This window comes from Citrus clementina, unplaced genomic scaffold, assembly GCF_000493195.1.
Source record: "Citrus clementina cultivar Clemenules unplaced genomic scaffold, Citrus_clementina_v1.0 scaffold_6, whole genome shotgun sequence".
Lineage (NCBI taxonomy): Eukaryota > Viridiplantae > Streptophyta > Magnoliopsida > Sapindales > Rutaceae > Citrus > Citrus x clementina.
Window position 1 is genome coordinate 15,843,420 of NW_006262139.1, and position 72,089 is coordinate 15,915,508.

Sequence of the window (72,089 nt, forward strand, 5' to 3'; positions counted from 1 at the left end):
CCGGGGATCATTTGGGAACATACAATAGTGGCTACAATAATTAGGCATGTAATTAAACTAGCCCAATTATTTAATTCCAAATCTACTCCACTAAAAGATTGGAACTGACTTCCATAATTGTATGCTCGAATAATAATTCGTCCCAAGCCACATTGATTTCTTTACTGCACAATCCTTTGTACCACATCGTTAATTAAATTGATATCTCAACTGTCCAATCAATTTAATAACATCTTATTCCTTGATCCTTACTGGTTTTCTCTAATGATCATTTTCAACATACTAAATATGTTGACACACTCTGGCCAGAGAATTCTATGATCAAGTACCGAAAACCTATCAAGAGATGTGTTGTACAAATTCTATATTGTTAATCCATAACTCCAATACTCATAATTGCTCCCACCAAGATACCGGGTAATCTTGATCACAAGGATGTGTCGTGCCCATAGGTAACTCAAATGAAATAACAATCACAATCATGAAATCATAATTAACTCAAGATTAAGATTACAGTAAAATCAACGCCTATGAGATTTAATAAGTCTGACAGTTATTACAAAGTTAATTAAATCTCATATGTGATCCTGTTCAATGTAGTCGTACTACATCAATAAATTCATACATGATTAAGACAAATCATTCAATGAATTTATTACAGTCTATACCTAAATAAAGTGCCCAACTTTATTTATCAACTGCGAACTAAATTTATTTAATCATAAGATAACTTGTATTTATGTCTTCTGTGAATCCACATGGTGATCACATAAATACATATAATATGATTAAATGGACTTTAATACAAATATTAATGCAATTAAGATATTTGAATAAAATACCTCATTTATTTTATTAATCAGAAAAAATTGTTTATTACAATTAAATAAACACATATGCTTTTAAAGAGCATATTTTCCCAACACTTATAGACGTAGGAAACCCCAAGGGAGTTCACTCACAACTGTCGTCAGAGTCTTTGTTGCCTCTATATCCAAATTATCCTACAGGTGTCCTAGGCATGCCTCTGAGCTCTACGAGAGAAGTGACATTAATGATCTCTATGTTGTGCCGCATAGTCGTAGCCTCAGGTTTGCATTCTCTCGGTCTCTGACTCTGTACTGCCCCCTTCCCCTGCCATCCATCCACTGTACTTGATAGCTAGCGTGATTTTGTAATCTATTCTGCAGGTGGCTAGACAAGGCCGCCATTATATTACCGAACAAGACGCTTAGGCAACAAGAAAGAAACAGATGGAGATTGTGCAGTGTTACCGAAGTTGAAGAAACAAAATGTCTTGTACATTTGATTCCAATTTGTTTCACTTTCATCATACCAGGAGTAGTTTCCTCAATTGGAAACACTTTCTTTCTTGAGCAAGCAGAAGTTATAAACGGAAAAGATGGAGGAAATTTTAGTTTCGGTCCTCTATTGCTCCTACTGTTGTATTACATCTCGAAAGACCGTTTCACGGCCTTCTACGAAGGATTTGTTGGACATCTCACTTCAGTAGGATGGAACGCCGTAGCTCATGTCGTTGGATTTGCAATGTCAATGATTCTATCAATACTATGCTGAGTAACAGCAGCAATAGTCGAGACTCGGAGGTTGGATGTTGTTAGAAGCCATGGTTTAATTGACAAGCCTGATGAAAAAATCCCCATGAGCTTGTTTTGGCTGCTGCCACAGTTTCTACTTCTCGGAGCCGCTGATGGGTTCTATGAAAAAGGCATTGATATGTTCTTCAGCGATCAGTTTCCTCGCATGATTTTCAGATATCTGAAGTACATTTTTGTTGCTACTATGGGAGTAGGAATTATTGGCAGTACCCTGTCCGTTTACTATGCGGGAATCATCAGTGAAAGGATCGGGAAACATAATTGGTTTCAGGACACGCTTAATTTGAGCCGTTTGGATAATTATTACTGGCTTTTGGCTGCATTGACAGCAGCCAATCTTGCTGTGCTCATTATAGCGGCAATGCGGTTTCCTTACAATTATTTGAGCTTGGAACAGATTGATATCGATGATGGGCCTCTGATAAAGATGAAGATAAGGTCTAATTATTTGTTCGGATGAAGACAAGGTTGATGCTTTGATGAAGACATATAATAAGGTCCAATGGTTGTTGATATTGCTCCCAGGAGTTTGGCTAAACACTGACTCCACAGTATCAAGTTTTCTAGCATGTGTCTGGTGGGTTAATTACCTTAGAGTAATGATACAGCCACAAATTTTTGTACAAATTTATTTTGTACAAACTGACGTAGAATTAATTCATTGGTTGAATGAAAATATAAATTAATAAAAACAAATCATGTGGGCCAAGTGATATTTAATTCAATCAATCTTATTATGCCACATCAGTTTGTACAAAATAAGTTTGTACAAGAGTTTGTAGCTGTATCATTACTCATTACCTTATTGACTTATCTCTCATTTTGAGCCTTTTAAATCTCCGCTTGTCTTTGTGCTTAGAGATCTTCTATTATAACAATCTTGTGAGAATGAGATTCGTTTGGCTGTAACTCTTATAGTCTTATTGATATTTAACTGTAGTAAAATTTTCCTTCGATTCCCCCCCCCCTAAAAAAAAAAAATTGAAGTGTGGGATTTTGAGAAGTGTAGTACTGCAAATAGAAGAGAAGAACGATCTTCCACGTCTTTGTCCCGAATTCTTTCTCATGATCGTAGTGCCTGTCGCTGCACTTATGGTAATTTCTCACATAAAGCCTTGGAATCTCAGATTTGGGATTTCACCAATATGTTCTTGTAAGCAACAAGAAAGAAATAGAAGGAGACAATGCAGAGTTAGAGAAGTTGGCCTTTTACGAATGACTCCAATTTGTTCAACCTTAATCACAAGTGAAAAGCCATTATCGTAATACGTACTTTTACCGTTGGGTTAGTTTTGGATTACCAAATAACAATATTTAAAATACCTTTTTGATTGAACTCGCCCCTCCTAGTTAAATTTTTGGCTCCACCATTGAATATGATGATCTTCTTGTGCCCAACACTTTCCATTAAGCTTGTCGTAATAAATGCTTTCTTGAATAAATATACAAAATTTTGTTGGAACTCATTTTCTTATTTTACTGAAGCTCATAATATAAATAAATTTTGGTGAAACAGGTTTTCTCTCATTTTTCTTATTATATCCTCTCTAAAACTTGATACTCTCAAATAAAGGTGGGCATTCGGATCAGGTTAACTAGAGCTGGCAAAACGGGTCATCGGGTCTTGTTCGTGTCGTGTCAGCTTCGTGTCGTGTCAAATTTAGGTCGACCCAAACTTGGCCCATTTAATAATCATGTCAAAATATTGAGACCCAAACCCGACACGGAAAAATAATTGGGTTACCCAATAACCCGTTTAATATCTATATATTGAACAAAAGTTACATCAAATATTTACACACTATCATACATACGTATGTACATACATACATACATACATACATACATAATTTATCGATATTATAAAATATACATATCTACCAATATATTACACATGTACACTATTGAGGTTTTAATTATATATATATATAATATTATATATCAATATTATAAAATATACATGTCTATCAATTTTTACACATTTACACTATTGAAGCTCTAAATGTATGTAAAATTTTATAAATAAAACATTGTGTTTATATTCACCCTTTTAAAGAATAAAAAAAAAGAAAATCATCTTTAATATTTAAGTTTTAATTATAAGAATATGTAAATTATTTTAAAATAGAAAATATAATCGGGTCATTGATCGGGTAAATGGGTCAAGAATTTTAACCCAAACCCGACGCGGAAAAAAATCGTGTTGACCTGGACCCAACCCATTTAATAATCGTGTTAAATTTGACGACCCATACCCATTTATTTATGTCGTGTTCGTGTCAGGTAATCAGGTCGTGTCAAATTTTGCCAGCTCTAAGGTTAACATAAATCAAATCGAACCCCATTACAAAATTTGAATGGGTTCAAACTTAGAACCCCTTCAGTTTTAATTTTAATATATTTATATATTAAAAAACTAGAAGTCACATACGGAAAAAAAAAATCAAAATCGTAATTCTTCTCTTCTCTTCTTCGCGCTTCACATCGGCATAGCCGCATAGGCACAACTCCAGGCCCAATACATTGATTGCCTCACTCACACACATTCGCACACTGCCGATGCTGCTATCAATTCCGTTCAGGTGCACTGGCATTGCACCTTCTAGGCATTCTTGAGTCGTTCGCTTCCAATCCAGCTACTGTGGTTGCTGCTGTCACTGCCTTCTTCTTCATTCGCCATCGTCAGCCGCACAAGGTAAGGACATTAAGGTTATATTTTCGATTCCGGTGATGAATGGGATATGGGGAAATATTGTCAATTGAATGTATTTTTTCGGCAGTAAGTGTTATTTGATTGGTTCAATTAATCACTAGGTGCTTGAAGAAGGATGTATCGGCTTTGCATGCTAGTTTCTTCCATGCCCTACTGAAAAGAAGCATTTCAAATTATGCTTATTTGCTTAACGTCAATTACGGTTGGTCTTGAAACGTGCTCCAAATTCTTGCATATATTAAATTGAATTATTATTATTGTTGTTGTTATTATTATTATTTTGCATTGATTAAGGATTGAATTGTTCTAACTAAATTGAACTCAAACCAAAATTTAGACCCGAATTTTTTAGCCGAATAGATTTGAATTGCATACCTAAACTGAACCAAATTGAATTTATTTCTTGTCGATTCAATTTGTGTTCACATTTTAAACCTAATTGGGTTTAATTTTTCAACCCAATCCGGTTGTAACCCAAATCAAAACTCGATCAATTTGAATCAAAACCCGATTTGCCCAACTGTACTAAAATATGAATGAAAATGAAAACAACCTCCAATGCACCCATACATTGCTTCGTTTCTTGACCAAATCTATTCATTAATCTGTTTGGAAGTTGAAACATTTATTGGAGGAATCGCTACCTTACCATAACTAGGCTATTTCTTCTCTATAGATACTTGAGAATCGAAGACACACTCTCTATTCAACTGATCAAGATTTCCCCCCCACCCCAAAAAAAAAAAGAACAAGTAACGATGGTGATTTCTCAAACTATAAGGATTAATCTGGTACTGTGAAGATCAAAGCCAAATTAAATTGTTAGGATAGCTCTTGGAGTAGCTCGACGGTTCTTTGTCACCACTCAGCTACCTTTAATCAACTCGGTTGCAGAACAAATAAAAAAAAATATCATACATAATAGCATACAATGAGAACAGAAATAATAAAGAGAATAACACATGATATTTATGTAGTTCAGTTTCGTTAGGCCTATATTCTCCGGGATAAACACACTCTTGTTGGTTTTATTAATCATTAAGGATATTTCAATGGAAGTATACTTATTTAAAGATTATAGGACTGACAATCTCTCCCTCTACCCGAAAACTATTTCACCTAGTTCCTCAAAGTTGTGGACTGGAGTGCAATGAATCCAGAACTCGAAGCTACAAAACGGCTGCGTTTTGAGTAAGTGTTTTTAATCATAAATCACGTGCAGTCGCGTGTCACTTAACTTAAGGGAAAAACGGCGTTCCTTTCAGTCGTTTTGGGCAAACTTAAGTGAAGCACGTGAGACAGCATGTGAGGAAGGAATCAAATTCGTTACGAAGCCATTACACACGCGTCCAAAGGCCGTGTAATCTGGATAGAGGCTGATTGTTGAAGCAGATAGTGAGTGATTTTGTGAGCTTTCCGGAGAGTTCCAAGAAAGTGAGAGAGAGTCATCTTGTTCCTTGTACCTTCCTCTGTATTATCTCTGTAGAATCCATCTCCAATCATCAATAAAGTTTTTTCTGTGGCTTCTCCCGTGGATGTAGATGGTGCATCTTATGCACAATCGAACCATGTTAAATCCTGTCTTTGTGTGAGTGTGTTTTGCTTCTTGATCAGTTAATCTTGTATTCTAAATCTCCATTATCCTAGAGCTAAAGTTTTTTGTCTCGAAATTGAAGCTACAGATCAGTTGTGGTTTATTGCTAACAAGTAAATCAGGCAATCAAATCACAACAAAAGTATTTCTCAAAACTTAGTCTACCTTGGCCGCACTTGGAGCAACACCATCGATGATTTAAACATCTAAACAACTATTACAACACTTTGCTAATCATTATGATCAGTTATCCAACTGTCATGTGTTATAGGCGCGCGGTTAGTTATCTAACAATCATGAGCCACTCCAATTTTATTACTAGTTCCTAAATAACTATTGTAGCAGTTATTTAGTCATTATATGTCACGTAATCTCTATTGTCAGATTAGCTTTTAGTGATAGAGGTCTAACGCAACTATCCCACCAGTACACCTCAATCACCTGCTACATCTGAATGCAAAGTAGAATTTATAACATAATCTTATAGGTAGAGGAGAGTTGAAATTTGATATGTATATTTAAAATTTCTCTGGGTGATGCTACCAATTTCGAAGAATCCCTATAGATAATTAAACTTAACGGATAAAGTAAAACGTTTGGCATCTTCAAGTTATACGAGGTGTTTGAACTCTCACAGTTGATATTTTAGTTATTATTTTGGAAGGACTTTAATCTTGCACTTTTGATTCTTGATTTTTTTTTTCCTTTTATCTTTCCCTCTTTCTGCGTGGTATAGTTTGGCTTTGCACAATTCATGAGACATAGAAACATGCATGAAGAAGACAAAGTCGCATACCCTAAGCAATAATTTAACAAAGATCGCCATATATTCAGCTGTTGAATTATTTTATTAATTTAAAAAAATCTGCAAATGGGGGTTAAGTATAGATATAGGGAAAAGGACAGCTATGATTTGGGAAATTTCGGCAAATGGGTTAAGCATAGATATTTATTAGGGAAAATGATAATTACATTTACACCCCTGATTTGGGAGAACGGTCATGGAGACACCTAAAATTTCTACAAGGGACGTCAAAACTCTCTTCCCTTCATTTTTACAACTAATTTAGATGGAAAATGTTAAGTTTGTTGTTATGCCTTTATGATGTGCTTGCTGTTTTCCATATGGAATTTTAAATTAAATAAATAAATATCTAGGAAATATGACTCAACAAAGTATCTAACTTAGATAGTAACTTTTGGAGTAGTAAAATATTTTGTATCAAAATTATTTTGAAGAAAAGCAAAACTTATCTACTTCAACAATATTGCTGACTTGGTGGTGAAGCAAGACACCTTGATAAATTTACATGATCTTCAGGAATTGAAGACTGACTACATGGCAAAATCGTTTATAGAATTTTCCGCTTTGTATATATCTTTGGTACTTGCACTCGGCGCATATTTGTTTTATGTCCCCTTGTATATATCTTCGGGAGAGGAGCTTGTTTGTCACGTAAAATTTCTCCGGTTTGCTTTACTTCTATGCAGTATTTATTATTTTTATTACAACTATTTAATTGATATTTTATTGAACTTGATAAACCCATAATACCGGATCTTTCAAGAAGGCATAGACTATTTTTGCTGTTGGAAGCATTCTGCAGTTTCTTATTTTTCTACAACAAACTTTTCTTATAGTGTGAAACCGATTAAGGAGATGAGAAAGACTGATCACTAAAGAAAATGAAATAAGAAATGAGCAAGTTGGAGAGAGAAAATTTAGGCCAAAAATATATATATCATAAATAATTTATTTCTCAAAGTCAATAATAAAGTAATTACATCCAATCTTCATCATTGATTAAAAAATGGTTGATACTTGGTGGTGACCTAATCCCATAATTTAAAAACAAATAAGGGGAGAACGTACAATTGTTTTTTAAAGAATGACTCCCTGATTAGTCGAGACTAAAGATTTTACAATCATCTCGTGACAATAAAATATTGCAAGGTTATACAATTGTATTTATTGTTTCTATTAGAGCTAGCCTTAATTACCCACTCTAGTCTCTGGCGAGTAGTAAATCCATACATGGGTCGAATCTCTATCTAGAGACTTTATTTTTTTAATTGAAAAATAAACAGAAGTAAACATCTCCCATATTAATAAGGATAAACTAAATATATATATATATATTATATAATCGGAGAAACTTCGGTGACGAGTGTTTTGAGTAACATCTTTTTGTTTTTTTAAATTCGTTATTCTTCTTTCAACAAATTTTGTTTTGTCGTTTAGTTTGTAATTCTTTCAAGGAAAAATATCAACCGTCTACTCGTTTTTTCTAACTTTTTTTAAAATACATAATTCCTTCTTTTTTTGGATGGAATCCACCTAAAATTACATTTTGTTTCACTTTTCCACTTCCGTTGGAATCCGTTAAGAAAACTAACGGAAACTTTAAAAAATGACAATTTTACCCCCCAAAACGAAAATTACAATTTCACCTTAAAAATTACAAAAAATAATCAGATTAAATCTAATTATTTTCCCCATCGGTCAATAAAGAAATTAATTCCAAAACCATCAAATGCAGAGTTTTTTTTAATATGTCTATAATTAGAATGCTAAATTATAACAGTAGTATTAAAAATAACTCAATCTCGCAAACCATCAATTGAATTTAAGATAAGTAGAGTTTTATTGTTCATTGAGTTATAATCTCTAGTAGTTAAGATTTTTTTGTACTTCATTAACATACCAATAATGATATTCATCATTAAATCTGATTATTTTTTGCATGTTTTAGGGTAAAATTGTAATTTTCGTTTTGAGGGTAAAATGGTCATTTTTTAAGTTTCCATTAGTTTTCTTAATGGATTCCAAACGGAAGTGGAAAAGCGAAACAAAATGTAACTTTAGGTGGATTCCAAAAAAAAAAAAAGAATTGTGTATTTTTAAAAAAGTTAGAAAAAATGGGTGGATGGTGGATATTTTCCCTTCTTTCAACCACTCAACCAAATTTGCTTTTTCATGTAGATTGTGTTTGAGTCAATTGCGTTGCCACAACGCAGTTGTCCTATCCATATATTTTCAAGAAAATTCTCCTAAAAGTATATGGATAGAACATAGCACAACTACCCCAAACACATTTTTAATTTAAGATATATTTCATCCTCTTAAAATGACGATCATCAATTTATTCTCAAAAGTTATTGAAACATTAATTTATCCTTATTTTCTATTGAAAACATTTGAGTTGACCCAAAAAAAAAAGTTATCCTCCAAAGAAAAAATAAGGGTAAGTTTGTAATATAAGTAGCATATTTATTGATTTTAATAGGGAAAACTAGTTTAATCTAAGACAAGTACATTTTTCTTTTGAAGTTAAATTAATATTAAGATTTGAAAATAATCAAATATGACCAAATAAGGGTAAGTTTGTAAACGAAAATTATAATTCTGAGTCTGTTTAGTTTGTAAGTCTTAAAGAGTTATACATCAAAACTCTTCTAGACACGAAGCATTCTGTAGTTTCTTATTTTTCCACAACAAACTTTTCTTGTAGTGTGAAGCTGATGAAGGAGATGACAAAGACTGATCACTAAAGAAAATGAAATAAGAAATGAGCAAGTCGGAGAGAGAAAATTTAGGTCTAAAAATATATATCATAAATAATTTATTTCTCAAAGTCAATAATAAAGTAATTACATCCAATCTTCATCATTGATTAAAAAATGGTTGATACTTAGTGGTGACCTAATCCCATAATTTTAAAACAAATAAGGGGAGAACGTACAATTTTTTTTTAAAGAATGACTCCCTGATTAGTCGAGACTAAAGATTTTGCAATCATCTCGTGACAATAAAATATTTCAAGGTTATACAATTGTATTTATTGTTTCTATTAGAGCTAGCCTTAATTACCCACTCTAGTCTCTGGCGAGTAGTAAATCCATACATGGGTCGAATCTCTATCTAGAGACTTTATTTTTTTAATTGACAAATAAACAGAAGTTAACATCTCCCATATTAATAAGGATAAACTAAATATATATACATATTATATAATCGGAGAAACTTCGGTGATGAGTGTTTTGAGTAACATCTTTTTGTTTTTTTAAATTCGTTGTTCTTCTTTCAACAAATTTTGTTTTGTCGTTTAGTTTGTAATTCTTTCAACCACTCAACTAAATTTGCTTTTTCATTTAGATTGTGTTTGAGTCAGCTGCGTTGCCACAACACAGTTGTCCTATCCATAGATTTTTAAGAAAATTCTCCTAAAAGTATATGGATAGAACATAGCACAACTACCCCAAACACATTTTTAATTTAAGATATATTTCATCCTCTTAAAATGAGATCATCAATTTATTCTCAAAAGTTATTGAAACATTAATTTATCCTTATTTTCTATTGAAAACATTTGAGTTGACCCAAAAAAAAAAAAGTTATCCTCCAAAGAAAAAATAAGGGTAAGTTTGTAAACGAAAATTATAATTTTGAGTCAGTTTAGTTTGTAAGTCTTAAAGAGTTATATATCAAAACTCTTCTAGATTTGCATAGACTTGTAAGCATGTATGATAAATTACAACCATTTCACTTACTCTCTTATTTTTTTCATAATACTAAATAACCTCCAGACACCAGCATTTTGCAATACTATCCTTATTTTTATATACATTTTTTTTTCATATTGATTCTAAATTAAAAAAATCATATAAATTGAAATTAAAATAAAAAAATTTTAAATACTAAAAATAAAAACTATAGATTTTGGCAATGCAAAAGTAATAATAAGATATTTTTCTTATACCTTTTGTTAATTTTTTAAATATTTTTCTTATAATGAATATATATATATTATAATCTCAAGATCAAATATCAAGTAATTGTCCCATTTGTCTCTCTTCTTCTTTAAATTTTTTGTGCCATGAGGATTATTGGATATTATGAAGACAATAAGAGGGTAATGTTAACATATATGTTTTCATAATGTTGATTTTGATGATAACAAACAAGATTAAGAATGATTAATCTTTTAAACTCAAATTATTTTTTATACATTTTAAATAAATCATTATTTTTACATTATAAAGGTTTTATATTTAATGGAAAAATGATTTTATGAAATTGGTTGTTTTTCAAGTTTATAATTTAATTGAAAGAGTTTTGAAAACTTTGAAATAAACAAGTATTGCTTGAAATTTTGAAGAATGACTTATTTGAAAAGTATCATAACATTTTGGGCTATATCATAATTTCAGAAAGTTTTGGGATTAACAAAGTATTACTTAGAAATTCTGAAATTGGACATATTTGTAAAGTTTCATAATGTTTTGGGCCGTAATACAGTTTTATAAAGTTTTAGGGTCAAACTGTAATTTTAAAAAATAGTTCACTGTAGCAGTCGCTGTAGCAAGCGGCATACCAGATGTGAAAAACTAGCAAGCCGGATGTTGGACATAATATATCCGAATTGAAAGCGGCTTACCGGATATGGTTAAACGGCAAACCGAATTTTGGGCAGTAAACTTCTGGAGCATAAACGGCTTACCGAATTTTGCAAGCGGCATGCCGGATATTCTGAAATTTAAATTTTTGCCTTAACGGTAACATAAAAGCGGCTTACCGGATTCCTAAACGGCAAACTGGTTATGACCAAAATGTTCATAACGGCTAGTTTTTGAGCTCAAACTATATAAACTCAAAATCAATTCATTTTTGGCAACCTAAGAAAACAAAAACAAGTGCACACAACTTAATATTGAGCTTCAAATTCGAAAATCATCATAGATTAAATCTTCATTGAGCTATCATTTGTATATCCACTCTTAAAGAGAGTTTCATTGTTGTAATTTTTATTTCTCATCAAATTGTGAGTATACGAGTGTGAGAAACACTTAGGGTGAAGAGATTGAGGAGATAATCTTTTGATTGTAAAGGTTCATTGACACCTTAGAAGTCAATTGTAAAAACTTGAAGCCTTTGGAGGCATGGATAGTGAAATCCTCAAGCGGGCGAGCTTGGAGGCGTGGACGTAGGCGGGGATTGCCGAACCACGTAAAAATCCTTGTGTTTGTTTTCTTTTCCCTTACTCTTTTAATATTGAGCATGATTGAATTTATTGTTTTCAATTTGATTAAGGCAATAGATTAAATTGTTGTGTGGTTTGCTTAGCTTAAATTTTAAAATCCCAATTCACCCTCCTCTTGGGTTGCCTAGTTAGTATTTCATTTGGTATCAGAGCGATGTGCTCTTGTGTAGACTTAACCGTCTAGAGTTAAAGATCAATAGCAACCCAAATTAGTTCAACTTTCATGGAAGGCCAATCCACCACTAGACCTCCATTCTTTGATGGTAATGACTATCCTTATTGGAAAACTAGGATGAAAATGTTTTTACAAGCCTTAGATTATGAAATATGGGAAATAGTTTGTGATGATTCATTCATTCCTAGGAAGAATGTTTTAAGTGAGTTGGATAAGAAAAATATGTCTTTAAATTCCAAGGCTACGAATGCTTTATTTTGTGCCTTAGATAAAAAGGAATTTTATAGAGTTTCAAATTGTTCTAATGCTTATGAAATTTGGAGAAAACTTGAAATTGTGTATGAGGAGACTACAAACGAGGAGGAATTTCATGAAGTGTCGAATTTGGCACTTATGGCAATTAGAGATGAATCGGATGATGAACTTGATGAGGTAAATGATCTTCTTACTTATGATGAATTACATGATGCTTTTAAAGAATTGCATGATCAGTGGATGAAACTTGGTAAAAAGAATGCATGCTTTAAAAAGAAAATGCTAGAACTTACAAATGAAAATGATACTATGCAAAAATGCATTGATTCATTGAATGAGAAGATAAAAGAATTAGAATTAGAGAATAAAACATTGCATGATGGAGTTTCATTATCAAATGAGAAATTTAGCACTTCACACAAGCATCTAAAATCATATGTAGATAACTTGAAAATTGAAAATGATACTTTACAAAAATATAATGATTCATTAAATGAAAAGATTAAAGGACTAGAGTTAGATAATAAAATGTTGCATGATAGAATTGCATCATTTAAAGTTAAACAAAATATTTCGTATGAGCATGAAAAATCACATGTTGATAAATTGATGAAAGAAAATGATGTGATTCAGAAAAAGAGTAATGAGCTCAATGAAATTGTGTTAAAATTCACAAATGATCAAAAGAACTTAGAAAAATTACTAAGCACTCAAAAATGTGTGTTTGATAAAAGAGGACTTGGGTATAAACCTTACTTGAAACAAAAATATTATAAGAATTATTTTGTTAAGGCTACCTCCACAAGTGATCATAAGATTGTTTGTCATTATTGTAATGGAAATTGTCATATGAGTTTTAGATGTCCAGTTAAGACAAATGCATATTATGGAGCCAAATGTATTTGGGTTCCAAAAGGAACTAAATCTAACGTTCAAGGACCCAAGAGTATTTGGGTACCAAAGCACACAACTTGAATATTTTTTTTTGTAGGTACCACAAACAAGGAATGGTGGAGAGTTCTTTGATGAAGCTTATGAGGATAATCACTTGATCATGGTCTAAGCAAAAATAATGAGGCAAGATGATTTAATTGTTTTGGTAACTATTATTGCCTTATTGATTATAAGTGATAGTCTTTTAATCTTAGTAAATATTTAACATTTCATTTGGTATCATAACATTAAGTGCATTAACATGAAGTGGATAAGCTTATCTTGCCATATTAATTTTGTTGAATGAATCATAATAAATGAATTTGCGAAAGTATGCTTGTATGTTTACATGATGGAATTATCATTGTGTTTAACATTGAGTGCTTTATCATGATGCATGGTTATATATTTATGACGATAGCTTGTCAACTCATCATGATAGATTTGTTTGATTTTGATGATTATGTAATGCCTAAGCTTGATAAATGAGTGATATGCTTGAATTATTAATCTTTGAATACTTACATATTTCATGATTGTATGATGTGTATGCATGATAGATGAGTTATATGTTTACATTTATATTTCATGCATTAAAAGGCTTATTGAAATGTTTTAAATCACAAAATGATTTAAAATCAATCAATTTCTAAGCCAAAAATAAATTGGTGTATAATATAAGTCTAAGAGCTTACAAAATTTCAAAAATATTTTCCACAGCTTAACTGGTATACCGCTTCTTATCAACCAGAAAATCGTTTTTCTTTTTTAAACTCTCTGGATCACATTCGGATAACCGGATTTAGCAAACCGGTAAGCTAAATTAATTTTGGTGCTCACTGGAGCATAACCGGTTAGCCAGTTATTGCCAACCGGTAAACCGGATTGGCTTGGCACACATGCTGGAAAAATGCAGACAACCAAATAAGGGAACCGGTAAGCCGTTTTCGGCTTGTAACATTCTGGACACTAATCGGCTAACCGATTAGTGAAATCCGGAAAACCGGTTACGGTTTTCATGCCACTGCCTCACAACCGGATAACCGGTTATGTAATTTGATAAGCCGGATTCGAAAGGGAATTTTCTGCCTCAAAATCGGACAGCCGGTTCCGGTAAACGGTAAGCCAAATTCACACATTTTAAAACCATTCATCTTCTTCTTCATTTCGGCAAACCGGATCCCATTATCTCTCTAAAAATCGTTTCTTCCTTTATTCTTTTTCACTCCAAAATCCATTATTCTCATTCGTTTTCGATCCAAATGGATTCATATAACTTATTCCCCATCCATTCTTGTGTCCAAAATCATTTTTCAAATCCATTTTCATCATCAAACTCACAAGTAGTCTTTTATACTTGTATTTGGACACACCAACATTTACTGTTTTTTTTTTTTTTTTTGCATTTGGATTATATGGATGTTTGCTATGATTTTGGATTATATGTTTCTTCTCTCCCTAAGGACTTAATTTTAGGAGATACGTCACAAGATGTAACTACTAGATCATCGTTTAGAAATATATGTAAGCATTTGTAATAATGGATTTGCTCACTTGTTCTTTAGCTCATAATGATGGCTTTTCTGAATAGTTATGTTGATTTTGATGATCTATATATTGCCATTATATATTTTTACTTTGCTTAGGATTTGAGATAAAGAACATGCTTTGATGATTACATGTATTTGATGAAGTTTGATCTTATGAGATCTATGATTGGTGAATGGATCCATTTTTTGTACTTTATTGATGTATTGTTAAATATTCATTATTTGCTTTAAATGATATTAAAAGGGGGAGAAATACATATATTTCGAGAATTTTAAGCGTATGAAATTTTTTTTAAGTTATATTGAAATGTCACATTAGATCCTAAATGAGTTTAATTTTTAATGTGATTAGTAATTATGGAGTTTGGATAGTTGATAATATGCATGCCAATTTGGTAAACAAATCAAAACCTCTTTGTGAAGAGCAATTTTCAAAAATTTGGCATGAACTTGGGATGATGAAATTTATTAATATCTCTAGTCATGTTATTAATACTATTAAAATAGATTTCTTGATGATTTTGATGATTAATGATTATATGTGTGTTGCTTGATGAATTGGTGAAGTTGTTGGTTTGTAATAATTGTTTAAGCCTATATGGAAGTGTTTTAACCATGTTGTATATTTGAGGATTTGTTCATTTTTAAGGGGAGATTCTGCAGAAATTTTTTCTTGCACCAAATGGGTAATATTTTCATCGAATTATTTTTTATGATTTTATTTCGATTGCATCTATCTATCTTTTCTTTTTTACGATGAAGGGAGAGATAAATATGATATGTTTTTGGATAAAATCATTTTGGTTAAAATTTTAAATTGGCCATATATTTAGGGGGAGTATATAATATGATTTTGGATAATATGTATTTTGAACTTTTTTTATTGTCCAGAGGGGGAGACAAAGTAATATATCATTTCGATGTTGTTAAAAGAAGAAGAATAATATTTACTTTGAGTATTCTTTTAATGATTGATATTTGGTTATGATGATGATTTTGAGATAATGATGATTTGATTGCATAGTTGTTTTATATGATAATTTTATGTTATGAGTTGTTGCTTTGGTAATTAATGGAATAATGGTTCATGATATTTTGGTGTGATGATTTGTGTATGGAGTTGGCTTGTATCATGATTTATAATAATTTGGGAGTAATATTACTAAACGTGTATTTGAGGTAATGTTTGTTGTTAGGGGGAGAAGGTGTTGAAATTTCTACTTAAACAAACATGAGTAATAAATTTGCTACTCTTATTCTTTTCCTTTAAGTTTTCTTTTTGATGATGAAAGGGGAGAAGAATACATGTTTTTAAATTTATAAAAAAAAAATTTACTACAATTTTTCTTTGCCAATTAAGCTTTCTTTTTTATGATGAAGGGGGAGAAAAATCCATGTATTTAAATCTGTTAATTTAGCCAATTGGCAAATTGTAAGAGAAGATTATATTTAGGGGGAGTAATTCGAGGAATCGTTCTTTAAATACATGAAATTTTTGTCATCATAAAAAAGGAGGAGATTGTTAACATATATGTTTTCATAATGTTGATTTTGATGATAACAAACAAGATTAAGAATGATTAATCTTTTAAGCTCAAATTATTTTTTATACATTTTAAATAAATAATTATTTTTACATTATAAAGGTTTTATATTTAATGAAAAAATGATTTTATGAAATTGGTTGTTTTTCAAGTTTATAATTTAATTGAAAGAGTTTTGAAAACTTTGAAATAAACAAGTATTGCTTGAAATTTTGGAGAAGGACTTATTTGAAAAGTGTCATAACATTTTGGGCTATATCATAATTTCAAAAAGTTTTGGGATTAACAAAACATTACTTAAAAATTCTGAAATTGGACATATTTGCAAAGTTTCATAACGTTTTAGGTTGTAATATAATTTTATAAAGTTTTGGGATCAAACTATAATTTTAAAAAATAGTTCACTGTAGCAGTTGCTGTAGCAAGCGGCTTACCGGATGTGAAAAACTGGCAAGCCGGATGTTGGGCAGAATCTATCCGAATTGAAAGCGGCTTACCAGATATGGTTAAACGGCAAACCAGATTTTGGGCAGTAAGCTTCTAGAGCATAAACGGCTTACCGAATTTCGCAAGCGGCATGCCGGATATTCTGAAATTCAAATTTTTGCCTTAACGGTAACATAAAAGCGGCTTACCGGATTCCTAAACGGCAAGCCCGTTATGACCAAAATGTTCATAACGACTAGTTTTTGAGCTCAAACTATATAAACTCAAAACCAATTCATTTTTGGCAACCTAAGCAAACAAAAACAAGTGCACACAACTTATATTGAGCTTCAAATTCGAAAATCATCATAGCTTAAATCTTCATTGAGCTATCATTTGTATATCCACTCTTAAAGGGAGTTTCATTGTTGTAATTTTTATTTCTCATCAAATTGTGAGTGTACAAGTGTGAGAAACACTTGGGGTGAAGAGATTGGGGAGATAATCTCTTGATTGTAAAGGTTCATTGACACCTTGGAAGTCAATTGTAAAAACTTGAAGCCTTTGGAGGCTTGGATAGTGAAATCCTCAAGCGGATAAGCTTGGAGGCGTCGACGTAGGCGGGGATTGCCGAACCACGTAAAAATCCTTGTGTTTGTTTTCTTTTCCCTTACTCTTTTAATATTGTACGTGATTGAATTTATTGTTTTCAATTTGATTAAGGCAATAAATTAAATTGTTGTGTGGTTTGCTTAGCTTAAATTTTAAAATCCCAATTCACCCTCCTCTTGGGTTGCCTAGTTAGCATTTCAGGTAAGTGGTAAGTAATATAAGTCGCATATTTATTGATTTTAATAGGGAAAACTAGTTTAATCTAAGACAAGTACATTTTTCTTTTGAATTTAAATTAATTTTAAGATTTGAAAAGAATCAAATATGACCAAATAAACTTATACTTAATGACAAGAAAGACGAAAGAAAAACTAGTAAATATCAAATATACGCATGATATAGTTGATGATATTTAGAGATACAATTAATGTAAAATTTTATTGAGCGTGGAATTATAAAAAAAAAAAAATTGTTAAAATAACAGTGAATTAATGGCCATCTCCAAAAAAGAAGAAAAATCATCTAATCTACTTCTGATTAGATTAGCGAAGAAGTGATATTTATTTCAAAATATGTCAGTTATACTTTGATGTAATTTTAAAAAGGGATAAAATTGTAACTCTATGACATGGTTTTCATAAGGATTTTTAAGGCGTGCCAATAGCATACTCTTTGTATTATTATTATTATTATTGTTTTTTTTTTGGGTCACTCTGTATAAATATCATTTTTCATTATGAGTCAAGGGAGTTTATTCTATTTTAGTAGAATCTTCTAAACTTTGTTATATGCTACTTAGGACATCAATAACCAGTAAAATATTCTATCATTTTCACAACTCTTTTAAAAATGTCAACAAAAAATAAATTTTTTGACAAATCCTTCTTGCTATAAATTAGACCCCGCAATTCAAAAATCTTGCTAGTCTCGACGGTTAAGATCTTGGTATATTTAATAGAAAAAGTTTGGCTTTTTTTTGTTGATCTATTCTTCCTAGGAATTGTGCAAGCTCTTTAATTTGTCCATTTGGCTAGTGTGGAATTAGGATCAAATTCACTACAAATTTCTTTAATTTTGTAAACTAGCTGATCCGATACGGTTTTTAAAATCTATTTATTTCTTTATGCAGAAAGAGATTGCAAGTCAGACAAGCACTCCAAAATGTACTTGGCCATTAAAATCGTAGGTAACTAACAAACCAGCATGTGTATTTTAATGATCAACCCAGTTAGAGTGTAATATATATGTTCAGCCTGCAGTGCCTGTTTCTAAATATCTGGTAGTATTAATGTATTCTTCAATGGCAGCTCTTCTTTGGGCTGACTGTCTGGCTCAATTTGTCATGTGGACGATGATGGAATATTTAACAGAAGTATGGAAGATTAGCGTGGTGCACGCTGCTGGGATTGTCAATATCTTTTCAGGCCTTGTCCTCGTGTTGCAGTTGCCCATGCAATATCTTGTGGACACCATCATCAGCAAATATTGGATGCTTGTGTTCTCCAGTCTTGCTTATAGTGTCGTAAGTTAATTAGTTTCTCCTGTAGTAATACACAGAAATGTTTCAATCCAGAATTTGGATTTTGTTAAAGTCTAACCATGCATGTATAGCAGTAGCTTAAATCACAGACAAGGCTCTGATCTGCAGGGCATCGGCTTATTGACAATGTCAACCCCACCCGTTCTAGCTGGGTTTGTGGGCACCTGCAGTGAATACAAGCCTGAATGCATCGTCGAGGGACACAAAATTCTCTTTTACGCAGCTTTAGGTCTATTAGCCTTCGCAAGTTCAAGCTGCTCGGTCGAATCCACAGAGTTTGCAGAAGAACAGCTTGAAATTGCAATAAATGAACATATTTCCCTGTCTTTAATCCAGCGGGAATTCTTTAAATTATTATTGTTCATGGTGCCAGTCGCTGCGATCATACCAATTTCTTACATAAAGCCTTGGAATCTCAGATTTGGGGTTTCAGCAATATGTACTGTAATAGCGACACTTCTTTTCTTAAGTGGCACATGTACTTATGAAAATAAGGAACCTGAAGGGAGTCCACTCACAAGTGTATTCAGAGTATTTGTAGCCTCTACTACCAAATTATTCTATAGGCTCCCGAGCGATGCCTCTGAGCTCTATGAGGGCAACGACAATGATGATTCCTTTTCTGACAGTGATGATTCCTCTTTTGTGCAACCAACTTGTGGCCTCGGGTAAAGTTTTGCACTCTCTCTATAGTGCTTACCATATCCGCCATTAATCGTACTTGACAACTAGAGATATTATATTTAATTAATTAATATTTTGCAGATGCCTAGACAAGGCTGCAGTTATATTACCAAACGGAACGATAGAGCAACAAGAGACAAACAGATGGAGACTATGCAGCGTTACAGAAGTTGAAGAAACAAAACGTCTTTTACGAATGATTCCGATTTGCTTAACCTTCATCATACCAGGGGTAGTTTCTTCAATTGGAAACACTTACTTTGTTGAGCAAGCGGACCTCTTAAACAAAAAAGTCGGAAACTTGAAGGCCACTACTGTAATACTCTTGCCGTACTATAACAATGTAAACAAAAGGGTCGCTAAAATGTACACAGGGTGTCTTCTCTTGTTTGCTTTAATGGGAAGGAAAAAGTATGTTCATGTCGTGGGATTTGCAATATCAATGGTCGCAGCAATACTATGCTGTATAACAGCAGCAATGGTCGAGAATCGAAGGTTGGATGTTGCTAGAAGCCATGGTTTAATTGACAAGCCTGATGCTGAAATCCCCATGAGCCTTTTTTGGTTGCTGCCGCAGTTTTTTCTTCTGGGATGCTTTGATGGGATCCGTGAAAAAAGCATCGATGACTTCTTCACTGATCAGTGTCCTCGCTCACTGAGCAAATACGCGACACTCTTTTCTACTGCTGTTACGGGACTAGGAGTTATTGGAGGTGTGCTATCTGTTTACCTTGTGGGAATCATCAGTGAATCGAAAAGGAAAAATAATTGGTTTCAGTTCACGCTCAATCACAGCCGTCTGGATAATTATTACTGGGTGTTGGCTGCATTCACAGCAGCCAATCTTGCTGCGTACATAATCTTGGCAATGTTGCTTCCTCTCCGAGATGCGAGTTCTGAATTCCTTGAAAACTTCCTTGAAGATGCATAAGGTCGTCATCAACAACTTGTCTGCTGATGTTGTTGATGTTTCGCTTTAGAGTTTGGTTTAATGCTCCTTGGCTTCAAGTTTTAATGTAAAACCAAACTTATGTGTCAACAATAACAACAAGGTAATAAGGCATTAAGATAGAACTAAAGAATGCAAGTTTGAGAATTTCATTTAACAAGCATATTGTCGGTTTTTTTTTTTTTCATTCAATTAATGCACAGCCTGCTGAATTACAGTTAAATGGAATAATAAATATATTCATTTTGTTGCGTCGAGTTTCGAGTTTTGATGAAAGAGAAATGCTAAAGGTCGGGAACGCTGAGAGAACACTGAGAGAAACGGCAGCTTGTGCTGCCGTTTCGTGTTCTCTCAGCTCCCCCCCAACATGACTAAGAAAGCGAGCCCCCACGTGAAAAAATAAATCAGCTCAAGTCACTTTTACCAAAAGCTGCCGTTTGGCCCGACACTCAAGTCACTTTTGCCAAGTGAATTCTGCCCCCCACGTGAAAGTTTAAGTTCTCTCCTTGCTCATGACCAAGCAAAGCTAAGTTTGAGTTCTCTCCTTGCTCCTTCACTCGTTCACTTCTCCTTCGTTTGTCGTTCACTTCTTTACTCATCACAAACCATTACTTCAGCTCATCCAATCAGTGAATCAGTGGCCATTACTTCAGTTCGTTCATTTCTCGATCTAGATCTTGAAAATGATAATGTGTTTAATTTAGAATTTTTTAGAAATCTTTTTATTTAAATGATATGTTTGATTTATAATTTTTTAATTTAAATGTACCTGCATTTACTGATTAAATGATAATGTGTTTAATTTAGAATTTTTTAGGATTAAATTATTGCTGGAAAAATTTATAATAATTTATTCTTAATTTAAATTTTGTTTGAACATAGAATTATTTTTAATTTAAATTGTGTTCGATTTATAATTTATTTAATTTAAATTGTTAGAACTTTAATGGATTAAATTATTGCTGGAAAAATTTATAATAATTTATTCTTAATTTAAATTTTGTTTCCACATTGAATTTTTGTATTTAAATTGTGTTCGATTTATCATTTTTTTAATTTAAATTATTAGAACTTTAATGGATTAAATTATTGCTGGAAAAATTTATAATAATTTATTCTTAATTTATAATAATTTATAATAACCTATATACCCAACCCAAGGTGGTGTGCACAATCTTTATCAACCATTTCCTTATACTTGGCAACAAGTAAGCTTTTATCTAAAAATCACAATTTGTTAGTGTACACTTATATTTTTTAATTTCAAAAATCTCATATCAGGTTTTAAATTTTTACGTATTACAGCAACCACTCCCGCCGTATGCTTTGCAACCACATTATCCTTCTCATTCGATGACGTACGAAGGATCTGGAAGTTTCCAACATTTGCTACATCAACAACATAATGAAGACAACAATGGATGTGATTGATGTTTGAATTTGGTTAAATCGAACTAATTACAGTAGCTTTTTTTTCTAAATTGCTTCTTGACAAGTGAACCATCTTTATGGAGTAGTTGTTGTTGACATTAAGTACGGGCAAGTATAGACAATTTCAAGGATGTTTTTGTTGTGATTTGAATTTGGGCATCTTGCTTTTTGTTTGCAATATGTCTCGATAATGTTGGTATCGTCATCATAATGAAGACAACAATGGATGTGATTGATGTTTGAATTTGGTTAAATCGAACTAATTACAGTAGCTTTTTTTTCTAAATTGCTTCTTGACAAGTGAACCATCTTTATGGAGTAGTTGTTGTTGACATTAAGTACGGGCAAGTATAGACAATTTCAAGGATGTTTTTGTTGTGATTTGAATTTGGCCATCTTGCTTTTTGTTTGCAATATGTCTCGATAATGTTGGTATCGTCATCATATACTTAATTCTTTTATTTTCAATCTTTATTATTTGTAGTATCGTCATCATATACTTATACCCAACCAGCAGTTTTGAACAAATAATTATCAACCAAAAATTTCAACAAAATAATTATTTACAAAGTTACCAACAATTATCCAAAAATAATTATCAAAAAGTAATTCCAAACAACATAATCACTCTTATTTAAATTACCAAACAAAATTATTAATTATTAAAATAATTATCAACAATACAATTACCAAAATAATTCCCAACAAATAATCACTCCACAAAATAATTACCAAACATAATTACCAACAATTATCATAAATTAATTATTAAAATAATTATCAACAATACAATTACCAAAATAATTCTCAACAAAACAATCACTCCGCAAAATAAGGAGTGCTGGATTTCACAAGCATCAGAATTCAAGAACTAATATGAGAAGAACAGAGAAACAAGGCTGTTTCTCATATAAGAAAGTTAAAAACTAATGAAATTGTTCAACTCTGTGCCTTCCAAATCCCCCCAAAAGGGAAAAACCATAAACCTCATAACTAAACATATAATAAACCAAAACCAAGACCATTAAGCACTAGTCCTTTATTCCAAACATCCAAATCATAAGGATTAAGATTTTAAGACCCAACTGAAACATGAAAAACAAAGGCCTTGGACCATCAACAAATTCAGCTTTATGCTTGAGTCTTTGCCATATGGACGATCAAATCAATCACACGGGAACTGCAAAAGAAAGGAACATGTCAAGGACGTGAAAAGCTATCATAGAACTTACTTCAAAGCATCGGTAGGGAGAAGGGGGGAAAAAAAAACAGATTAGAACAATCACAAAGAGAAGATTTACATTACCTGTAACCCCATTCATTGTCATACCAAGAGACGACTTTCACGAAGTTCTTGCTCAAAGCAATACCAGCCTTGGCATCAAAAATGCTGGACCTGCAAAGAAGGAAGAAGGAGTGCTGGAACGGATCTGTTGAAAGCGAAGAAGGAAAATGATTTGAAAGGGAGTACTTTTTCTTTTTCACATGGGGGACAGATATCTGTTACTCACGTGGGGTGGGGGGGGAGGTGAGAGAACGAAACGGTAGCACAAGCTGCCGTTTCTCTCAGCGTTCTCTCAGGGTTCCCGATGTTTAGCAGCACTCTTGATGAAAATGTCTGTTTACACGGTCTCATCCTTTAAATGTTATTTTTATTTGAGTTGGACTATTGGCACCCCTCTAAAATTCTTTTAAAACCCCCTTTTGAATTATACTAAACCTAATGCCAAAATTACTCTTATTTCTAAATAAACACATTTAATTTGTGAATCTTTTAATTTTTTTTCTCACTTCTCACAAATGAAATTTTTATCGGTGATAAACTTCTTGATAAAAATCAATGAATCAAATAAATTATCTATAAGATTATGATGTAAAAAGTCAGATAATTTTATCAGAATGTGTTTTATTTATTATCAATAGATTGTCTTATTTATTGAAGAAAAATTTATAGATAATTTGAGGAAAAAAAATTACATGTGTGAGTGTGATAGTGATAGTATAGAAAATACAATTTTTTTTTAAAGAGAAAAAATACAAAAGTGAAGTGAGATAAAATAGATGTGAGATGTATTAAATTATTTATCTTAAAATGTAATTATAATAGAAGAGGGATTTTAAAAGAATTATGTAAGGGTGCCAATAGTCCAACTCTTTTTTAATTTTCTTTTTGGGAGCTCCATAGTAGAATATATATCATTTGGGGCATATATATTTAATTTTGGAGTTATAGTAATAACAAATAATAATAATAATAACAATAATAATTAAAGCTATCATAGATATATACTGAGGCTTGGCTGCTTGATTTGGCTAAAAATTGAGGCTCAAAATGGCCTCGATCTTATGACTACAAAACAAATAATAATAATAATAACAATAATAATTAAAAAAAAAATACAAGGATTGCCCGGTTGCCCTGACTTGTGAGATGAGAAATCTTAAAAGTTAAAACTGTGAAGTCTTGAACTATGAAATCTTTTGCTCAGCAGAAGCAACAACATTCGGCATCATCCTCGAAAGGCCCATCAGTTTCTTCAAATTCAGTCTCTTCAAGATTTTCCAACCTCGAATCTCTGAAAGCATACAATATTGCAACAACAATGAACAAAACAAGATTAGCAGCAGTAAGTGCAGCCAATACCCAGTAATAATTATCCAAACGACTCTTATTAAGCGTGTCTTGAAACCAATTCTGCTTCCCTTTCCGTTCACTAATGATTCCCACAAGGTAAATGGACAGGACACCACCCATAGTTCCTAATCCTAAAGTACAGCTGAAAATATGTGCCACATACTTGAACAATAAGGGAGGAAACTGATCAATGAAGAAGCACGCAATGCTTACTTCACAAACCCCATCAAAGCCTCCGAGGAGTAAAAACTGTGGGAGCAACCAAAACATGCTCATAGGGATTTTATCATCAGGCTTGTCAATTAAACCGTGGCTTCTAATAACATCTAGCCTTCGAGTCTCCACTTTTGCTGCTGTTATGCAGCATAGTATTGCTAGAACCATTGACGTTGCAAATCCAATGGCAGGAGCATATTTTTTGCTTTGCGATTCACCAAAGGAGTTGAGAAACTTTGCATAGAGGTTAGTGAATTGTGTCCTTGCTATGTCATAAAACAATAAGAGTATTGGAAGAGGGACGCTTAATTTTCCAACTTTTCGGTTTAAATGGTCTGCCTGCTCAAGAAAGTAAGTAAACCCAATAGAAGAAACTACTCCTGGTATGATGAAGGTTAAGCAAATTGGAATCATTCGTAAAAGACCTTTTGTTTCTTCAATTTCTGTGACTCTGCATAGTCTCCATCTGTTTCCTTCTTGCTGCTCTAGCGTCTTGTCCGGTAATATAATTGCAGCTTTGTCTAGGCACCTGCAAAATCCAAATATAAAGTTACTAGTTGTCGAGTATATCTGCGTGGATGGTAAACACTGGAGAGAGTACGAACCTGAGGCTGCGAGTATGCTGCACAACATAAATCTCATCAACATTATCTCTCTCATAGAGCTCAGAGGCATTCCTTGGGATCCTATAAAACAATTTGAGTGCAGAGGCTACAAAGACTCTGAAGACAGTTGTGAGTGGACTCCCTAGGGGTTTCCTACGTCTATAAGAACAAGAGCCACTTAAGAAAACAAGTGTTGCTACCACAGTAAATATTGCTGGAATCCCAAATCTGATTTTCCAAGGCTTTATGTAAGGAAATGCTGTAAGTGCAATTATAGGAACTAAGACCACCCCGCAGAAGCTGAAGAAAAACAGCTTGGCGGAACGCATGGAAACTTGTTCTGCTCTCGAATCTGTCATTTGATCTGCCATGAACCCTCCAATTGAGACCAAGTGACCTGACATTCCAAAGGCTATCAGACCTAAAGCTGTGTAAAAGAGAATTTTCTGTCCCTCGCCGAATCATTCAGGCTTGTATTCACTGCAGGTGCCCATAGCCCCAGCTAATACAGGTGGTGTTGACATTGTCAAGAATCCCATACCCTGCAAAACAGAGTTGTTTGTGATCTAAGCTACTGCTATAATTAGGGCACGCTTGTACTAGTTGTGATTCAGCTTGATTTTGAAAGCGCTATAAGAGGAACTATCGTACAGCACTATAAGCAAGACTGGAGACCAAAAGCATCCAATAGTTACTGATGATAGTATCAACGAGCTTTTGTATAGCTAAAGGCAGCATGAGGACAGTGCCCCAAAAGAAATTGACAATGGCAGCAGCACGCACTAAGCTGATCTTCCATACGTTTGTTAAGTATGTCATCATCACCCACATTGCATAGGCAGCAAAAATATCAGCCCAAAAAAGAACTGCAATTGAAGAGAACAACAAGAAATTGAGAAACAAGCAAAGATATTATAAACATCGGGTTTATTATATAATAAAATACACTAGTTAGTTTATTACATGTGATTCGGCCAATGGAGGAAAGCATTTCTAAGTTATAGTGTCACTCGCACTATCTTTCTGCAAAAAGAAAGTGAAAAGTTACAGAAAACCCAGATGAGTTCAAGAAATTGTTAAAAGGAAAATGGACAAAGAGCTTACACAATTTAAAGGAAAAATGCAAATAACTGAACCTCAAAAGAGAAAAAAGAAATAATGAAGTGGGCCTGTTGAGACTTGGAAAGATTTTGGGAATGCAGGGTCTAATTTATGGGTATGAATGATGTCAATAAAGAAGCATCCCAGAAAAGCGTGATGTGGTTAAGAGCGATGTCGAAACAATCTCTTGGTTGAAATTCTGCTCTGCCAAGCTTTTTCAAAGGAAGATCCGAGTTTCCCATCTCCCCTTTGTGTGCATATCTCTAATAAGAAAGACATTTGTGAGATGCTCATCATATGTGCTTTGGATTTTATGAAGTAAACCAATTGACTTGGATATTAAGCGAAAGCCAATCTAGGGGCAATGTGCAATATATTCACACGGCTGCTAGCATGGCTAAATTCATTTTTGCTAGTTTAGTTATTATTATGATTATTTCTTAATCATTACATGCAAAGAAGGGAAAATTTGTGAGGACAAAGAGTGATACTTTTGAAAGCAATCCCTGGAGAGATGAAAGCTGACCATACCGCGTTTTTTTCCCCATCATTTTTCCTGTTTGGGATTGCAAAAGTCCATAATAATTGAATTTGGTAATGGGTATTTTGGTATACGATATCTCCCTTCTTTGCTGAATAACTGCTAGGCATTGACACTGACTTGGAAGAATTCAAAACCCATGTCGTGTGAAGAACATGTATCAAAATTATGATTCGAAAATGCAAGCATGTTGCTATCAATCCCACGACATCTATTTTAAATTTCTCAGCATACACACTTCTCTTGTGCCACAGCGTTTTACTAGTGAATGAGGGAATGTATAGGCGCAATGGCGGGTGAATGGAATTGTGAAGTCAAAAAAATAACACACAGCCGCACTTTTGCAGCAGAAATGTAAGAAACGAACTTCCATTAGTTGACAATATACATCAATTATCAGTGTGCTTGCAAGTTTTTGTACTTTGTAGCACATCCCTTGAACGTTCCTCCTAAGATTCTCTCAAGCCCTCACACATACGACTTTAAGCGGAGAAGGAAAGAAAAGGATGGTTCTGCTGCCCAAAATGCAACCCTAGTTTATATGGGCAGAGATAAGTAGTCGCCCTACCTTCAAGGTGGACTACAAATTAAGTCTAAAATCTATAACTCAGGCTTCCTCATTCAATTCGACAAGAGCTTTATTTTAAAAATTCTCAGAATTTGTACAATAACACTACAAAGTCTTGTACAGCATTTGTATCCAACAATACACACACAAGTCCCCAGATGATCACAAAACGCAAACTACCCCAGAAAGATTTGAACTCTCCCACACTTCGATGCCCTCAACGTCCTCTCTACTGACGAACAATCTATTCCCCCCGGCATCGATTCTACTAATTGCACCCCTACCCGAATCTTCTGCTCTATCCACAAAATTTCTTCTAAACAATCCCTCACTACAACTTCTATTTCTTCCCTCTCGAACTCTTGACCAAACTTCTAAGCTGCCCCCTCTCCCCACAAACACTTGATTTTTGTAACAATGTATCAACTTGTTTCCCCCATTATTATTACCGTTACTACTAATCATGCTGGGATTCTTGTCCTCCATATATACCCACGGATCTTCCCCTAAATTACGTAAGTCTGCCATCGCTATATCCCCCGACTTGGAACAGATTTTAAACAAAGTCAACTCGTCAACGTCCACGTCCACGTCCGCGAACGAGTCACCGAACCTAGCGCTCCGTCCCGAGCCTGGCTCGTTTGTTTCCCAAACCACCTCTCCCGACCGCGGGTCCCACATTCGGACGTAGCCGGAATAACCGAACGCCCCCCACGCGATGGCGCTTCCGAGGACCACCCCCGTGGCTGGGATCCACGTGAGCTTTCCGACCGCCATGTTCTTTGACGAGGCTCCCGATTGTCTGCCGATCTCCGACGAGATCTGGAGCGTTGACTTGTCGATCAAGAGGACACTGTTCTCTTTGTGCGGGCAGACGAACGACGAGAACACTGTGGTTGGCGAGTCGGCGATGGCGGTGACGGTGGCTCTGTAGATTCGCGGATCGCTTGGATCCGTCCAGTGAGCTGACGCCACGTGGCGAGAGCTGGAGAGATCGTAGAAGTGGATGCCCGAGGAGTAATCGGAGCCGACGGCGGCCACGTCGGACCAAACGTGGCGGATCGAGGTGATGTTGTCGAGATGCGTACGGACGGTGACGGAGTGGGAGAGGTTCCAATCGTAGACGGATATCTGGCCGCCGTGTGCTATCCAAAGAGATCCGTCATCGGAAGAGGCTGTAAAGGTGGAGGGAAGTGCGTCGGCTGCGGGACGCACAGTGGAGACGATTGAGGCGTCGATGCCTTGGAGCGGCGGTGGAGACATCGCCGATTTTAGCTGCGAATCGATGCCGTAGTAGAGGGCCTCATCGGCGAGTTCTTGTTTGGAGAATCGGGAGGCGGTTGAAGGGAGGCGATTGGAGCGGAGCAGAGAGAGAAGAACAGAGAAGACGTCCGGGTCACGGTCAATGAAAATCGGGTTCGGTTCGTCGCTTTGGCGGTTCGAAAGAGCATACAAGAGCGAATCTGGACCGCCCGATTGGATCGTTGATAGGGTTGTTTCGAAGAGTTTGCCTCCAACGTTGAGCTTAACTCGGTCGCCGTTTTGACGGTCAGGGGTATGATCGGAATTTACGTTGTCCATTTCTAGGAGACGGCGGCGTGTTTGTAAAGACGTTTAAGACACAGAGTGTAATGGGGAAGGAGGAGGAAGGTTTTTGGTTAATTGACGGTAATGCCCTTCTTTATATAGCTGAGCCGATGAACTTGTAGCTGTGTTGCTCAATTTGAGGCTGTGCGCCGGAAATGTAACAAAAATCATAAATCATAATCTGCATTATCCGCACAGATTTATTTTTATTTTTTTATTTTTTAAAAAATGCCGGCCTATATATACAGTAACCAGAAATTTGATGTACAGGGCAAATTTCTAAAGTTTTTGAGACAAAAAAAAAGACAAACAATTAGACATTCCAATTCTAGCATAAATTATCAACATATTAAATTTATAGGCATTATAACGTATTTTAAATTACATTTATTGCGTTTTCTCTTGGTTTAACAAATTGAAATCACACCCCTTTAATGTAATTATCCCACATTAATTGTATAAAATGAAACATGAGTGGGGCTATTTGAATTCACCGATTTATTTTCTACAATTTCTTTTTATTTAAGAATTTTATTATCTAAATAATTTTTGAAAAAATTACTTAAATTTATTCTTTCTTCTATTTTTCTTCTCAATTTCACAAATTATCATTAATTCATTTAGATATATTCTTTTAACTACAAATAATTGATATCATTAGCTATAGAGGAACAAAACCCACCATTTAAAAATGAATATCAAAAAAATTTTATTAATCATGAAAGTTAATGAATATTAATAGATTAATTTTACCAAATGTAAAAGTTAATGAATATAAAAAATTTTCTTATATATAAAAAGCATGAAATATAGATCATGATATATTAAGAAAAGTTAAAAAAAAAAGAATTCAAATGAGAGATAAATTGAATATTTAGTTTATAGAATATGAAAGTAGAAAGAGAATATACAATTGTAAAATAAAAAGAGAAACGGATTAGTGAAGAGTAATTTCGAGAATTTTTAATTTTTAATAATGAATTTATTTTTAAAATAAGTGTAAAGAAGATGTGGGTTCAAATAGCTTCACCCATAAAATATAACGGGATATTTATGAATTACATAAAATCAGTGGTCAAATTTTTTTTTTTTTTTGTTCTAGTCAGGGGTAATCAAATATTTCCATTAACAAATTAAACTTTGGTTGTCGCAAAGACAAATTTGGCCTTTTTTTTTCACCCTCTTAGTAGTGGGTCCCGTCATTTTAACTAAAGTGCTATATTCCTAATTACATCCTAACTCATACACACACACACACATACATATACATATACATATACATATATACATACATAGATTCCAATGAAGGATTTTTTAGAGTGCGTTTGAGATTGATGTATTGTATCTTTTAAGCTACAGTTGTTGTAGAAAAAAACTGTAACTATGAAACAAAAGTTAGTGATATATAGTAAATATAAATTTTAAATAATAATTTTGATGAAATTATTAAAGATATGGATATTATCATTTTCCCACCAAAAGTATTCTGACACATCATGTCAGTACCACGGTTTGGTAAAACCATCAGTTTACTACCAAACATTTAAACTGTTTGTATTTTCCCACCATTCCATTAAAACTCAGTTAATGAGTAACGGAAAATTCATAAAATATCAATTTTACCCCTGGAGCGTAAAAGACGATTTTACCCTTTAAGAAGGAAGAACAACAAATGATGATTTAATTACAAAATTCATAAAAAGTTAATTACATGGTCTTTTATGCTCCATGGGTAAAATTGACATTTTAAAAGACCAAGTAATTAACCTTTTAACCTTTTATGAATTTATAATTAAATCATCATTTGTTGTTCTTCATTCTTAAAGGGCAAAAATTACCCTTTATGAATTTTGTAAAATTGACCTTTTAAAAGACCATGTAATTAACCTTTTAACCTTTTATGAATTTTGTAATTAAATCATCATTTGTTGTTCTTCCTTCTTAAAGGGTAAAATCGTCTTTTATGCTCCAAGGGTAAAATTGAGCTTTTATGAATTTTTCATTACATATTAATTGAGTTTTAAGTGAATGGTGGGAAAATACTAACAGTTTAAATGTTTTGTGGTAAATTAATGGTTTACTTTTACTAAACCGTGGTACTGACATGATGTGTCAGAATACATTTAGTAGGAAAATGATAATATCCATTAAAGATATAATATATTTTTCATTATACAAGTGAAAAATCATATCAACATAGCTTACAAGGTACATCAGCTAATGTTTACCAAATACTTTAGTGCTATACCTTTTAAGTTATAGCTGCTCAACCTTAATTTTAAACACACTCTTAGTTTATTAAACTAAGTGATAAGTGAAAAAAAATGCATATTTTAATATACTACATGAGAAAATACACTGTATTATAATATGTGTTTTTTTTTTAGCTTGTCACCACATATATATAAAGTATAAATTTATTTTTAGCCCTTTACCTCTCTTCTTATTTAAACGAGAGGTCAATCAAATAAAATTACTTGAAAACCACTCGGTCATTCCCTTAAAGGCCAAATGCTTTCAAACTAAAAAAGATGATAATTAAAATAAATACACACTAGTGATTAGTGAGACTCAAACTTAAAGACTTATTTTCTTTAGAGGCTATTCATATTAAAGTTAGAAACATGCCAAAAGACAAAAAATACAGGCTCCAATATAATTTATTTTGTCTTTAATTGTATTCAATTTTTATTCTTTTATCTTTAACTTATCCATGATTTTAATATGATTAAGAATCTCAAATTTTTATTATTTTATCTTTAACTTATCCACATAATTTTTATTCTTTTATTGTTTTCTCTCCCCCTCTCTCTACCCACACGCACAAAAAGAATCTTTTTTTTTTTTTAGTGATAACAATATATAGATTTAATATAATTTGAGATTTATTATGGCTTTATGTATATATATTCATATTTCAACTCATAAATATATATCGAGACTAATATAAAAATTTATTTTTTTATACAGAGGGAAAGAGTCCTATGAAAATTTAGACCGACGACCTCAATATTATTGAGAGCTATAAGCCCAGTGACAATTAATATATCATTACTTTATTATGGACCTAATATTTATTAAAATACAAATGTTGTGATAATGATGTTTGATATTATGCTATTGGACATAACTTGGTAGGTCCTGAGTGCTCAAACTCATACTGGACATTCAATCATTATCCTTTTGGAGGCGATATAACAAGGTGGCTACAAATTCAGTTTTTGTTCTTCAGTGAACAATGAACTAGGCAAAGATGATTCTAATAGTGCCAATGACAATTTGATTCTAACAGTGACTTGTGCTTTTCATTGATATTATTTTCTTTACTATTTAATAGATAAATAAAAAAATCACGTGACATTTTTTATAATTTAAAATGAAATAATAAAAATAAATAAATTTAGTCTAATGATAGATGGTACATGGTCATGTATGTCATCAAAGGAATTGAACTATTGAAGTAACCCATGGTTTTATGAGCCCATTGGATACATCAAAAGGCCCCCTTCAATTGGGCTTGGACCATTTCTAGGAGTGCACCCTTGAAATTAAAACTTTTACCAGTACAGAACGTATGGACAATTGGACTCACACTCTCCTGGATTTTCTTTTACCCCTTCCCATTTATCGTTTTGATTTATTTTTCCAATTGTTTGATTTCAGTTCACCCATCTTTGACATTCTGAATTTGTTTGTTGAGAGAAAAAATAATAATCAAGAATCAGCGAACGAAGCATAAGATGATGGTATGTCTCCTTCGCAATGAATATCCATAGCTTCAGCTGCTCAGTGGGGATTCTGTCAGAAGGCAACTTGCTAAATTGCTGTTGCTAACATGTTCCCGGCTGGTCCCATTGACAGCAATGGGCTACAATAATAAACAAATGCAGTGACTTAATTTTATTAATTATGTACATGGGCATTTTGGGTCCGATATTACCAAATTCTTTTCATTTGTCCCATACAATTTTCAGCTTTGGGGCCTGTGTACGATCTGTGATTTCCCCACCAAAGCCGATGAAGAGTAATTCAATTGCAATTTTTTTTATGTTCATCTAATTTTGTGGCTTGGTTAATCACATTATATTCTGAAATCTGAATGAAATGATTGAATTGATATGTACCCCCCAATAGGACTCTCCATTCTCTGATGAAATGATCAGTAACTGAATAAGTGCATTGACCATTTACCACCGAAGATTTTTCCTACGTTATGGGTGGCGGTTATTCGCAGACTCTCAAATTTATTTTAAAAAATTAAACGTCTATGTTACCATTTATGAAATTAAGGAATTTGTATGATTATTTAATTAAATCTTAAGATGTGTGTAATTTTTTTCTCAAATTAATATTAATTTAAAATTTAAAATAATATTTACCGACAACTTATAAGTTATCTGCTACTTTTTTATTAATTATTTAATTATCCATTATATGAAATGAACGATTAAAATTAAAATATTTAAAATTAATAATTTATATTAATCTCATTATCTATACTGTAAAAAAATATACAATATCATAAAGAAATCTTAATATTTTTATTTCTGATTTCATCATTTCGTTGACAGAATTAAAAATGGGATATTCATATGCTTGCATTTACAGCCTCTCCAAATACCCCCATTAAATTCTATCTCTGTCGGGAAGAAAGTACACTTTTAAATGACTAATCTGTGCGCTAGCGATACGGAGACTGAAACTCAACTGAGCGATTAACACATGGATAATCGATTTAATTCGGGATACCCAGCTTTGCCATGGGATCAAAGCCAAATGTAAAAATTGCCAGAGGGAACGAAAAAGATAAAACCATGTGTGACCCAGGTGCCATTTATTGATAACTCAACGCCTCAACCAATATAAAATTGCCAGATGGAACATAAACGATAAAACACTGAGTGACCCACGTGCCATTCAGTGAAACTCAAAGCCATATAATAAATAGAAATTAATGTGCCTGCATGGCTGCATGAGAGTATCCAGCTGGTTTAATTTATTAGGGTTACCAATTTTTTGGTCCTAAATCTTGCCAGTTCATGAAGATGACGAATCGTTAGGCTTTCTAAGTCCTTAGAGATAAGCTTTTTTAGGTGAAAGTATGGCCTAACTTGTGAACATTATATGTTTCACAAATTTTCGAAACTACAAAACTTAATTTGAAGGTTACTTAATTGAATACTATTAAAATTATAATTTTACACAATTCAAATTTCAAATACAACAAATTAACACAAAAACAACAACAACAACAACTTGTGAAAATAAAATTTGAAATGTATTAGAATAAAAATTAAAAATAAAACTTCAAATTTCAAAGTTTGAAATTAAAAATTTGAATGTTAGAATTTTCAAAAAAATATTTAAAATTTTTATTTTTCTAATATATAATTAAAAATTGGGTTGGCTATCTTACAGATGCCATAAGGCATAACACTTTCACAAAATAAAACCGTGTGCCCTACAGCCTTTGTATGGTAGCATTCTCCGTTCAAGGGACTGTACCTTACGGCATCTGCTCCAAATTATTTAATTTGAAGGGCATCGGTGGGCCCATATTAATACAGCGTCGTTTCCTTGTATTGGGCCTGGCACTATTGGCCTCCTGCCTATGCACGGCAAAAATCTTAGCACAACACGACCCGCGTGTGATACATTCTTTAAAAGGATGATGATGATGATCGAAGTACATGAGCCACTAAATCAAATGGAATATCCTAATAAACAATCTGATTATATATAACCGAGAAATTGGCTGAAAATATTTTTTTTTTCTTTTCTAAGAAAAATCTCAATATTGCATTTATCAAATATTGAATTATCATTCAGACAGGCAACCACAAAAATTAAAGTTTGTTTTCTTCCAAACAGTTCAACCATATGTAGGTGCCATAACTCACGAGGGTAAGCAATCTTGATCACATGAATGGCATCCGTTCAAAAGGAACCATTTACATTTTGACAATGAAGTGACACTTTTTCAATTGTCTTTTCTATATATTCTATTCTCCCAAAATATGATATTAACACATGTCACAAGAATTATATATAATTTTTGTTTAACGAGCACATCTTCATTCTATGAAGTATATATACTATGGCAAAAATAACTAAAATTTTCTTACGTTTTCATCTCTTTGTTTTTTGTCTTTTTCACAAGGCAATAATAAAACATAGCAAATGTAAATGTGTGACTATACGTCATTTAATTAGAAGTAAAAATTCCCCCACATGTCACATCTAACATTAATTATATAACCACATAGCCACCATGGTAAATATATAACTCTGCTAAAGATTTTACTAACTAGCACGTACATGTAAGTCTTAAACTTTTACGTCAGCTATATTAAGTTTAGATATAAATTCGTGGGTAGTTCAAAAGCAAAAATTTGTGACAATAAAAAGGCAGGCATTAATTGGCCTACGTGTATAGCAGGAGTTAAAACCATTTGCACACGCTAAACTAGCTAGATAGAACTATACAATATACGTAATATATGGTTAAATATTTTATAATCTTAAACATAATCACCACCAAATTTTATTGGTTTTTGTCATAAAGTTTAAAACATATGAAAAACAATAGAGCTTAAATTAATCATAAGCTTTTCCGTTTCAATCTTCCATCTCTTGAATCTTAAGCCTTTTCCTTTTCCTTTTCCTTTTCCTTCTTCGATGGAACGCGGCCATCAGTACCTGCGAGAATGGAGTACTTATCTTTCCTCGTCAAATTGGTGCACTCAAACCCTAATGTACCAGCAAGCACCCTTTGAATGTAATTAGCAACTTCGATGGCTGATTTGCCGCCTTTCACTGTCAGCTCCGGCGGCAGCTGATTCAAGAATGTGATCTCATAAGTTGGCCTTGGATTCATGAACACATAGTAAGGATCCAACAATTTGTGCCCACGTACTGTGGTACCATGAAACACAGTTTGCTTAGTGTTGATAGCAACCGGCACAATTCTATCGGTAAGCTCAGCAAAAAGTGCACTGAATCGTAAAAGAAAAGGCTCCCTGCAGGTTGTTCCCTCGGGGCAGATCACCAAGTCACCTTCTTCAAGCAATTGCTTGATGTGAGCTGCATCTTTCTCTCTTTCCCTTGACAAGGCAACAGCTTTAATGGGTGAAATTATTTCAGTGAACTTGCTAATACTATATGTGACACAACTAATTTTTCGTCCTAGGGCAACGGCTGTGACCACAGGGTCTAAAACAGTGCGATGGTTGCATATAAAAAGGACACCACTTTGGCCATTTTTGGGTGCTGGTGGTGGGGTACCCTTAACGACAACCTTGATGCCCAAAAGCTTGTAATTGTACCAAGCCAATCGTTCCGGCAAAGGGATGTTTGTATAGACTCTGAGAATTGATAATATGATACCAATTGGCATCCAAAGGAAGGTCAGAAGAGCAACAAGTGGAGTTGGTCTTTGAACTAAACGACCCTCGTGAAATATCACTGGGCTTAGAAGCTTGTTTCTTGGTAGTGGCTCACATTTCATCTTTGGCACCATGTATCCTTCCTGCAATTAATTGACCCCAAAAAAAAAAATCATGATTTGTAAATTACCAAATTACCCCAGGTAGGCGCAGTTAATCGAGATTCTAGCAGCCTAATAATCGTACGTACTTGTATTTACAAAATGGTACGTGACCGTAACTCAAATTTCGAATTACAAAATTAGCAGAGAGAGTGAACTATAACTTATCCTTATCTTTTCCTAAAGAGGTGGCATTTTTTTTTAATAATAAAAAATTAATTAGCTCCTTATGGAAATGATCACAAGAAAATTACTTGTTGAATAACTGAAGAGAAGATGCAGCAATAGGGTATTTACTCATGTTTTTTACATGAGGTACATAAAAGACAGCTTTTGCTAATGACTAGTGGGTTCGACATGAAGATTGCATGCATATTGGTTCCTAGCCATATGGGTGTGTTAATGGTAATCGATGCGTGTGTAATAAATGCTTTGTTAATTGTGCCCCGTAAGTTGGAGTTTCACAATTTTTATATTGGAAAAAATGGCAAAGAAGTTAAGCAAATTTAGAAAGCAAATTAATCAAAGCAGAATCCAGCCAAAAAATGAAAGCCGTTACGGTATTTAAAGTTGAAAAGACCCCCAAAAGAAGAACCATTATAAGCTTCTTCACTTACAAAAGCATTACTGCCATTAACGCTTTCACCAAACACATAATAAAACATACGTTGACGGTTGAAACTGAAAGCGGTACCACAGCCATATCGAGTCTTTAAAAAAAAAAAAAAAAAAAAAAGAAGCTCAAATAGTTAAAAAATATTGAGGCAATTGATTAATTGATTAAATTAATAAAGATCGAACCTTGCATACGGCCATGAAATCATGATCTGTTTCTCTGTCACCGAGGCCTAAATCTGGCAAATTGGAACCAAATTCTTTTAGGACAGCTTCTCTTTTGTGCTCTCCGACAAGAACTCCCGGTTTCTTGGCAAAACCAGTAGCTCTCCCGGATTTCGTCACTTCAAGTTCGGTCCCAATAACCTTGTCAGCTCCTAAAAATGTCTTGGCAAAATGTTCCACCATGATTCTTGGATTTGCAGTGATAATGTAACGCTTGCCGAAGGAGTTGAACACTCGCCAAGTCTCCGGATGAACATCTTCCGCATAGAATTTGGGCAGCACGGATCTTGAAACAAGCTCAATGTCCCGTATCTTTAACCCGGCAAAAGTGATGAAGATGAATGTGTTGATTGCTACGGATTCGGATATGAACAAGTACGTGAAGTACACGAAAGGGACAGAAGCTAGAAGCAGTAATGCTCTTAAGAGGCTGCCAGCTTCAAGAGCAACAAGCATGGAGAAAGGAAAAGCACTTCTTGATACAAGAAGCGTGCCGTCAAGATCGGCAGCCACCGTCTGATTTGATCGTCCCTCGGAGCTACATTTTGCGATGGGTTCAAAATGGCGATGAGCCCCCATGACCATGAGACCGAATTGGGGAAAAAAAAAACAACAAAAATAATATATTTTGAGCTATGATATGAAAATAAGCGAAAAATAAAAATAAAAATGTTATGAGAGTTTTAATTTGAGAGGAGAATGGAGAGAGACAAGAGTTTATATAAAGGATTCGTGTGGAGGATTAAGAAGGGATAGTTTTGACTTTTTATTTTTTCAATTATTTTAATTTTTGACGTGTAAAAAAGGGCAGTTGTGAGAGGGGGGTCTGAGTGGTTGGAAGTCGATACCAACACCTACATAACATTCAATTAGCCTACTTTTTAGTTTATAGATTCGCCGGCCACGCCGCATCTTAAAAGAAGCTAGCTGAGGTTTAAGCTACTTAGATTTTGGCTAATTTTGCTGATAAGGCAGCTAAGTTTAATTGCTCAAGCATGGGAAAAAGATAAAAGAAAAATACATTGATAGAAATTGCTTCATTAGACAATCTATACCCTATAGTCTTTCTTTTGTTGAAATTCTACATTCTTTTCCATCGATTTGAGCTCTTGCGATACTTTTGAAAAGACTCTTTGACACTTGGATGGAAATAATTAGGTGAAAAATATAACTGATGTCTCATTTAAAAATGATCTAAGCCGAAAGTCTACTCTAATAGTTATTACAAAGGATCACGATTCTTTTGTAATTTTACCTGTTTTTGAGTAAAATTCACTGAGGGTATGTTTGGCATGTAGTACTACATAATATTTATTTTGTGGGCCCAACATTAGTTAAAATATACCATGTTTGGTGATGAAATGGATTGCATTGAGCAGCATTAAAATACTGCTTTTGCCGCATTATCAAAACCCGCGCTCCCCTTTGTGATTAAGCTGTATTGCTAACTTTTGAAACACAAAAGTCATTAGCCTCCCCCTTTTTTTACTTTATAATAATAGTAATAAATAAATATAACTTTTTAATTTTATATTTTTACATTCTAATTATTAATATAAATTTATTATTTATTATTCAATGATATTATATTACATTTTAGTTTGTAATATTATGTTACATTTTTATTTTTACATTATAATTTATTAATAAATTTAAAATTTAATATAACTAATAATTCATATTTAAATATGAATAATATTAATTTAAAATTAATTATAATATAAATAATATTATTGCATAAACTACATAACTCTTATTTGAATTATTTAGCACAATCCATTTTGGTAATAAATATGTTATAACAATTGTATCACTTTATTATTTTGTGATTATCTTGTGGTATGTATAAACTTTTATTCTATCATCCTAAGATGAGTTTTGAATTAATTTTGTAGGTTTTAACTATTTATTTATGTTGTTATATTATTTAGAGATTATTTGATTAAATTATTTACTTCGATCTTTATTTCACAAGTTATATGCTTCGAAAATTTAAGGGTACAAGCTTCAATGTTTATGTAGAATTATGATACTTTTAACATTTACGCTAAAAAAATTGTTAAATTTTTAAAATTTAAGACTTCTATATTTAATAATTTTCTAAGTACTAATAAATATTATTTTCTAAATATATAGTTTAAATTAATCACAAAAAAAATAAATTACAGTTCAATGCAATACCAAATATAATATAAATAAAAATTAACACAGTACAGTGTAACACTAACATTATACAATATTGTTATAATACAGTGCTAATGTAATATAACATAATATAATACACTAACATTAAAATAATGTAATACAATATAATACAACACAATGTACCAAACACACCCTTAATTTATTAGTGGTTAATAAATTAAAAAAATTAAAATAGTTAAATCTTAAACATACACTAACACTAGAGGACAAGTGGTACAAGATCTTTAAAAGTTAAGAAGTGCTTAAATTAGGAGAGGATCATAATCCTAATTACAAAAGGTTATGCAATAATTGAGTCACATACTTGTTGTCTCTTCATACGACTATTCTTTAAGGGCGTTTTATCACTGTCTTATATTATTACTCAAATTTATTTTATTTGTATTTGATAATTGGGTACTAATATTTGAAGAAACAAAATTGACAAAATGGTGGCAAAAAAAATTAAACCATATGGTGTTGTAGTTTTTTTTTTTTGTGTGGATACATTGGAGTGTTGTAGTGTTTTTTTTTTATACATGTGGTGTTGTAGTGTTAAGTAAACAATTAGCACTATTTTTCAATATAACACTATAATTAATGGCGCATAATTTCTCAGTTATTTTTATCGCTATTACGTTGCCATTAAAGCTCTTTATAATTTTTCTTGATAACTTTGAATGAGTGGCATAATATGATTAGCCGATAACGATAAGAAATCAATTCTCACATATTGCATCAAACTGGCCGAAGTACAAGAAAAAGAGCCAAATAATTAAACATGTATCATAAATGGCAGCGCATAAGGACAGTTTAGCATCTTATCGCACAAGCATGCGAGATAATGTTTTGCTTGATAATGCTAAGAATGTAAACAGAAATTTAAAAATGTAATTAATATGCCGTGTAAAAAGGGTTTAGGGTTTATTCCAATTTCCTTCGCTTTTGACAAATGCAATATATGGTTGTCTTATATGTTAAAAAAACTAATCAAATCCTGTTCATTCAAATAAGAGTAAATGACCTTGATTCTGTGATGAATGAGACTTGTTTGCACCGTGTTTTGCTTGTTGACATATTATATTTGGGTATTTAGAAATTTCATATCGAATTACATGTGACGCCAATATCAAATTTTATATAATGATATCAATGGCTCCTTATTTAAGTTGGTTAGCTATCTCATCGCTTCTTTCTCAGATTGAGTGCTAGTTTGATATGATTTATCTGTTAGCCTATATGGCTATAAAATGTTGATTTTGATGATAACAAACCACATGTTTTGGATAAACAAAGAATTACACATTATACTTTTAAAACAAGAAAATGATTTTATGAAATTAGTTATTTTTCGAGATATGGACTAAAATGAAAAATATTGATTTTAATAAGTATCATTTTGAATTCTAAATTTGGACCTATTTATAAATATTTGAAACTTTGTGGGTCATATTATAATTTCTATAAATTTGGGCTTTATCATAATTTCAGTAAGTTTTGGGAATGACAAGTATTATTTAGAAATTCTGAAATTAGACCTTTTTTGTAAAGTTTATGACGTTTTGAGTTATAATGTAATTATAAAATATTTTGGGGTAAAACTATAATTTTAGAAAATAGTTCACTGTAACCGTCACTGTAGTAAAGCAGCTAACCAGATCTTATAAAGTGGCAAACCAATTATGGGTAGAAACTCTATGGAATTAAAGCGGCTAACCAGATTCAGAAAGCGGCATATCGAATGTGCAAAAATTTAAATTTTTGAATATAACGGTAACATAAAGCGGCTAACCAAATTTACAAAAGCGGCTAACCGGATTCACAAAAACGGTAAGCCGGTTATCACCAAAAAGTCAATAACGTATAATTTTCTTCTTCAACTATAAATTGGCTCAAATCAAACTCATTTCAAGTGATGCAACCATTAATATTTTGAGCATTTTCTCTGCAAATCAAAAAGTATAAACTTTGCGTATTCATTTCATTTATTCACACATATTGGGCTTTCATTTGTATTCAAACACATTGTGTGAGTGAAATTTTTGTAATTCTTTTTGTAAAATCAAATTGAGAGGTTGTAAGTATTGAAATACACTTGAGTTAAGAGATTGAAGATAATCTCTTATTGTAAAAGTTCATTGACACCTTGATGTCAATTGTAAGCATTTGAAGTCTTGGGCAGCTTGGATAGTGAAATTCTCAAGCCCGGTGTACTTAGAGGCGTGAATATAGGCAGGGATTGCCGAACCATGTAAAAATCCTTGTGTTTGTTTCCTCTTCCCTTATTTATTATTGTGATTTATTGAATTTGTTGTTTTCGAATTTATGAAGGCATTGGATTGAAGTGTTATGTGGTTTGCTTAGCATAAGTTTTTAAAATCTCCATTCATCCCTTCCTTAGGTTGCATAACTTGTATTTCATTATCTAATGGCCATAAGTGTTAATTTGATCCCATACGCTCTTTTCAATTTTTTTGTGGTTTTTTTTATAGAACTTTTGAAGATTAAATAGGCAATTTTGCTTTTACTAGAAAAAAAACTCAAATTTTAAGCCTTTGAGAATAGAGGTTGAAAAGTTTTTTTTAAAATAGTAAATATTCAAAATATCGTTTATTTATTTGATAATTTTATTTCATTCTTTTCATAATATAACTTAAAAAAACTTGTCCGTTAAAGTAATTTTATAATTTTTAAAAAAAATTCTTACTGACAACTAAATAACTAAACTATTTTTTAGTAAAAGCTCTACTTGAAAAAATTTTATTGATAAAAACTCTACTTAAATAAGTTTTAAATAAAAAATTATACTGAACGGAACTTTAAGGTTGAGCAATAAAAATATTTATACTATTTAATTTTAACCGTAAACTAGAACCAATTTTCTTATACATAAGGGGGGGGGGGGGACATGAGTGATAAGAACAGTCATGATATTGGCCAACCAACAACCCACCATATTACCACTCATTAAAGAAACTGTTCGGAAGCACAATTGGATCAAAATTCAAATTGATGAGAAGGCAATTGAATTCTATATGTATATACATTATTTCTTAGTACTCTGCAGTAAATAGCTTGGACTTCATTGGCCAAATAAATGCACAATCTTTTTAATATAGTTATTTCTTTATTTTTGCATCCGTATAATTTATGACGCCAACTAGTCCCACGTGCAAATATCTATTCATGTCATAATCAATAAAAATCAATTAAATTTCTCCTCAATCGTGGTTGGAATTATATACCTCTTATACTAGCACAAGAAATTTTATTATTAGCACTGTTCAGTTTCGTTGGCTTAATGTTAAAAATCAATTAAATTTCTCCTCAATCGTGGTTGGAATTATATATGAAATCTAAGTGTTAACACCTTAAATTAACAAGAGAGCCAAATTTGGCTTAAGCAGCTAGCTATAGTGAAGAAAGGCTAGGAGCCAAGCCAAGATTTGCATGACTTTATCAATGCGAGCCAACCAGTTGGGCGACGTATTTGTGGAGGTTCTTCAAAAGCTGGCTATTCTTGACTTTTTGCACATAATAAAGCAAAAAATAAAAATAAAATTCCCTCTCAAATTTAACTTGGGGAATTTCTTTAAAACACTTAAAAAAAATCCTCCACTAGTACTTGAGCAAAAAGTTTCTAACGGGTAGATATTGACAGCAACCAAAACTCGTTCTCATCCTCTAAATCTTGCTTCATAAGAAAGTTTTAACTTGAAAGCAAATCAAAGCCACAGCATGCAAAAAGTTAAAAAGCCACTTAATTTCTTTAAATTCTGTGTGTATTTTTTTGTTGTTGAGGTTAGGAATTTTGTGTATTTACAAACTTCACATTAAATTATAATAGGCTGCTGCCAACAACTCATTCGACCTACGTGGAAGTATTGTTTGTCAAACATATACAATTATTTTCGTGTTTGTAATTTAGAAAAAAAAAATCTTATTCACATTTTAATCAATTTCCAAATGATATCATCCGAATATCTTTACATTTAAGATGATGAATTTAATTTTCAAACAATCGTTCTTGCCCAATTAAGACGTAACACATTTAAGGAGCTTTGATAAAATAATTTTCGATTGAATGAACATCCTAGCATTGCTGGATCGATGGATATTGAAGATAAAATGTACTAGATGGAGATTTAATAATATTCATGATAATTACAAATAGAGGAGACTTAGAATCTTAAAGAAAATACTAATTAAGTAATTATACGAGGCACGAGTCAATATATAAGCATGAAACTGAATAATAAAATATCTCTATATAGCCCTATTAAGTCTAATCCTTGTAATTTAAGAAACATCCAAAAAGACTCTCGGTCAAGCCTTTAGTTAGCTATTAGTGGTCTCATGAATATCTCATGGAAATCTAAAGCTTGTTTGGTAAAGAGAGAGCCTAATGAATAATTCATTAGAATTAGCAAGGTCTATTAGCCTAGCTAGTTAATGCTACTGTAAGAGATATCAATTCAAATTAGCTGCAGACAGCATAATTGAGCACGACCAAGTACATTCTACATATTATTAGGGTTCAAATAAATAATAAGGGACAAATGATTAGTCTTTATAGTATAAAATTCATCATATCTATTCAAAGTTTTTTGGATAAAGTGAAAAAAATCACAGCATATCATACAGAGCTGGCAAAACATGTCACATGATCTTGTTCGTGTCGTGTTAAATTTAAGTCGACTCAAACATTAGTCATTTAATAATTGTGTCAAAATATTGAGACCTAAACCGGACAAGAAAAATAAACTGATTATCCAATAACTCGTTTAATATCTATATATTTAACAAATGTAATACACCCACCCCAAAAAAAAATTTACACATTTACATTATTAAAATTTTAAATATATATGTAAATAATGTTATATATCGATAACATAAAAGATACATGTGTACCAATATTTTACACACTCACACTATCAAAGTTCTAAATCTAGATAAAGTTTTATTTAATAAAAAACTGTGTATATGTCCATCATTCTAAAAGATTAAAAAGATAAAAAGAGAGGATGATTATGTCCAATATTTGAGTTTTAATTAAAAAAAACTTGATTTTATTGAAGGAAGAATGACAGTCTAGCTGCTTTTTTTTTTTTTTTTTCAGGAATGATAGTATAGCTTCTTTTAGAAATTATGTTTATGACTAAGTCCCTCGTAAATTCTGAAATCTTAATATCTCATTTTATCTCCGGCCTTAAAACATTAACATAAAAAATATGTCGTTCCAAGGAACACGTTATTTGTATAGTACTATAGTTATAAATTGATTATCCATGACCTCAATAAATTAAAATAAGTTAATTTACTTGATAAAAATTCACAATATCCTTTAACTTTTTTTTTTTTTTGCGTTACAGTTTTAATACCAGAGATGAAATAGGATATCAATATATAATTTATCAAAAAATTAAGTAATATACCTACAGATTTTAATCATTTTGTTAACTTTTCAAACAATTTCGGCACTTGTAATCACTATCACGACAAACCATGTTCTCCAATTCGAACACATTTTTCCCTTCAACCTTGATTTTAATTTTTAGGTGCAAAGGTCAAATTCACAAAACGAATGACTCCCGTGCATTAGTTATTATGCTGCGTCACTAGAAGCACCCCCATTGGAGTCATTAGTTATGAACACATGCTTTGCCTTGCCTTAGGTCTCACCTAATTTATCGGTTAGTTTCGAAAACTCACTTAATCAAGACGTCAATGTAATCAAACCAAACCCGTTTAATTTTCTGATTAAACCTCTTAATTCTCTCATTAATTATACTGTTAAAGAGATTAAATATGACCACGATTACTTATAAGACTCAAGATTAAGCATATATAAATTTCTGGTACAACAACTCTCTATCTTAAGTCATCGCCAGTTGTGACCAGTACGGACATTCCAGTGCATGCTCCTCAGATTACAATATAAAATGCTGAAATTGCACCCAAAAATAAATAAAATCAGTGCATATATTATAATGCACAACCCATATTTTTGATAAAACGCTTGTGCGATGTGCTATCAGTATTAGAATTGTTAGATTTCGGCCAGACTGTATCGATTTAAGACCCCAAATTCATATTTAAAGTCACGGTTGGATTACCCATGTTTTGCTTTTCTTTTATTTAGATCCTATTTTATGATGTCATAGTGCTCATACTTTAGTAAAGTTTGACAAACATTGATTTCTTTTCAAGTAAAATTCACTAAAAAAATTTCTCTGTCTTTTTCTTTGTAGGTGTTTACTCTTTGTAATCATGATTGTTTGTGAATTGTACGACGACAGAGTATCCTTTTAAATTCTTATAACGATAATGCTGTTATACGTACACAATTGAGAAATGTAAATTAAAAGCTAAGTTACGATATTAATTTGCGGCCGCCCATTGTTAACCATTAGATTTGAGAATCTAAAATCGAATGGATGACAATCAATAAACCGAAACTATTTACATGCAGAAATGAGTCAAAGGATTTTTCAACAAGTGGTCGGTAGCTGGAGGCAATGGTTTGAAATATAGAGTGACCGACCGACAATTGATGAAGAGAAAAATCAAATAGATTGTGAATCAATATCACTCACAAAGTTTATTGTCGTTGAAATGAAACATGAATTGAACGGAGTGGGGTCTTCTATTTTAAAGTCTCGTTAATTCAATAACCATAACATATAACTAATTTTATGATATTTGGAAGATTAAAGGGTTTAGAACTTGAACTATTTACTAATACAAACACAAAAGAGGATAAAAAATCAATAAACTCACGTAATGTTAGAAAAATACAATAATCTAAATAAAAATAAAAATTTATTGGCACGTTTCTTTTACAAATGGATTTTTGAGAACGAGTTCTAACTAAGGTTTTTTTTTTTTTTTTAAATATTATTTGGTATCACTATTAGAGCAGTAACTACGTCGAGTATGAGATTGGTATACGTGCGATTTCGTGACCGACAGTACGAATGGTGACCTGAAGAGGATTGCTTGCTTCCCCATCATGCCAAAAACAGAATTGATGTTGGTGTAATTGACATTATAGATAGGGTGATCGTGGCGAGGGCCACTCGTCTGAAAAACTAAAGGATTCACGATGTCACCTGTTACGTATATATGATGAATCATCGAGAACGTCAGTTGCAAAATATTTAATTTCAAATTAATTGATTATTAATTTATATAGTGAGTGAAAGAACAGAAAATCCGATTATCTTATAAATTTATCGGATTAGTAATGTATCATGATGGTCGACCAAATTATCAAAACTAATAAAAAATCATTTTCAATGATGGTTATTAGTTTATGGAAGATCTACTATATTTAACATTTTTTAATCTGAAATTGCTTCTTTTTCTTTTTATTTGACAAGCTGTAAAAATTAGAAGAAACTAAATTACCGCAACAATGGACGACGTCTAAAGCCAGTAGTAGTATGAGCTTCTCTCTCTCCATACATGGTACAATCCTAATTACTCTCTTGTCGAATCTTTGCCATTTTACTTACCTTTAACGTAAGATAGTATATGGTCTACATACTTTTTGGTACTGAGTTGCATTAACCAATTCCTATCACAGCTATAAATATCCAATCTTTTTATATGTAACAAACAATACGGGATCTTTAATGGAGTGTGAGGAAAATAATTGAAAGGATAAGTACACCAAAGCTACTCTACAGCATCATTAATGAAGCAAGAAAGAATCAGCTAATAAAACAGCTTCTACTTTAGAGTGATTTTTCTCACCAAATAATGCAGCTTTCGCTTTCGAAATAACTGAAAAACAAGGCTTTGATTTGTTCGTCAACAACACATCGCGGCCAGCTTTAGTTTACAAAACTACACATACGCATTTGTGTGGGATGTTTTTATTCGAAGGCTTGAAAAGCCATATTTATTAGATGATACAAGTAAGATTGCGTCCTTGTCTCTCTTTCTTTAAGTAGATTAGACAAAAGATGAGATGAAAGGGAGTAATTAATATTGGTGAATGAGATGTTAAATATTTGCAGCTTTGTTACTCAAACAGAGAGTTTTCTAAAAGTTCGGAAGAGTTCTTTGATCAATTTTAAGGTATTTTATATTAAACAGTGTTAAATTTATAAACCATCTTTATTATTTAAATTTATATAATCTATTCACCAAGTGAATAAATAGATTTTATCTGTTAGATTATTGTCGCTTGTTATATAATTGATCGATATGTATATATCGACCATGACTATTCAAGACTTTTTTGTTAGATTTATACAATTTTTGGGCTCGTTTCATGAATGGGCCAATTAGAGTAGATCTTTACCGCGGGTCTAGAACTGGATGACTTTCTCCCCTGCTTGAGCCATTACCTGAGGTCATGGTTGCAACTATCGGTGTACTTAGAGAAAGTACAAGTTTTCTTAGCTTACTTATGAAGCCAACAGGGAGCCTTTTCTTGAAATAAAACGCTTGGGCCTAGTATTGAAGCTTCAAGTTCCATCTGCTAGACCTTATTGGTCGCCCACTTTTTTGTTCCCCAAGAACTAAGATCCCATTTGTATTGCCCTAACACCATAAAATTCTTTGGAAATTATCTTCTTCTTTTTTTTTCTACAAAAGAATATCTATACCTCAAAATTTAGAAAAATGACCATGAAAATTCTAAATATTTAAAAAGGGACACTAAAATTTCCTTTTAATTATAATATCTTTTACCTCTATTATCCCCTTTTACAATTATCTTAGAACTATATATATATATATATATATGCGGATATTTCCACAAATTTTCATGTAGATACATACTTTTACAGCTTCGAATTGTAAAATATTTTACACAGTTATTATCTAGAAAAGATTCCTTTACTTCAATATGGTAATGGACAATATAAAAGACATAAAAACATAAATTTTAACATATTACAAGATAAAATATATTGTATTGAAGTGTGTAGTTTTCTTATCTTTAATTTATCTTTTACTTTAATAAAACAATTTTTTTAGTGAACCAAATTACACAATACTTGTAAAAGAAAATCCAGCAATGAAAAATTAATAACCTTCAAAAGAAAAAATAATCTAAGGAAATAGCTTGGTTGAATTGACTTTTTTGTAGTGGAAGTAAGAAATCAAATGATACTCATTTTTCTCTGACACCAACTATTACTTTAGTCTACTAAGAAATATATATTAGTCTACTAAATGACTTGGTGAGATGAGGTGATGAGGAATTGATCTCTTAACCTCTTGCTTCCACTACAAAGAGCCAAACCAATTATGCTGTGTTTACTTTTTGGATTGGAGTGGGAAGCCTGAGGAGTGGGAATCCTTGGATTAGGAGTGTGGAGTGGGAGTGGGAGTATGGTGTTTACTTAGACTAAATGAAAGTATGGATTGTCAATCAAAATCCTAATTATTTGTTTACTTTGTCTTGGAGTGGGAGTAAATTGTTTTAAATTATAATTTTATCCTTATGTACAAAATTATAATTTGTAATTAAAAAATTAATAAAAAATATATTTGGAAAATAAAATAAATATTTTATTATATTTATAAATTAATAATAATTACTAATATTCTTAATTATGTAAATCATAATTTTTTATTAATTTTAATTTAAATTATGTGAATAAAAATTATTAATAATAGCAACACAAATGAAATATTATTATTGATAATATAGTACAAAATTAATATTTTTTTAGAATAAAATATTTATTATTATTAATTAAATAAATAATTAATATTTATTAAAATTAATGTTTAATATTATTAATTTAAATATAATATTTATTTATTTTTATTTTATTAAATTTAATAAAATAAATATGATATAATTATTATTTTTAATAAATATGATATTATTTATTTTATTAAATATGATATTATTTATTTTATTAAATAGTATTTATTTATTTTTATAAGGATAAAATAGGAAGAGGGGGGAGTGGATTCCCACTCCCTCCTCCCCCCATGGGAGTGGGAATCCCACTCCCCACTCCAAAATTAAGTGGGACCCATGGATTCCCACTCCCACTCCCCCTTTTTTTAATGTAAGTAAACACTGAAGTGGGAGGAATCCACACTCCATACTCCCACTTCAAAAAGTAAACACTACCTTAAATCATTCCCTTATAATGTGTTCAATGAATGCTAATTAATGATTTATTAACATTTTTCATACATGCCAAGTCGTTATAGCTAAACATTCTTTTTTCAAACGTATGGTTTGACTTATTTGTACAAGTTCTTATCCATGTTTAAATACTTTTTTTTTTCAAGAAGTATTTTCGCCTTTATGTTTGGTTTTCTACTTAACGATGTAGACAACTAAATAGTCTACAAGTCGTATATGAGTCTAATTTAGTTTTCTTTTGAGTTTTGATTGCATTTATCTTTTTTTTTTCTCTTTAAACCTTTAAAGAAATGTCGATCAAGCTAGAAAATGTTGGGGAAAAATTAGGTTTTTAAATTTTTATAAAACCTTTTAAGGACCGCTCTCATATAATATATAGGAATTTGTAATCTAGAAATCGTACCTTAAAAATCTGAGTTGGCTTTTTCCGTTGAAATGATTGAGGCTCCCAAATCACGATCTGTCACCACCACTCCTTTTAGATCACGATCCGTCACCACCACGCTTGTTAGAACACGAACTGGCAATCCAATGATCTTCTAGGTTATGACTCAGATTTGATCTGCACTTGACGTGTGGGCGCCTTTATCACTCCCAAAGCAACTAGCACGAGAAAATTTTTCTCTCAACAGTAGAGAGAAAAATCTTTTTCTCTGATCTGTCAAATGTGGCTCCTCCCATTTTCTTTAGAGAAAATAAGCCTTTTATATCTTCATTTAGTGAAAACCCTAGGCTCCAAATAATGAAAAACAAAACTCACGTTACTTGCTTTTTCTATAGGGGACCCACCTTGTAAAATAACATAAGGCCCCTTACACACAAGCTAATTAAATGGAGCTTCCCACTAAATGATATATTTAGGGCTTTGACCAAAATAGCTAGTTATCTTGCTTATTAACCCAGCAGTGGTGCAGTCAATTAAATGAGCTAACTCGGGGATCATTTGGGAACATGCAATAGTGGCTACAATAATTAGGTTTATAATTAAACTAGCCCAATTATTTAATTCTAAATCTACTCCACTAAAAGATTAGAACTGACTTCCATAATTGTATGCTCGAATAATAATTCATCCCAAACCATATTGATTTCTTTACTGCATAATCTTTTGTACCACATCGTTAATTAAATTGATATCTCAACTGTCCAATCAATTTAATAACATCTTATTTCTTGATACTTACTAGTTTTCTCTAATGATCATTTTCAACATACTAAATATGTTAACACACTCTGGCTAGAGAATTCTATGATCAAGTGCCGAAAACCCATCAAGAGATGTGTTGTACAAATTCTATATTGTTAATCTATAACTTCAATACTCATAAATGCTCCCACCAAGATACCGGGTAATCTAGACTACAAGTATGTGTCATGTCCATTCGTAACTCAAATGGAATAACAATTATAATCATGAAATCATAATTAACTCATGATTAAGATTACAGTAAAATCAATGCCGATGAGATTTAATAAGTCTGACAGTTATTACGAAGTAAATTAAATCTCATATGTGATCTTGTTCAATGTAGTCGTACTACATCAATAAATTCATACATGATTAAGACAAATCATTCAATGAATTTATTACAGTCTATACCTAAATAAAGTGCCCAACTTTATTTATCAACTGCGAACTAAATTTATTTAATCATAAGATAACTTGTATTTATGTCTTCTGTGAATCCACATGGTGATCACATAAATACATATAATGTGATTAAATGGACTTTAATAAAAATATTAATGCAATTAAGATATTTGAATAAAATACCTCATTAATTTTATTAATCAGAAAAAATATTTATTACAATTAAATAAACACATATGCTTTTAAAGAGCATATTTTCCCAACAGAAAAAACCTATTAAAAGGAAACTAATTTAAAATTAAGCCAATTCGGTGGCATAAAATGCAATTATTCCAGTATAAACAAGCTAAGTGCTCAATGAAATTTGTAGCCGAGTTATTTTTTAAATTATTTATTATTTATTTGTTTAATAAGGATTCGAGTTTGTTGACCTTAGTCAATTAAAATCAGAAATAATATACTATCATATAATCTGAAAGTGTTTTTCAAATACTTATTTTATAAATATCATTTTTTAAAAAAAAACTTTAAATAATTTTTCTAATTAACTTAAGGAAAATTAAATTTTCTCCTCACTTATATGAGTAGGTTCGAACTTCAAACCTCTTATTTTTTACATGCTGAAGTAGTTGGCATCCACCATCCTCTTCTTTAATTCTCCTGTGAATTATTTATTTAAATTTCATATTGTCGAGTTGTTTCACCATAGTCTCACTGTGAAGGTGATTTATTCGTGATTTATTCACCGGTTAACTTGAGCAGATGTCTAAAGCACTGAATATGCTTAGGGCTACCTCACTGCATCACAGGGTTAATTCTTAGATTTTTTATCATTCGTACATTTTGTTTAGGAAGCTGAAAATTGACCCTGTGGAAGAGGCACGGCTCAAAGTATTGCATATGGGATTTTATATTTTTCGTGTTCATAAAAGAGTGAAATGAAGTAAATAAGATAAAATTGTAATTATAAGACATATATAGCCCGTTTGGGAGTGTGGTGAGGTAGCTGAGCTGCCAAAGCCCAACTACTAAGGTGTTTGATAACACTTGTAGTTGGATTTAGACAGTTTAGCAAATTTTTTTTCTAACTTTTATTCTACAGTTGTAGCTTTTACTCTATAGTAGTTGCAGCTTAAAAGTTACAGCACCTTACTCCCAAACACACCCATAAATGACGGCGCAAACCGCAAATACTCTTCAACGAGCCACTTGCTTATAGATTGTAATCGAACATGGCCGGCCCGGCCCGGCCCAGTAGAACCTTTGAATTTCGAAGTCTGCATGTGACCTTTGAAAATCATTTGGGATATTGCAGTTTATTTAATTTTTATTTTAAAAATTTCTTGGTATCCTGATGTTACAGTAGAAAGGCCATCTTAATCAAACAATTCACAGTGAACAAGAAACAATAATTTATTTATAATAGGAATTGGCCATGAACATGTATAGTCATACACAATTCAAGAGCCACAAACACCAAAGGGTTGTACATATACAGCAGATAATTAAAAGCAAACCCAGTGACAGTGGGCAATTCAACTCCATACATGGCTATTAATTGAACGGATCGAAATTAATGACTAATCATTTGGACTTGAATGGGATGGCCCTGATCACAATCTGATGATATAAAGCTGCAAGCGCTGCTCCAATGAATGGTCCTGCCCAGAAAATCCACTGCACACACCCATAACAAGATAATATTAGTAAAACATAATTAAGCAGTAAATTCCTTCAAAGCGGCCAAGAAATTAGTTAATTGCTTACATGATCATCCCAGGCTTGGTCCTTGTTGTATATCAGAGCTGCGCCAAGACTCCTAGCTGGGTTAATGCCTGTTCCTGTGATAGGAATTGTTGCCAAGTGCACCAAAAACACAGCAAATCCTATGGGCAGGGGTGCCAATATCTGTAACAATCACCAATCAAGTATTAATTCAACAACCATAGCGTCATAAAACATGCCACGCCATTGTATACATCGTACACAGCAATAAGGCTAGAGAGAAATTAGTAGCAATGTGATTGTGGCATTGTGCTTACAGGAACATGAGAATCGCGGGCATTGCGCTTGGCATCAGTGGCCGAGAAGACAGTGTAAACAAGAACAAAGGTACCAACAATCTCGGCTCCAAGGCCATCTCCCTTGCTGTAGCCTTTGCTGAGCATGTTGGCACCGCCGCCTAGCATTTCATATTGGCTTTTCTGAAAGCCCTTTACAACGGCGGCACCGCATATGGCCCCTAAACACTGCATTATCATGTAAAAAACTGCCCTGGTAAGCGACAGCTTTCGGGCCAAGAACAGCCCGAATGTCACCGCTGGGTTAATGTGACCCCCTGTGCATCACCAAAAAAAGAATAATAATTATTAGGCACAGGCCAATAAGAATCGAATATAAAGATTGTACATGTTATAATTCAATTTTGTGTTACCTGAAATGCCAGCAGTGCAGTAGACTAGAGCGAAGATCATGCCGCCAAAAGCCCAAGCGATGCCCTGGATTCCCACAGTGGAACATTTGCTTTTGGATTTGGACACGCCCATCACTGTTAGAACAGTGATGTAAAGAAACAAGAACGTGGCCACAAACTCCGCAATGCCAGCCCTGTAAAAGGACCACGACGATAATTCGCCGGGCTCGAAGAGCGGCGCCGGAGGTGGCTCCGTGTAATCCTTCACATCCTGAGTCTGAGCCGCGGTTCCAATAGGTTGACTCTCTCGATACCTATTTGCTCCCACTCTTACATCCTCTTCTTTGCCCTCCATTATGTTCTTGTGAAAATTAATAGACAAGATAGGTTCAAGTTTCTTGGGAGTGAATTGAATAAATAAATGGCACAACGGGCTCACGATTTAAGAGTGAGGGAGCCGGGGGGTATTTGTAACGTGAGTTTGGGACAAAGGGTAGTGAAGCTTTTGGTGGCTTTGAGGCATGAGCTCATTGATTAAATGAGAAAAAAATGAACTGTTTCTCCCCAAAAAAATAGAGTGTTGTTGTGACATGTGACCGACCATTTCATCATGCCTTGGAAAAAAGTGACTCTTTCTTTCGCTGGAGATCATTGAAAGATTTGCATGTCTTTGTCCTTCTTTCTTTACATTACTCATGGGTAATTTTCACTTCACTTAATTTCTATACCTTACCTTGCATTTTATTCTTAACTTCAACTGAAAGTCTGATGCCTTTTTACAAGAAAACGACGGCAAAATATGATGACAAAATTGGACGGAAAGAACCACTAACAAAAGCATTTTATCTTTTCAATCTGACTTGCACGCGATGCACATGTATGCGTTACCGTTAATTTTTCTCTTTTGTTTTTGTATACTTAATTTCCTTGCTACCATAGAGTATTTTCTTCAATATATAACCGTTTCACAATAGCCTATACGTTTGAAAATGTAAATTTGAGGTTAAATAACTTTGTCTAACTAGCCCCAAATTTGTATTTTAGATCACGCACGTGATGAAATGTCTCGTTTTATCAAAATATATAACTGATTGAGGTGTTTTGCTCTTCACAACATTTGGTTTTGGCACTTCACTCACAGACAACAAAAGGCATTCTTCCAATTAACTATTTTACAAAACTTCTACTCCAAGGTAGCTATTAGTTAATCTGATTAATTTAATTGTTTGGTTTGATAATTAAAAATCTTCCTGTTGTTTTGCCGTTTTCAGTAAAATGTCTGAACTGAACTTACAGGTGGTATCACTTATGTATAGGTTCAGAACATTATCAGCAGTCATGCTCGTATCCAAATATTCAGATTCTGTGAAAATTAGTTTATATTTGAGCTAGAATCAGAGCTGTGTAATAATATGCAATTGCTTTATTATGTTGTATAAAATTTAGACGTTCAGACATGATAATAAGTATCATTAACATTAATTCTAATTCTAGCTGCTTTGGGTTCAGACAACCAATGTAGAGTTGCATGTCTACATTAAGAGGATTAGAGGAAGAGTACAAATAAATAAGAATTGAAACAGGAGTATATTAAGGATTTGGATCATCTCATAATTTAATTTTTCCTAATTTTTATAAGAGATTTAGACACGTGGTAATTAAATAATTCTATGGACAAGATTAGATCTACTCTTGAATTTCCTTAATAATCACAACTAATTTTATTGCAATAAAGCTCATTTATGATCATGCGTTGATCAAATTGTTCACGTCTTTTAGACCGTTGGACTACATAGATCAAGAAAGCTTTAGTGCATTTCTAATAATTTCAAATGATGTCTAATGATTATTAATAAAAAAGACTGAACCGTGGGGATCGTTGGTCATTTTTATTTCCTCTTCTTGTTTCAAACCCTACAAATATATCAGTCGAAAACGGAACAAGACTCTGTTTTTCCCTCAATAATTGCTACGCAGCAAAAGCTCGTAGCGTTGGCCGTTCAAAGCAGGGCCCAAATTTAGAGACTCGTAGAGGGTTGGATTTACACGGAAATGTTTTTGTTTTGGAGTTGCATCAATGAAGAAGAAACGGTTGATCAAGTGTATCTGTGAACGTGGGGTCACTTTGATGGGGCACTTGGTTGATTCACAGCCACGCGATCAAAGGCCGGTAGTGGCAGGCTCGAGAATCGCGGCTACCGACTTTTGCCGTCCCCTACCTAAAACTTTAAGCGCCATGTGAATGAATCTGTGATGTGCGTTTTTATTTTGGACACTTCCTAGTGATGTAATGCTACAGAAAGAAGAATATGGCTTTGGTTTCGTCGACTTTTGACTTGTGTCATTGGACTTGTTTCTTCTAAAAAAGCTCGTGTTCAAAATAATATTATTATCGCATCCCATGATTGAGAATTAGTATGTTTCGAAAATAACGTTTTCCTAAAATACATAAGTTGGAAGGACTTATTTTTTATTTTTATTTTGGAATAATTATCGATAACAATGTGAATTATGAAGGTGACAATTCATGAGAACACAAGAGAATCCACATACCCTACATATTGGATGAGGTAGGTCGAATCAAAAGAGTGAAACAAACCACATAACATTTTTCGAATTTTAGGAACAAAATGCATTTAAGTGACTGTTTGGGAAGAAAACAAGAGGCCAATGATGAAGCGCCACATGTTGATATTTAAGAAATTGACTTACCTCAAATACCTTGGGTACCCCGGTTATCCTAGGTACTTCGAGAATATCTCGGGTACACTATGTAAAGGTATAAAAAGTTAGAAAAATATTCATAAAAATGTCAAGGGATAGATGGGCCCCGAATCTCAAAAAGATCGGTTGAATACATGTAAAAAAATAAGGAATCGGTAGGGAAATCTCGAGCTACAAAATAGGAGACAACCGCATGTCACGCCGGCGAATCAACTAAAAGTTTGATATTATGATAGTTGGGACTACCACTTTTCCTGCCACGCCTGCAAAATTACAACAGAATTGCAGAGGTACGCGAGACCACTCCACTATGCCTAGCACGTGAATACGCCTAAATCGCCATACGAATGAAAACAAGAATATTCCTGACATGACAGCAGAGAACGCCAATAATATAATGTCAGGTGGCACGGCGACCGGGGTACACCATATAAATACTCAGGTTTAATTTTTATGAAGTAAGTTAACACTCACGCCAAAAACACTAAGGTTTCTTCAACCTCAAAACCTCAATTACCGAGAGCTTGCAAGCTCTCTAACCTGAGATAACCCAACTCTGACTTGAGCGTCGGAGTGTGGTCGCCGGCCACCCCCGGCTCCACCTCTGATCTCTATTTTTTTTATTTTGTAGGTTTAAGACAATTTTCACCAACCCTCCGTACCTGAAGTCAGACCCCCGCCATATCCACCGCCATCTCAATCCTCTTTCACTCCACAAAAAGCTTATACAGCCCGTACAGGCTAAACAAGTGAGGCACCCCGCTCCCCGACAAAAAAAATAAATTATTGTTCTTAACTTGGTTTTGTGGCTTTTAATTTATTGACCCAAAATCCGCCGAAAACAATTGGCGCCGTCTGTGGGGATCGCGCAAAAAGCCTCCACACGGTGCTAAGCTTGTCAGTACGTGTGCTTGCACAACCATGGCACCCGACGTACACGCTGATTACCTAATGCTAGGTCATGATAGAGCGGAGGACTATGACAGTGATGAGAGGGGTGACTCGATAAGGAGGGCGTCTCGCCTAGACAAAGGCAAATCTATTAAGCAATCAACCGGTATTCACCCCGACGAGGAGCCTATTACTCATAAACACTTTGAGGATCTAGCTCACGTGATTCTTAGAGCAGTAAGATCTCGGGTACCCGAAGCAGCCACTTCCTCAGTAACTCAAGATGTTTCGCCTCCACGCAGTGAGAAACAGATCGTACCAAGATCTGAAATACTAGAGGGAAGTAGACTAAAGCACAAGCCATCGGGCACCCGTTCAAAGTTTCAAATCGGCGGTTCTCGGGAAGAATGCTCCACTGCCTCTTGTTATTCCCATAGTAGCCAGGGTAGCAAACGCAAACAAAAAGCCCATGAAGATCTCCGGCACAAGTTGAAGGCTAAAAGAGCCTCCCAAACAACTGCGGTATCCTCAGGTGCACCTGGGGTACCCCGCGAGTTCATGGAAAAATAGAGTATCTCAAAGCTCAAGTGAAGCTCTTTTATCAAAAATAAAATCCCACCAATGTTGTAGCACCAGCGTATAACTCGCCATTCACCATAGAGATCCGGACATCGGTTCTCCCGGAAACGTTCACCATGCCTCAAATACAGCAATACTCGAGTACCTCGGATCCCGTGGAACATGCTGAGTTGTATCGTGACAAGATACTGATTAAAGGAGTGGGCGACAATGCTATGTGTTGGATGTTCCCGCACACCCTCACCGGACCAGCCAAATCATGGTTCCGATCGCTGAAAGCAGGTAGTGGATCTTCCTTAGACCAGCTCTTAAAAGATTTTGTTCATGAGTTTCGTTGTGCTTCCTCCTAAGATATAGCATCTTCCGAGCTTACTTTCATCAAGCAAGGGCAATCAGAGTCTTTAGCCGAATACGTAACCCGCTTCCACCAAGAGGTGTTGCACATCGATATGTTAGGTCACCAACACACTCTTACTTGTTTTGAAAAGAATTTGTGTTTGAGAAAGTTATGGTGGTCATTTCAAAAGCACCGCCCTCTCTCATATGGGGAAGCTCGTTCTCGAGCTCTACAACAAATAAAGATGGATGAGAAGTGTCACTTGAAATAAGAGGAAGACAAAGCAAAAGCCGCAAAAAGCAAGAAGAAACCAAAGAAATTTAAGGTAGCCCAAGCACCCTCCCAAGCGCTCTAGGTATATAGCCAACCTCGTCCAACCTCACGTGGAAGCGGATTGAATATCGCTGGTGTATTCCGGGTACCCCAGGGGTTTAAGAAAGGAGTTTACATCTGAATGATAGCATATGGTACAACCCTCGCAAGAGAGTCTCGATTGGCCATCAAGCATTATAGTAGGTTGTCGATCTTGGATCGCCTCGGGAAGGAAGTCAACGTCGCTGGTCAAGATCACTCTAAGGTACCCCAGTTACCCAACTATCTTATCTCATCCCAATCATTTTTATAGAGAAAGATGCTGAAGGAACATGGTCATCCCCGAGGGCATCATCACTTTGCCTGTTACCATCGGGGTACCCCAACAGTGCAATGACATATATTCTCCTTACTAATTAGGTGCTTGCGAGACATTAGAGAGCTGCGCGCTGGAAAGTATTATAGACAACTAGTCCTCTAAAACAAAAAAAGAGTAGGGCTAATGGAGGTGGATGCGGTTATGCATGATGTACCCAAGGTACCCCAAAGTCCCAATTCAGCGTCAATCAAAGAGTTAGAACTACCCTTGGATCCCCGAGTGCTGAAGGAAAAAAAGCAAGGAGCACACATACTACTCTAAATGAAAAGAACAATTATAAAGAACTTGTAAAATGCTACCATACTGAGGAAGTACTACTAATAAAGGGAAGCACTTTACCTACTTCTATTTACTTTATTTATTTTTCTTCAATGCTTATGCGTCTATAATATTTGATCTATTGTCTAGTATATTCTATCATGCAGGGTACCCAGAGTACCTCAAACTGATTAGTTGCACTTTTCAATTCTCCAAGTCTCTAATGACAAGGGTGATCTTAGGATCCTCCATCTTTAAGATAACAAAACATTATCATGTAATGATCTTGCTTCTATCGTTTATAAGTATGTTTTTTACTTTATGAGATGATGTGTGTTCTCATTTTTTATTACTAAATGTAACTGCAGTTAAATTTTCGCCATTAATGCGACTTCATCTCATTGTACCATGTCTTGTATGCACCTTTCAGCTATAATTGCTCCATTACAAGATAATCTGAAAAATCTGGGGTTTCCGACCCAACTTGATTGTGAAGATCTGTTCGAGGTCGAAGCCAATAAGAAAGGATACAACAAATTTAAAGAGGGAGGGTCAGAGAAGGCTCAAAGGCAAGGTAAACTAGCATACCCTCGCGCCATGAGACTCCGTTAAGGTATGCACACACCCACACCTTCATTCTTTTACTTGAGCTAAGTAAAGAATAGACAAATGACAATCACAAGAGTTAAATGCCGAAAAGAAAAAAGGTTGGCAAGCATCTACCTCTACTTGCATTACCTCATTAAATATTGACCAGAACCAGATAAAAAAATAAGCATGTTTTTTACCATTTTTGCGGAAAAGGGGGCCAAGTAGGTCCCCGAACAAAAAAAAACTGGAGGTACCTGAGGTAACCAAGGAAACTCCACAAGTTTATTACAGATACGCCATAATCTTTATTTACATCCTAGTTGCGCAATTATGAATTTTATTTTACATTATGATGATGTTCGAATTATTAAATTATTTGAGATACGCCATAATCTTTATTAAGACGAGCAACGAGCATATCTACGGGAATCTCCACACAAGCACCAAAAATACATCAGGAGATACCTGGGGTACCGGAGGAACCTCCACAAGTCTACACAAATTAATCGTAAGCGAGGAATTTAATAGCATGCCAAATCAAGTCTATTGCGAAAGTTTAATGTGAACAGGTTGCGAGATTGCCGAGGCAACCTTTCAAAAGACAACTATCCCAATACATCATAATGGAGATATCATACTATAAAAGGTACAATAGGGAAGAAATAAGACTACTAAAACGTCCAGGGATGAGCTTTAAATAACAACAAGTAGGATTATGCGGAAGGGGGAACATCCTCTTCACCGCTCCCCTCAATGGGGGCATCAACAGGAGCACCCACGATCAAAGAGCTACTACCCTCATGAACAGTGCTAATAGAGTGGAGAATCGCCTAAGGTACCTGGGGTACCCCAGAAGATCGCTATGGGCTGAGAGTTGGTGGAGCCTGGATTACCCTTTTATCCTTGATCGATCTCAGAATGGCTAACTTGTCCACCTATTTCTCCACCCGAGGTACCACTAGCTCTGGGTCTACACTCCAAACCTCCATCATGATGTGAGTAAAAGCTTTGTCAACCATCTCCTTCTGGCGAGATAATAGCTCATCATACACAGCCTTAACCCCTTCTAATTCCTTGGATATGTGAGTGTTCCATCGGGTTAGGTGGTCCAAGCACCCCTGTAAGGCCTTGACCTCTTCCGCAAGTTTCTCCTCCTGAGACCGACCAAGTCTGACCTCCCCTTGTAATTTCTCCACCTTCGCCTGTGTAGTCGAGGTACCACTAAAATCTCGAAGACTGTGGTTAAGGTAGAAGGCCGCCTACACAAAAAAAAAGTGACAAAAAAAAATCGGTAAGAGTGAAAAGCACTCACATCATGACAAGCCTTGAGCGCTCGGCTATAGCCCTCATTTAAATCAAATCTATTCACCTCAATGGCCATATATGTAGAAATGCACTCGGAGGAATGAAGAAAACAATCGGTCAGATGAGATATCCTCTTGTTTGCCATCGGGTCAAGCTTGCCCTCCATAAGATTTCCAGGAACCATGAATAAAAAGCCAAGCTTTCTCTCATGGGTAGCCGGGGTACCCCGAGAACCACCAAAAGAGGAAACAGGTAATTTGCCCTTAGCGCCTGGAACGATGAGAGGTCGATCACCCTTTGATGAGGTACCAAATGTACCGGAGGAGCTGCCACTCATGCGACTGAAAAAGGCGTCGAAATCTTCAGCGAAAAGGTCCATACCTATCCAACATCAAGCAAACAAAAAAAAGAGACAAAGAGATAGGTCAGAAAAATGAATATCAGAATCGTCACAGGCAACAAGACACATTAAGAGAAACAAGATACAACATTTAAAAAAAAAGGTTTATGCAGATGACGGGGGCATCCCACTGAACCAGTGAAGGCAGGGTACCCCAACAACACCATATAGCCATACGTGTATCGGCCCTTGAAGAAGATGAAAGACTCTCCTCAATCAAACCAGCTCTGACCAACCAGGTCATACTCAAAACATCAATTTAACGATGTGAAGACTGGAACTTCTCTATAACACCACTCACTTTTCCTCCCACCTCATGAACTGGGCATGTTCCTTTAGACTAAGTGATGTCTGCAAAAGTCCTGAGAAACAACTAATAAGAAGAAAATTCATGTGAGAGATGTATATATACATAAAAAGGGAGAAATGAAGAAAGAAATAACAAAATAAGTTACGGATAAACCAGCCTGCTTCTTCAACTGATAAAGCCCCTTCAGATCTCTGTAAAAAATATCCTCCTTAAATACATCTAGCCACAATACCTCCAAACTCGTGAGCAATCTCCAACCAGATAAAGATAATTGTCCGAGGGCAATATGTATCTCACTAAACATTTTTCTAAAAAATGGTTGAAAATGCTAACAGAGACCTAATTCGGAAAGGTAAATATGAAGGGCTACATCGTCAGAATGGGGGTGCTCAGGATGCTCACCCTTACGAGATACCCTAAGACGGATAGAATGAGGTATTATATATTTAGCTCTAACCGTCTCTCGATCTCTAGGAGTAGTTGGTCTACCCCTAGTGAATAGAGCCTACGAGATACAAAGAGACCGGGGGAGGTTCGGGAATGCTGACAGAGGTAGGAGATTTGGGTCTTGAACTTTTTGCACGGGTTTTCTTATGGGCCGCCTTAATTGGTTGTTTCCCCCTAGTCTTAGATTTATTGTGGGGATCAGTTCGGGACAATCTGGAGCTACCCAAAGGGGACCCATCATCATCATTAATGGATACTAAAGGGGTTGACTCAAAACATGGGGCCTCCTCACCCAAATCATCAACAAAATCTCGATCCTTTACCCCAACTCTTTTTCTCCCCATCTTGTTTTCCTAAAAGTACAAGACACAAGTTGAAAAGAAAATCTCCACATCAAAACATGTCCCCACAACTTCAGACCTTATCCATTAAAAGCAAAACACCAACATCCACCAATCAAAGCACAAAGAAAAATAAAGTACCATTATTTTGCATGAAATCCAGAAACAATGTCACAACAGTATTTTTCAAAATAAAGAAGCCGAAATAGATATTAAAAAAAATTCATACATAGATTTCACCAAGAGTAGCAAACTTCAGTCGCCAAAGAACGCAAATTTGGGGATAAAGCGACTGTAAACCGCCAAGAGAAGTCGTGGATTGCCAAATATTGCATGAAGGATGAAGCTAGGCTATCATGGGCACAATGAAACCCGTTAGGAATTTCAACAACAACAAAAAAGAGAGAGTCAGGATGATAGTTTAAAAAAAAAAGCCTGGATGATTAAAAAAAAAAGAAGGGAGCCTGGATGATTAAAAAGTAAAAAGAAAAGGGAGTCAGGATGATAAAAAAAAAGGATGAAGAACGAAGAAACAACATGAGGGAAGGAGCGCGCCAAGATGAAAGACCGGAATCCCGAAGATAACCGTTTGGATCTGAAGTCGACAGCCGCGGTAGGAACAACGGGAACCAACACCAAAAGACGCGAAGGACAGCCGGCCAAAAAAAAAGAGGAAGAAAAAGAAGAAAAAGAAGTGCAGAAGACAATGCGGGGGAGAGAAGTACTGCGCGTCAAGCTGCTGGACGCAGATCTCGCTGGAAGCTGCAAAACGCAGTTGCATGCTGACCAGATCAGGTGCCGAAGACCGCTGCAGCAACCGTCGAGAGTCCGCCGGAAGCGTGCAAGGAGAAGTCCAGCCGAGAGGGAAGGAAAAAGAGAAAGAAAAAAGAAAAAAAAAAGAGAGTTGACCGAAAGAAGAAAGGAAAAAGAAAAGAAAAGAAAGGGAAGATTTTTACCTGTGTATGCGTTGATGAAGCTAAGGAAAAAGATGAGAAGCCAAAAAGGAGTAAGAAATAAAGCTAAGGAAAAGATGAAAAGCCAGGGAGAAAGAATAAGCCACCGGAAGCAATTAAACTTGATGGGAGATTTTTTGGGATTTTCAAAATAAAGTGGTAACATAAAAAGAGTGGAACATGTTTTAATTAAACTTGACAAATCGTACTTTATAAAGAATATTTTCAAATTCATTTTGCAGAAGAATATTTTCAAATTCAAATTATGTGTCAGGCAGTTATCACTTCTCAAGAGAAGATGGAGAGATGTGAAGACAACCATGCCTTTTTCTTCATCAGTTCAGTGTTTGTTAAAAAAAAAGAGTAAATATCGCCACGTGTCACGCGCAGTTCCTCTAAGAGTTTCTTGTGTCTTAGTTACATTCGCCACAAAGAAACTAGGGGGATGTTATTTAGGAAGGAAACAAGAGGTCAATGATGAAGCGCCACATGTCGATATTTAAGAAATTGGCTTACCTCGGGTACCCCGGCCACCTTGTGTACTCCGGGAGTACCTCAAGTACACCATGAAAGGGTATAAAAAGTCAGAAAAAATTTCGTAAAAATATCAAGGGATTGATGGGCCCTGAATCTCAAAAAGATCGATTGAATATGTATCAAAAAATAATAAATCGGTGAGAAAATCTCGTGCTACAAAAAAAGAGACAACCGCCTGTCACGCCAGCGAATCAGCTAAAAGTTTGATATTATGACAGTTGAGACCACCAGCTTTTCCTGCCACACCTGCAAAATTACAACAGAATTGCAGAGGTATGAGGGACCACTCTATTACGCCTAACACGTGAATACGCCTCAAACTTGCTCTCCACGTATATTTTTGAAACGCCTTAGCCGCCATACGCATGAAAACAAGAATATTCCTGACATGACAGCATAATGCCAGGTGGTATGATGACCGGGGTACACCATATAAACACTCAGGTTTAATTTTTATGAAGTAAGTTAACACTCATGCAAAAAAAATAAGGTTTCTTCAACCTCAAAACCTCCATTACTGAGAGCTTGCAAGCTCTCTAACCTGAGATAACCATTTCCGACTTGAATGTCGGAGTGTGGTCGCTGGCCACCCCCGCCTCCACCTTTGACCTCTATTTTTTGTTGTTTTGCAGGTTTAAGACGATTTTCACCAACACTCCTCTCCTGAAGTCAGACCCCCGCCATATTCACCGCCATCTCAATCCTCCTTCACTCCACAAAAAAGCATATACAACTCGTACACACTGACCAAGCGAGGCACCCATCTCCCCGACAAAAAATAAATTTATTGTTCTTAGTTTGGTTTTGTGGTTTTTCATTCATTGACCCAAAATCCGCTGAAAACAGTGACAATTGATGAAGGTCCTTCTCTAGTGCGAAACATTGTAAATTAATTTTTTGATAGTTTATGATATTATAAATTTTTTTTTATAATATTGTGAAATTTTAAATCTACTTTTAAAAGAAAAACCGATATCGAAACCTAAGAATGATTAAAGCACCACATGCATTGCAAAAATAAATAAATAAATTTGTTTGGAATAGAAAAACTAAGAACCTACTTGCCAATAACTAAATTAATCAAACCTTTCTTTATAGGCGTGAATTAGTTTGGATGGATTAATGGGCTTGTAGTCCATTGATATAACTCACTCTCTCTAGTTAAATAAGTTCAAATCCCTACAACTGTAGAGATTCATATTTCCTCCGTAAAATTAGGGGAGTAGTTACGCTTTCTCGTAACACAAGTACTCGATTTCATGTCGAAATCTTGTAATTAAGAAAAAGAAAATCTTGATTATTCAATTACTCAACTTACTGCCTTGTATATATTTCTTAAAATTAGCAATCGTTGCCATGAATTTGTCTATCCCTACGCTACTGTTCAAAGGGGTGGTAAAGGAATAAAGGACGGTATTTTTGGGTTGGATTTAAGTAGAATTTATACAAACATTGGCATTTTATGAATATGAATTTCAACTACTTACGAGTCACTAGCTAGTTAAGAGTAAAGGAGAAAAAATTACAAATCGAAAACAACTAAATGTTTTCGATTTGTTCAAACGAACATTCATATAGTCTATGTGAATATGTTAACCCGAATAAGGTCAGAGATTTGTTAACAATCTATCATTAGACCATCCATTTAGTCTCTATATTTTGAAATTAGCATTTGTTTAGATTATCCATTTAGTCCCTATATTTTGATATTAACATCTATTTAGTCCCTCTATTTTTTAAAAAATATCTCAAAATATCCCTACCGTTAAACCATTAATATATATGCCATTACCTTTTGTTCTTTTTAACTTAATTTTATAATATTACACTTTTCAAAAATGTTTCTTTTTTATTAATAAAAAATTAAATTATCAATTTAACCCCAAAAATAAAATAGAACCAAAAGCATATATATTAATTTTTGTGGAATACTCTGCTGATGAGACAATATATTAATTTTTTATTAATATCCAAAAAATTGGTAATTTAATTTTTTTTTTAAATATTAAATTTTTGGGCATACATGCTCTTTCATAAAAAATTAAATGTATATTTTTATTTTATTTTTGGGGTTAAATTGATAATTTAATTTTTATCTTTTTATTAAAGTTTAAAAGATAATATTATTGTAAAAATAAGCCAAAAGGAACAAAAATAACAGTAGAGGTGTTAATAATTTAACTGTAAGGATATTTTAAGTTATTTTTTAAAAATACAAGGAAAAAACCAGTACTAAACTCATAATATGGGGACTAAATGAGTTTTCGATTTTAAGATTGTTGAAATTGAACTTAAGTATGAATTATTAAAAAGCGGTGATATTTGACTTCCCATTTCATCTCATCACCATTACTTCTCAATTAACTCCACTGAAAATTTGGAAATAATATTTATCTCTTACTTCAGTATTAAGGGTACCTTCATATAATTTTTACATTTTTCATACACCCCACCATATAAAACTTAAAATATTTGTTTAGATGGGAAAAAAATAATAATATGATACTCTCCCTCTTTCTTTACCAATGCAGCATTTTTTTTTTCAAAACAAGTGTAGCTATGGCCTATGGGTGGTGCAAACTTTGTTAGAAATCTCTAGTTATTAGAAATCTCCATTTGTTTAGTGAAGGGCTGTGGCGATTTTCTTGCACATACTGGTATTGGTGATTCTCGACACCAACAGTTTCTGCAACCAGATCAATATTTTCAGCAACCAGTTCATCAAACACTCTTTATCCTTAATTTTTTCTTCCCTGCTGGCTCACCATTCTTTCTAATTCGACGGAGAACAAAGTCACAGGATTCAGAGTGTATTCATGCATAATCCAGCAACCATAGTTTGGAGAGTCATCATTCTCATATCTAAAAGCACCTTGCAGAATATCATTGGAAATCTATTTTTTTTGGGTGTTGAAGATAAACATTAAGCAAAAGTGAATGGTAATAAAACTTTAAACTTACTGCTTCTTTATCTTCTCTTGGGTGTTCTAAATTATTTTCTTTCATAATTATAACATTCAATTATGTGATCTTTTAAAGAAAACAATTTAAGAAAGTTAAAAATATTAGAGTTTATAAAATTAGACTTATCTAAATTAAATATTAGTTTAAACTATCATGTAGGTGTACTTAAAAATTATTTATTTTTTTAAGTAATTTTATATAAAAATAAAATGGATACTAACATAAAAGTGATTAGTAGGGATGATAAGATAAATGACGAGACTATTTGAACTAATCAAATTTCCCGCTAAATCCATTTATTCTATGCACCTATCATCAAATAATTCATTTGAAATTTTTACTCTATAAAACTCCCATAATCCCTAATTAGCCTTAATTAAATATCATTTTTTTTATTTTTGTAATTTTCTATAAATGCATTTACACTGCCTTCTTTTTCTTCATCTCTATTAGTAACCATAAAATATTTTTCAACAAATATCAAACTTAATCTTTCTTCTCTTTCATAAATTCCAACCTTAACAAAGTTATCAGATAAAATCTAACGAAAAACAACCATTTACAGTTTAGAAATTAAGAAATAATTTATTCATGAAGAAGAGTTCTGCAATTGATTCTTCGATTTTTGAATTTAAGGTAGGTTTAAAGAAAAAAGGAAAACAAGTTTTACTTCCCAAAATTGACTCTAAAATCTTTCTTTTTACATAAAATTCTCTTAAATTGGTTTTCTGAAATAATTTTTCTTGTCTCTCTATGAAATATCGATTTATTACAGGATAAAAATAGGTTGATTTCCATGAATCCTCGAGCCTTCAAAAATGTATTGATTGATATCGCTTTCAATTCTAATGTATATGTTTAAATGAGTTGGTAATCTTTATTTGGATCTAACAGATATTTTGAATATATGATAAATATGTGTAAATATCATGTCTTCAAAAGTAATTTAATAAAAAATTATTATTATAATATAATTTTTTATTTTAAAATAAATTTAAAGAATATTTATACGGATTCAAGTAACCTTACCCTAAGATAAAATAAAGAATTAACACTTTATTGCAAATTGAGTAGTGCTATAAATTTTAAATTTTTTATCCCAAAAAAATTTTCAAGATAAAGGAACCGGCAAACCGCTTTCCTGGTTGGGATTTTCATTGGCAATAAAGGGTAGGCAGGACTGAGGAGGAATGGATTTAATGGAAAATTGGGAAATGTGCTACTGCGGGCTGCCACTAACCACTAGGCCTGCATCATTTGAGTCCATCAACAATTTCATAAATTAAAATCTGAGTTGGACTATTGGCACCCTTCCAAAATTCTTTTAAAACCCTTCCTCTGTTACAATTACATTTAAAGACAAATACTTTAATATATCTCACATTTATTTATCTCACTTCAAACTTTTGTATTTTCTCTCTTAAAAAAAAAAATTCTTGTACTTTCTCCGCTATCAAACTCACACATGTAATTTTTTTTTTCTCAAATTCTCTATAAATTTTTCTTCAATTACTAAGACAATTTATTAATAATAAACAAAACACATTCAGAAAAAATTATTTATATTTTTTAAGGCTCATAATAAAATTTTTTATATCATAATCTTATAGATATTTTATTTAGTTAGTTGATTTTTATCAAGAAATTTATCACCCATAAAAGTTTGTTTGTGAAGAGCCAGAAAATAATAGAAAATTAAAAGATTTACAAATTAAATATGTTTATTTAGAAATAAGGGTATTTTTGGCATTAAATTTAGCATTATTGAAAAAAGAGTTTCAGAAGAATTTTGGAGGGGTGCCAATAGTCGAACTCTTAAAATTTTTTGGATTAGACAAAATGGGGAATAGGCTGGGCCGATCTTTATCCCCAAACAGACATATAGGTGTCATCCTGACCGAATAACGTTAGTCTCATCTCGAGCGGTCGGGCCATCTAGCCTTTGATTCAAAATATGAATGTTTTGGGTCAAGAGTTTTTAGTTTACGAGGCACAAACAATCTCTCTGCGTAGAAGGGGTGTGTTGAGAAGAAGATGGTGGGGACCGTAAAGTAATAAAAATTGCGCTCAATTTATACCGAGCCAGCAGAGGCCTATGAATTGACGTGATTTCCTCAACCGAAAACCCTAAAATTCAAGCATAAGAAATTAACAAGACATGACAGAAATGATCTATAGAGCAACGTTGCTCCAACGTTGCATACTGTAATTCTATAAGACTCTGTAAATAATGTATGTTGAAATTATGAATTAATTAAATGATGTAACATTTAATTAACGTTTAACTCAATGTGTTTGTGAAGTCGCCCACTAGATCATTATAAGAACGCATTTGATATTTAAATTTGAGAATTTCAAAATTCTAAGAACCTGTTCCGACATACATCATGATGAATAACACACAGAAAATATACCTCACGGGAAGAATTACCCGTATATTTCATTCCATATCAAGTTGAAACTCAACGCATTCATACAATTTCAACACTCTTTAGGAATGCACTATAATTATATCAAGTATTTGACAACTCTTGAAGATGTGAAATTCTGGTAGGGAAAATAGAATCCACTAAGCGATATTTCGTCTTGACTGATTTATGGATTCTCTTGTATGATACCACAAGATCTCCAATTCCGTCTCGTTTGGGTTTCTTGCTGTCTGCCACAATATGTCCATTCCATTCCTACAATAATATGCATACACATTACATTTACATGCACGCACACAGACACACACACACGAAAAAGGATGCAGGCAAAAGAAAGTGGAATCATACAATTGACAAACTTTAATGCGCTTTTGATCAAGCAAAGTCATTCTTTAAATTACAAAAACATGGACTTGGAAACTTGAATTCACTGTCTAACTTCACGTGCAAACGCACCACTAAGGCATAAATTTGGGTTTTGTAGGCCATAATTCCCACTACTTGGTTCAAACCCACTTTCTCTTCTTATTTTGTGCTTTTTTATTCGTAGCCGTAAGTATCCCTTTGGAGATTGTTCCGTGATAATTCTTGATATATGAGCAAAATAATCCTATTTTCATTATGTAAATTATTTAGATGAGGTAAGATAAACATAAACAAAAATCTTGTCAAAGTCAAGCGGCATGATTGGACATGTCAAGATAACAAAAGCAGTCTGCAATGAGCTGAAAGCTAGGCAAAAAGATAAAGGGAAGAAATAAAATAAAAGTTTTCACGTGTAAAGAAGAGAAAAAAACTTGAAAAAGTGCTTCTTCTCTTTTCTTTTCTCTTTCCGCTTTTTTTTTTTTTTAGATTTTCCATCTTTCAAGTTTGAACTCTCTGCTTGACAAAAGCTCCAAAGATTTGAGTTTATATTTTCAACATAAAACTTGGAAACTGTACTGGTAAAGAAGGAGGGGGAAAAAAAGAAAAGAAAAAGGTCTCAAGAATATGCCACAAATTGCTTGGCCCTGGAAATTTAATAAGGCCCCATACGTGAAATGACACATCCTGTGTCTCTTGTTGATTGGCCCTCGTAAAGCTTTTAAGCATTTTACACTCCTCAATCAAAGCCCGTCTCAGTGGCTAGTCCTGGAAAAATTCCTTTCGGGCTCACAAGCGATAATGAAAATTTGTTTCCACGAGTCAAAAGTTGGCCAGTTGGCCACAAGTTTGATCATTCTTCCCTGCGACCTGAAGGGACAGATTGTATTGATCGTGAAATTAACAGCGAAATAAGTAGATTTTTTTTTCTTTTCAATAATACATTGAATTGAATGTACGTCGAGATCAGTCTTGATCAGTATAGCAATCCGAATAAATTTAAAGTTTGAAATTATATTACGGAATACTATTTAAAAAAAATAGAAATGTACTTACAATTTATCACAGGATTAAAATTTCTCCCTCGAAAGTTAGAGAAAAGAATTTGAAAACAATAAGTTAATTGAAATTTAAAAAAAAAAAATTCAATTTTAAAGATTTTGACATGATCAATATTCAAACTCTAAAACTCCCCACAATTTTACAAATTGAACCAAATAACACCACACTGGTGACGAGATTTGCCTCCTAATTTCATACATAAACTCCAATTTAAGGGCATTACTCAAATGATAATTTTATTTTGGCCTGGAATTCCAAAATATCAATCATTCAAACTCGTTAAGTGGAGTGGCCTAAACCGAACGAAATTGGAATTATCAACTTCCGAATTCAAAGGAGAGTACAAGGTCACGTGGGTTGATCCAAGCTTATTACACGTGGCAACACATGAAAGGGTGGATTGGGACTAGAAGGTGTGCGAAGAGGATGGTTTGTTGGGCAGCTGTCTTTTGTCTTTGGACTAGAAGCACGTGACTAGCACGAGGGTCCCTCTCTTCGTCTCCTCGAATGTCTGTCTTCGATTCCTCCAAATCAAATAATTAAAAACCTACGGCTTTGTAGCTCCTATATACTATCCTCCCTTTGTCAATGAACCACCATTGACATTAGACAAGCTATATCTCTAGCTGTGTCTCAATTTGCCCCCCAAATTTCAGATATTGCATCCGAATGATTAATTATTTCCCTGAATTTCTAAATTTTAAGCACACCGATCATTGCAAATTTTCTATTATTGGTAACAATATTATTGTTACACATGATTAATGTTTTAAGAATACATCGCATGAATACATAAGTTGTATATAGAATGAACAATTACTACTAATAAAGTAAAATATGCCTGATTTGCTTATTATCCCGTTTGTGATTAAGGTTGGACAGTTGAAA

General features: G+C 33.5%; 5 protein-coding genes and 1 long non-coding RNA gene across 6 annotated transcripts; 1 reads left to right on the forward strand and 5 right to left on the reverse strand.

Moving 5' to 3' along the window:
• The first annotated feature begins 18,762 nt into the window (after positions 1-18,762).
• LOC18038901 (protein NRT1/ PTR FAMILY 5.5) lies at positions 18,763-20,617 on the forward strand. Its single transcript, XM_006429256.1, has 3 exons — positions 18,763-18,984; positions 19,111-19,670; positions 19,768-20,617. Exons 1-3 carry the CDS (start codon positions 18,763-18,765, stop codon positions 20,615-20,617), a joined length of 1,632 nt encoding a protein of 543 aa, XP_006429319.1.
• Positions 20,618-22,975: 2,358 nt separating this feature from the next.
• Positions 22,976-23,488, reverse strand: LOC112097277. Its single transcript, XR_002904943.1, has 2 exons — positions 23,373-23,488; positions 22,976-23,246 (listed from the first exon to the last, which is right to left on the reverse strand). It is a non-coding gene; the product is annotated as an uncharacterized LOC112097277 (long non-coding RNA).
• A 1,063-nt stretch (positions 23,489-24,551) lies between these two features.
• On the reverse strand, positions 24,552-26,513 carry LOC18039890 (protein NRT1/ PTR FAMILY 5.5). The gene is given in 4 exon segments (XM_024182581.1): positions 24,552-25,446; positions 25,523-26,064; positions 26,174-26,388; positions 26,486-26,513. Coding segments are annotated over 4 exon segments (1,680 nt in total).
• A 948-nt stretch (positions 26,514-27,461) lies between these two features.
• On the reverse strand, positions 27,462-29,536 carry LOC18039891 (BTB/POZ domain-containing protein At3g09030). The gene has a single exon (XM_006429258.2). It carries the CDS (start codon positions 29,311-29,313, stop codon positions 27,895-27,897), a length of 1,419 nt encoding a protein of 472 aa, XP_006429321.1. The 5' UTR covers positions 29,314-29,536; the 3' UTR covers positions 27,462-27,894.
• A 6,280-nt stretch (positions 29,537-35,816) lies between these two features.
• On the reverse strand, positions 35,817-38,391 carry LOC18039072 (glycerol-3-phosphate 2-O-acyltransferase 6). Its single transcript, XM_006429259.2, has 2 exons — positions 37,667-38,391; positions 35,817-36,847 (listed from the first exon to the last, which is right to left on the reverse strand). Exons 1-2 carry the CDS (start codon positions 38,288-38,290, stop codon positions 35,960-35,962), a joined length of 1,512 nt encoding a protein of 503 aa, XP_006429322.1. The 5' UTR covers positions 38,291-38,391; the 3' UTR covers positions 35,817-35,959.
• Positions 38,392-53,004: 14,613 nt separating this feature from the next.
• On the reverse strand, positions 53,005-54,620 carry LOC18039073 (probable aquaporin PIP1-2). The gene is made up of 4 exons (XM_006429260.2): positions 54,041-54,620; positions 53,649-53,944; positions 53,374-53,514; positions 53,005-53,283 (listed from the first exon to the last, which is right to left on the reverse strand). The coding sequence occupies exons 1-4, from the start codon at positions 54,372-54,374 to the stop codon at positions 53,191-53,193; spliced, it is 864 nt and encodes a 287-aa protein (XP_006429323.1). The 5' UTR covers positions 54,375-54,620; the 3' UTR covers positions 53,005-53,190.
• Between the last annotated feature and the right edge of the window lie 17,469 nt (positions 54,621-72,089).

Coding starts and splice junctions, on each gene's coding strand:
- LOC18039891 (XM_006429258.2), bottom strand. CDS start 29,313: ATGGACAACGTAAATTCCGATCATACCCCTGACCGTCAAAACGGCGAC.
- LOC18039073 (XM_006429260.2), bottom strand. CDS start 54,374: ATGGAGGGCAAAGAAGAGGATGTAAGAGTGGGAGCAAATAGGTATCGA. Junction 53,945..54,040: donor CTGCACTGCTGGCATTTCAG/GTAACACAAAAT, acceptor GGTGATGCACAG/GGGGTCACATTAACCCAGCG. Junction 53,515..53,648: donor CCCGCGATTCTCATGTTCCT/GTAAGCACAATG, acceptor TGATTGTTACAG/ATATTGGCACCCCTGCCCAT.
- LOC18038901 (XM_006429256.1), top strand. CDS start 18,763: ATGGCAGCTCTTCTTTGGGCTGACTGTCTGGCTCAATTTGTCATGTGG. Junction 18,985..19,110: donor CCAGTCTTGCTTATAGTGTC/GTAAGTTAATTA, acceptor TCTGATCTGCAG/GGCATCGGCTTATTGACAAT. Junction 19,671..19,767: donor CAACCAACTTGTGGCCTCGG/GTAAAGTTTTGC, acceptor AATATTTTGCAG/ATGCCTAGACAAGGCTGCAG.
- LOC18039072 (XM_006429259.2), bottom strand. CDS start 38,290: ATGGTCATGGGGGCTCATCGCCATTTTGAACCCATCGCAAAATGTAGC. Junction 36,848..37,666: donor ATTTCATGGCCGTATGCAAG/GTTCGATCTTTA, acceptor AATTAATTGCAG/GAAGGATACATGGTGCCAAA.